Consider the following 72,089-nt stretch of genomic DNA (forward strand, 5'->3'; position numbering starts at 1 on the left):
GGCGAGCCAAACAACCCATGCTAGATGATTTTCTGCTCAAGGCATCTGCCACCACATTTGCCTTGCCAGGATGATACAAGATAGTAATATCACAATCCTTAAGCAACTTTATCCATCTCCGCTGCCTAGAATTAAGATCCCTCTGAGTAAATACATGCTGAAGACTGCGATGATCAGTAAATCCCTCTCAACGGGCACCATAGAGATAGTGCCTCCAAATCTTCAACGCAAAAACCACAGCTGTCAACTCCAAGTCATAGGTAGGGTGGTTCGTTTCGCGAATCTTCAGTTGTCTTGAAGCATAAGCGATCACCTTCTTTTCCTGCATCCAAACAGTACCCAAACTAGAACGAGAAACGTCACAATAAACTACAAAGTGTCACGACCCAACTAGGGGCCATGACGGGTACCCGGAGCTAACCACCGAGCACCACTCATACTATTACTCATCCTGCATTTATTCATTATTCTCATACTCATAATCATAGGAAAACCATTTCCAATTTGAAGCATATTTACCTTTATATACATAAACCCTTCGGCTATCAAAATAATATACATACTATAAGAACATCGTGAGACCATACGACCCACACATACGTAGCTACGAGCCTCTACTAGAGTACTAGACATATGGTCGGGACAGGACCCCGTCGTGCCCAAAATATATGCACACAAAATAATGAGCAATGGCACCTCCGGAATAATGGAGTGCTCTCAGAGTCTGCTGATAGCTCCTATGAATCTAGATCACCTCCCTGCCTACCTATGGGCATGAACACAACATCCAAAGAAAAGGACATCAGTACGAATATTGTACTGAGTATGTAAGGCATAAACAATAACAATACATCAATGAAAAAGGGGGATATCAAATGAAGAACAATCTGTAACTGACTGTCAATTTTAATAGAAATAATACATGCTGACTTACTTCATAAACATCATCATCATATCATGTATGCATATATATATATATATATATGTATGTATAAGTTTCCCGACCATATAGGTACGGTGTGATCATCATTAGCCCGCGTCCGGGGTAACCATCTCATGCCGCCCACTAGTGGTGTCTGCCCACGCCATCTAGACATGGTGTATACGCTGCCCGCCTTAACGGTGTCTGTCTGGCCATATAGGCGCGGTGTAAGGTAATCATCATGTACTCATCATAATGTATGCACATAAACTCAAAGACAACTATACTTTATCGGGGTGACATAAGGTCCTGAGCCCCCGATTTCATTATGGAGCAGTCATAAGCGTTCTGCCTCACCTTGAAGAGATTAGCATATAACGTGAGTGTATACAATAAATAACATCAATGAATTATAATTAGGATCTTTAGCTTGAGGATCTTTAGACTTAACTCATTATCATCACTATCATGCTCATAACATATTTCGTTTCTCTATCTCATGTGAAGCTCTTTATAACGATAGGCTCATGATTGCCGGAATGTAAGAAAGTCATGGGAAAATAGGAGAATTCATGCCATTGGAGTCATGCCTTAGAAGAAGGGGACTAGCCTTACGTACCTTTTCGTTTAGTTATTCTATCACTTGATCGTTCTCCTTCAACACTGACGTTTCTACCTTCAAGAGAGTCGGTATTATCGTTAGCTAATCAATTACATGAACATGCTCAATTAAAGCTACAGAAAATTGGGCAGCATTTCCTTTGTTTATACAACTTTCCCCATATTACATATCAACTCCCAAACATCTATAATTACATTCACAACACCATAAACAACAATCTTCATACATCTACGTTATCCACATTTCACGATTTCACTTCAATTTATCCATAATCATGGTCATAGTACACTAGTACGTTTTCTCACATGTAATGCTTATCCCATGTCCTTAATCTCATTTATAACATACTTATAATCACAACATATCAAGACTCATGACTCATCCCAAGCTACTACTCAAAATCTCATTATTCTCATCTTTGTAACCCATTTTCTATCTCCTTTCATAATCTAAGTCTTTCAACCTCTCAATATCTTAAACAACATGGAATGATCATAAAACTTACCTTAGATAGTGTATGAATGAGCTTTGAGTGGAAATACTTCACTGGAGCCAAAACCCTAATTCACTTCCAATGGAATTTCTTGACTTAGATGAACTCCAATGAGTTTCTTACACTTGGTTTTCTTGGTTTAATGAAGTTGATCATAAATTTATCTTGGGTTCTTGTGGAAGAAGTGTGGAGAGCCTTCTAGAGAGTTCTTGAAGTGTTGGGTGAAAAATGAAATAAATGGAGTGAGGTTTAAGTCCTTATATTAATTTTAAAGCTGTCTGACTCAATTATACGGACCAACATACGATTCGTATCTTTTATATGGACCGTATGTCTGGCCGTATCTTTGGTCCAGTGGAAGTCCCATTCTGGGCAGAACATACGGCCAGTATGTTTTATACGATCCGTATGTTGCCCAACTTTTTGGAATTCGTTCTCGTCGACTCGTTTGATCTCCAATCCTTATGGAACCTTCTTAAAACTTGTTTAACACCTCATTAACAATATAAGGGACATTATAACTCTTCTCCAAGACATCATTAATTCGGTACTCATAAATCTTATCTGACACATGACGTATACCTTGCTTTTATTGGCAACTTTCTTCTCTTACCTCAGATGTCTTTGAAATCTCAATTAGGATCATCAAATGCTATTTCTTACTTAATGAAACATCGCACACTTTGTGCCCTTCGTTAGTCTATTTGTTGTGCATCAACGAAAAATTTTCTGAAGTGTAACACAAAAGTCCTTGCCCTCCACAGGCAAAGATAGAATAGGAGTTGTAGTCAATAAAGTATTAAGCTTTTGGAAGCTCTCCTCACACACGTCGAACCACTGAAAAGGTACCTTTTTGTGAGTCAACCGGGTCAAATGCAAAGCAATAGAAGCAAACCCCTTCACGAACTGATGGTAGTAATTTGCTAACCCCACAAAGCTGCGAATCTCTACCATTGATGCAGATCTAGCCTGATCCCTTACTGCCTCAATCTTCTTAGGATCGACTATAATTCCTTTTTTCGAAACCACTTGAGACGGTCGGTGGAACCGACTTATGAGGGGTATAAATACCCTATTAACTCCACCTTTTCAACATTTTACATGCTCAATATTCCTAGAAACTTCCCAACACAACCCCCAAACATTTATAGCCCATTAAATCGAGAATTTAACAAGATTACACCAAACTAGTCCATGAAAGGTGATTGTTCTTGCTTCTACTTGATGTTGGGGCAAGTTTGGTCTTGAAGGAAGTTGGAGTGGCTGAGTTTCTTCAAGTATAAGGTATGTTCTTTATCCTATCTCTTATGTTGAGTTGATTTGAAGGTTTAGCAAGTCTTAAAAGTGAAAATAGTTATGGAGGAAAGGTCATAAAGTGTCGTGTTGTAGTTGTTGTGTTTATGGACTGTTTTGAGCATTATTTGGCCGTGTGGCTGGGCTGATTTACATGTATATAGATGGTATCTAATGTTGTTGGTGCGTTGATGAGATTATGCTCCTTGATTGGGAAGAAAGGAAGTGTATATTGTTGTCGTATGTTGAAAAACATCGTGTGGGATGTTTTATGGAATATATTGGTATTGATAATATTATTGTTGATGTTGGTATTGTTGTTGTTGTTGTTGGTTGCTGGATTGTGATTTCGGGCTAGGCATATAAACAGAGGAGATACTGCCAAAATTTTGGCATATTGTAAAGGAGTTTGGTTTAAGGACTTGAGATAGGCATATGACGATAAGTCTAACGGTAGTATAATTTCTCTTGAGTGTAGATTTTCAAGTTTGGGAGAATAAGCGTTAATTCGTAGGAGATCAATCAGGTATGTTAAGGCTCGTCCCTTTCTTTCAAAGGCATGATCCCTATTGTACGATTTCATAAATGCTTCCATAACTTCTTTGTTTTCAAAAGATAGAAGTTTATGACTCCAAGGCATGATTCCTTTCCCAATAATCCATAAATGTTTTCCAAAATGCCCGTATTTTCCAAACCAGAGATTTATGATTTTGTGAGCTCTTATGATAACAGCGATGAACATGTTTTTTTACGATGATAATGATGATGTCAAAGATGAGAATATTTTCTATGATGATAATGATTTTATGGTTAAAAGTCTCTAGTTATGGGATCAATGCTTTTATGAGATTATTGAGCTTATTTCATGATTTCTCGATTTTATTCATTGTTATTGGTCTCACCTTATAATAATTGTTCCTTCAAGGTGAGATAGGGTGATGATGATTATTCCATAATATAAATCAGAGATTACGGACCTTACGTCACTCTGCTAAAGTGGTAGCTTATGTTTGAACCCTCATGCATGCTATGAGTATAATATATGTATGTAGTTATTTTGTGACATTATCGAGTTCTACTATTTCATTTTGCTTATGCACTGCACTCATTCTCATTCTGCATGTACATATATATAAGGCATAGTTGACAAGGGGTCACGCTGTGGCCTTTGTTGTGATGTGTGTATATATATATATATAAGGCACAGTTGACAGGGGGTGACACTGTGGCCTATGATGTGATGTTTATCTATATAAGGCACAGTTGATAGGGGGTGAAGCTGTGGCCTATGTTGTGGTGTTTTTAGGGGTGACGATGTGGCCTATGTTGTGGCATTTCTATAGATATGTGTGTTTTGTCGATATAGCCATAATGATTTATTTATCTTTGCACATTCATTGAAATGTCTTAGATGTCTTCCATGATTTTATGTACATATTGATTTAGAAAGGTTAAAGTTGCATGTATGGTATCCGCCTTAAGAGGCAATCAAATGTACAGGTCATCTTTATCCCCTGTTATGTTATATTTCTTATTATGTTGTTATTCATACCTTACATACTCAGTACACTGTTCGTACTGACGTCCCTTCTTGTGGACGCTGCGTTTCATGCCACGCAGGTATATACAGATGAGTAGAAGACATTGGCTATAGAATGTTCCCAGGCTATCAGCTGGATTGGTGAGCTCCATCTTAGTTCGGAGTGTTGCCGAGTCAGAGTATTTATGTTATGGTATCTCGTGTATGTTAGAGACTTTTGCAGACAGTGTTCTGTGAATAGTGCGTTGAGATGTCGACAGTTGTGTAAAGCGACCATATCGGTCGATGTATTATTAGGCTTTATTTTTAAAGATTTTATTGTGACTAAAGGTTTTCTTTGAATTAACGATAAGGGAGAGGTCCCTGATTAGACGAAAGAGTTTTATTGAAAAGTTTTTTTCACCTGACGGAAGCGTCATTTCGTAGACTAAAGGTTCACAAAAAGTTGTGACTCCTGGATGGAATAGTAGTATGGCACTCAGCCGAGTAGGGTCTTAGGTGTCACGACCCAGCCCCGTGGACCATGACTAGTGCCCGAGCTGGACACTCGTATACGTACCTGTTAGATATAGTCAAACTGAACCCAAGAACAATATGGAAACATGCAAAAGAACTCCAAAGGTCCGTAACGTCGTCATATGTATATATCCCGATAACCTGTCTCCTGAGGAGTCACAGCTAATCAAAACATAATATGATACTCAAGCCGACAAGGCTGCCACTATATGTCAATATGATACGCAAGCCGACAAGGCTGCCACTACATATCAATACCATACGCAGGCCGACAAGGCTGCCACTACAGACGAACATATCCATAGCACATCGTATAGACACAGCTGAACAAAACTTATACACAACCCACACATATGTCTACAGACCTCTAAGAGTATCGATACTAAAATATGATGAGACAGGGCCCCGCCGTACCCCTGGATAAACAAATTTATACATCAAAAGATCTGTACCAAAAGTCTAGGCTCCAGAACAATGGAGCTCTCCAAGACAGCTGAGTAGAAATCCTAAGCTGGAGGATCACCAAATCGAGTATCTGTACCTGCGGGCATGAAACGCAGCCCCCCCCCCCCACTCCCCGGAGAAAGGGGGTCAGTACGAGATATGTACTGAGTATATAAAGCATGAAATACAGTAAAGAGGATCATGACTAAAATAGGGATCACAGGAGACAAGTATGACATTCAAAACACCAATACACTTGCCTTATGAAATGTAAATCATGCATATCAATATCATATATCATACCCGGCCCATTATGGGACTCGGTGAATAAATTCATCACATGCCATCCTTGGCGCCATAATCACATCATCATATCATCATATCATCACATCATCATATCATATATATATATATATATATATATATATATATATACTGTACCCGGCCCTCTAGTGAGGGACTCGGTGAACAATGCAGTGAAACTGTGCACGAAAACATACCCGGCTCGGGACTCAATGAAAGATATATTGAGACATTCACGAGTAGAGTAGTGAGCAACCACAAGCAAACTAAGTCACATCTGAGACTCGATACAATAATCAAAATGAACCATCATTTGATAATCAAGACAACAGTCATATCAAGTACCCTTCGAATGTCACTATGGATTATATCAAAATAGAACTTCTGGAATCATAGACACGTATCAAGACACAATAAAATTGTCACGACCCATCTACGGCCGCGAAGGGTACCCGGGGTTAACCGCCGAGCACCGCTCGCTCTATTGCTCATCTTACTCATTTAATACCCTTTTTATCACATTTACACTCAAGCGTAGGAAATTCATATTTCATGTGAAAATATAAATACTCTTATATACATGTGCCCTTTTGGCTATCAAAATAGTGATACATACATATATATATATATATACAGTAGCCATCTCGTGAGACCATCTAACCCACACTGCGCATCTACGAGCCTCTACTGGAGTGCCAAACATGAGGACGGGACAAGACCCCGTCATGCCCAAAAATGTATACATGACTATATACACAAAAGAATAATCAAGCACCTCCGGGACAAGGGAGTGCTTCCAATCAGCTGACAGCTACTATGGATATGGATCGAGCTCTCCTGCCTGTCTACCTGTGGGCATAAACACAGCGTCCAAAGAAAACGGACGTCAGTACGAACATTGTACTGAATATAAGAGGCATGAACAATGAAAGAAGACACTGATATAAAGGGAATATCAATATGAAACATCTGGATCCGACTGACAAATATATAAAAGAAGTAATGCATGCTATCTTATTCAAACTCATCATCATATCATATATGCAAAATGTATAAGATGCCCGTCCATATCGGATCGGTGTGATAATCAATAACATTAGCCTGCGTCCAGGCCTCCCGCGTCCGGGATATCATCTCATGCCGCCCACTAGTGGTGTCTACCCATGCCATCTGGCCATGGTGTATACGTATAGTTGCCCGCCTTAGCGGTGACTACCCGGCCAACTAGGCGCGGTGTTATATCATCATCATCATAATATGTTTATCATGGTATGCGTATCTTATCATAGTACATGCATAAGGCTCAAGATCAACTATACTTTATCGGGGTGACGTAAGGTCGTGATCCCCCGATTTCATTATAGAGCAATCATCGACATCCTGCCTCACCTTGGAGGAATGAGCATATAAGGTGAGTGTAAGCAATAAATAGAATCATTAACATCATAGGGGCATCACATCATATGTATTAGAATTTGTATACTTTACTCATTACCTTGTGTAGCTAATTATGGACATAGACTCATCTCTTCCGGAACTTAAGAGATCCATGGATAAGAAAGAGAGTCATGCTAAAGGATTCATGCCATAGAAAGAAAGGACTAGCCTCACATACCTTCGACGTTTAAATAAGCTATCGTTCACTTGTGCTCCCTCAATATCACGTCTCTACCTTCAAGAGAGAATTCGCACCAACGTTAGTTATTCGTCTATAAGAACACTTTACTATTCTAGGGAAAATTTGGCAACACTTCCTTTGTTTATACTACTTTCCCATATCCTACATAAACTCCCAAACGCTCACAACAACATTCATAATATTGTAATCAACAATCATCGTTTATATACATTAACCACAATCCACCCCTATTCAATCATAGCACTATTCACTCTTTTATGGCCCATTTTCCATGTCTTTCCACAATTCAAGTATCTTAACTTTCCAATACCTTAAACAACGTGGTTTAGTCATAAAACTTACCTTGGATGATGTTTGAACAAGCCTTGAATGGAATTACTCCTTTAGCACCAAAACCCTACTTCACTTCTTTTGGGTTTTCTTGAGAAAGATGAACTTTAGTGTGATTCTTACACTTGATTTCGTGGGTTTTATGTAGTTGATCACTAATTTCCTTTGGTTTTGTTGTGATGAAGAGTAGAGAGTATTCTATAGGCTTCTTGAAAGAAATATCGTGGAGTTGAAATGAATTGAATGAGGTTAGGTCTCCTTTTAATGACTTAAAATCTATTCTGGAATGAACAGTGACTGAAGTGCACAGTGGTCGTAAACCCACTTTACGGGCCGTATACTGGTTTACGGTCCGTCCTTCACGACCGTATTTAAGCATATCAGAAACAGAAAGGCATGCTGGAGATCATGGCAATTTACGACTCAGTTTACGGGTCGTATTTCGATTTACGGTTCGTATTCCAAGTCGTATTTAACCATTTAAAGCATTTGAAAAAAAGTTGAAATTTTGCAAGTTGAAATACGACATGCCAGTATACGGGCCGTATATCACTTTACGGTCCGTATTTCATTTTACGTCCAACTGGCCAAAATGAAATTCTGCAACTTTTCACTATGCGTTCACGGGGAAATTTTCGTGGTGTAACACTCTTCCCCCCTTTTTGGAACATTCGTCCTCGAATGTTAAACACTTGGGATTCTACGAAAATTTCGCCAGAGTTTCCCTTGTAATCTGCCACTACCAACCTTTCACAGCAACCCACAATATCATCTCCTCACAGGGCTACATCACAATATCAACATATCTATGGCCACACGCGACCAAAAGCATAAAAATAAATCATACATACCTTATGTCGTTGATGTTTCATCTTGAATCTCTCCCGGGGTTTGGAATAAGTGCGGGTACTTAGATTTCATCTCCTCTTCCGCTTCCCATGTCATTTCTTCCCGATTGATGTTCCACCATAAGACTTTAACTGAAGCTACCTCTTTATTTCGAAGCCTTCGCACTTGCCTGTCTAGGATAGCAGTAGGCACTTTAGTCATAGGTTAGCTTTTCTGTCATTTGAACATCCTCTATCGGAACAATTTTTGTGGGATCTCCAATACACTTGCGGAGCATCGAAACGTGGAAAACTGGATGGACTGATTCAAGCTCCGAAGGCAAATCCAATTCATAGGCTACTTGGCCCACCTTATGGATGATTTCATAGGGCCCAATGTACCTAGGACTTAACTTCCCTCTCTTGCCAAATCTCATCACCCCTTTCATTGGCGATACTTTCAGGAATACCCAATCACCAACTCGAAATTCCAAGTCTCGTCGGCGATTGTCCGCATAGGACTTTTGGCGACTTTGGGCTGTTAATAATTAATCTCGGATCACTTTAACTTTTTCCACCGCCTGCTGAATCAATTCGGGGCCTACTAGTTGTACTTCTCCTATTTCGAACCATCCAATTAGAGATCTACATTTCCTTCCGTATAACATTTCCTTCCGTATAACATTTCCTTCTGTATAAAGCTTCATATAGAGCCATTTGAATACTGGAATGATAGTTGTTGTTATATGCAAATTCAATTAGCGGCAAATGATCGTCCCAACTTCCACCAAAATCCAGCACACATGCTCGTAACATATCTTCCAAGGTTTGAATGGTACGCTCGGCTTGCCCATCCGTCTGCGGATGAAACGTCGTGCTAAGCTTCACTTGAGTGCCTAGACCTTCTTGAAAGGACTTCCAGAACTTGGCCGTAAACTGTGCTCCCCTATCTGTAATAATAGTTAATGGAATACCATGAAGTCGCACAATTTCCTTAAGATATAACCTCGCATAATCTTCTGCTGAGTATGTAGTCCTAACTGGGAGAAAATGGGTTGCCTTCGTCAATCTGTCCACGATCACCCATATGGAATCATACTTGCCACGGGAACGAGGTAATCCCACTATAAAATCCATGTTTATCACTTCCCATTTCCAAGTAGGGATTTCTATTGTCTGTAACAAGCCCCCTGACTTTTGATGTTCAGCTTTTACTTATTGGTAATTTGGAAACTGTGCCACAAACTCGGCTATTTCTCTCTTCATGCCATCCCACCAATACATCGTCTTGAGATCACGATACATTTTGGTTGCACCTGGGTGTATGGAATACCGAGAACAATGTGCTTCTTCTAGAATTTATCGGCGCAATTTTGCTACATTCGGCACACATAACCTGCCTCGGTATCTAAGAATTCCATCCATAGAGACTTCAAATGGAGACTTTTCCTTTCCATGAGACGTTTCTCTGTAATGACACAATTGAGGATCTCCATATTGCCGTTCTTTCACTTCCATGTCCAAGGACGAAATTGTGGGATCATTGATACTAATCCCTACATCACCCGAATCGATTACATGCACTCCCAGGTTAGCTAATTGATAGAGCTCATGAATTATCTCTTTCCTTTCCGGAGGGACTTCACATAAACTACCCATTGATCGGCGGCTAAGCGCATCGGCTACTATATTCGCTTTCCCGGGGTGGTACAAAATGTTTACATCATAATCTTTTAACAATTCTAACCACCATCTCTGCCGCAGGTTCAATTCCTTCTGCTTGAAAATGTACTGAAGGCTTTTGTGATCCGTATAAATATCAACATGCACACCATACAGATAATGTCTCCACATTTTTAAGGCATGAATAACTGCAGCCAATTCAAGATCATGAGTTGGATAGTTTTGTTCATGTTTTCGCAATCTTCTCGAAGCATATGCAATAACTCTACCATGCTGCATCAATACGCATCCTAATCCGACGCCGGAAGCATCACAATACACAACATAGCCATCTGGTCCCTCTGGAAGTGTTAAAACCATTCCATTGAAATTTGGCTGACTTCTGGGTTAGCTTCGTCAATGGGGCTGAAATAGATGAAAAGCCCTCTACGAATCTTCTATAGTATCCAGCCAAACCCAGAAAACTACGAACTTCTGTAGGCGTCATAGGCCTTGGCCAAGTCTTCACAGTTTTAATTTTCTGAGTGTCGACTCGAATGCCATCATCCGAAATAACATGGCCCAGAAATGTCACAGAGTTTAGCCAGAACTCGCACTTTGAAAATTTTGCATATAATTCTCGGGCTCGAAGAATGCCAAGAACAATTCGCAAATGATCTGCATGTTCTGATTCAGTGCGAAAATATACCAAAATATCATCAATAAATATTATTACAAATGAATCCAAGAGTGGCATGAACACATTATTCATCAAGTTCATAAATACGACCGGAGCATTAGTCAACCCAAACGACATCACTCGGAATTCATAGTGACCATATCTCGTTCTGAAGGCCGTCTTGGGAATATCCGCTTCTCTAACTCTTACTTGATGATAGCCCGATCTCAAATCTATTTTTGAAAACCCTTTGGCACCCTGTAGCTGATCAAATAAATCATCAATCCTCGGAAGGGGATATTTGTTCTTTATCGTCACCTTGTTCAACTGCCTATAGTCGATACACATTCGTAGAGATCCGTCTTTCTTCCTTACAAACAGGAATGGAGCTCCCCACGGTGATGAGTTGGGTCTAATAAATCCCTTTTCGAGCAAATCTTTTAGCTGCGCCTTTAGCTCTTTTAGTTCTGCCGGGGCCATTCGATAAGGAGGAATAGAAATAGGCTTGGTGTCCGGCAACACATCAATGGCGAAATCAATCTCTCTTTCTGGAGGAAGGCCTGGAAGTTCGTCTGGAAATACATCTGGGAATTCATTTACTACCGGAACTAATTGAAAAGTTGGTGGCTTTGCTTCGGTGTCATGAACCCGAACTAAGTGATAAATATATCCCTTGGCTATCATCTTCCTTGCCTTAAGGTAGGAAATAAACCTACCTTTCGGTGATGCTGCACTACCCTTCCATTCAAGCACGGGCTCTCCCGGAAATTGGAATCGAACCACTTTCGTTCGGCAATCGACATTAGCATAGCATGATGCCAACCAATGCATACCCATAATTACATCGAAGTCTACCATTTCCAGCTTAATCAAAACAGCTTTTGTCTGGCGATCACGTATCACAACTACATAATTTTTATACATTTGCCTTACTATCACGGGATCACCAACCGGAGTAGACACCTCAAAAGGTTTGATCGGCTCAGGTTTCACCCCAATACAACCAGCAACATATGGAGTAATATAGGAAAGATTAGAACCCGGATCTATCAGTGCATATACATCACGGGAGAATATAGACAATGTACCTGTAACAACATCCGGGGAGGACTCAAGGTCCTGTCGCCCCGCTAAATCATATACACGGGGCTGAGTGGCACCTGAAGTAGATGCTGCCCCTCTGCCTCTACCTCGGCCTGCTGACATCTGGGGAGCCTGCCCTACCGGGCGCGCTGAGGAAGAGCCGGCTGCTGAACCTGTAGGCTGAACTCCGACTCTACCACTTGTTGACGGGCAATCTCTCATCATGTACCCAACTTGGCCGCAAGTATAGCAAGCGTCCGAACCCTGGCGACACTGTCCGGAATGCAATCTACCGCACTGGCTGCATTGCGGTACTGGAGGTCTCCTCTGACTATAGTCTTCCCTGAACTGGGAATCTGAGGCCCTCGAACTCTGGCCCTGTCCTGAACGGAAAGAGCGATCAAATCTCCTACCTGTAGATCGGGGAGGTGCACTAGTCACCGACTGGCCTGAGTACCCAGAATATGTCTGCCTTGATCCCCCTCTATAATCACTACCGGCTCCCATAGATCTGGCCCTCTTGCCTTGCCTTCTATCGACATCACGGTTGCCTCTTTGTTGTTGTTGTCACCCCTCCAAATTCTGAGCATGGGCCTGTATTCGAGAAATATCCATCCCGTCTTGCAAGGATGCCGTCAAACAATCTCTGAATAAATGTGGCCCTAGGCAACTCACAAATCTATGTACCCGATCTCCCATGTCGGCCACGATAGCGGGTGCATACCTAGCCAAAGAATTAAATTATATGCTATACTCCCGGGCACTCATATTTCCTTGCCTCAGACTTAGAAACCTGTCCGCCCTAGCTCGGCGGACCTTCGGTGGCAAATAGTGACAAATAAATGCATCCACGAATTCTTGCCAAACCGGAGGAGGTGCATTTTCTTGTCTCGATGCTATCCAATTATTGTGCCATAATACCGCCACATCGCGGAGTCTATAAGATGTCAACTCCACGGATTCAGTCTCGGAAGCATGAATAATTTTCAATGTCCTCACCATCTCATCTATGAAACCTTGCGGGTCTTCATCCGGCTTTGACCCAAAGAACTCTGGAGGATTCAAAGTCATGAAATCGTGGGCTGTAGTACTGGCTGACCGATCACTTGGGCCCGTATTCTGTCGTTGTGCTTGGGCGGCAACCAATTGTGTCAATAATTGTATGGCCTCGGTCATTTGTTGACCCGAAGCAACCGGTGGAGGAAATGGGGCTGGAGCTCCCCCTTGTTCTTCTACATTGGGCGGGGTAGAGAAAGTATTAGATAGAGCCTCGTTATGCGATTCACCCTCTTCAATATTCATCGGAGGCTCTCTTTCTACCCTCCTCTTTGTCGTAGTCTTGCCCTTCTGGGCGACTGTAGCCTTCCCCTTTGGCGGCATTATGAAATCACAACACACTATTAGGGAGGATAAAATCTTATACACGGCTCTATCGCACGATCTCATGAGAAGAAAGATGGTCATTTTTCCTAAATGCCCTGTAGCCGCTTGTTTATTGATGTGGCGCGCAACACACCATAAACAAGACTCTACTAGACACGGCTCGTAGACACTTCCTAAGACTGAACCGCTCTGATACCACTCTTGTCACGACCCAACTAGGGCCGCGACGAGTACCTGGGGCTAACCGCCGAGCACCGCTCGCTCTATTGCTCATCTTACTCATTTAATGCCCTTTTTATCACATTTACACTCAAGCGTAGGAAATTCATATTTCATGTGAAAATATAAATACTCTTATATACATGTGCCCTTTTGGCTATCAAAATAGTGATACATATATATATATATATATATATATATATATACAGTAGCCATCTCATGAGACCATCTAACCCACACTGCACATCTACGAGCCTCTACTGGAGTGCCCATGAGGACGGGACAAGACCCCGTCATGCCCAAAAATACATATACAGCTGACAGCTACTACGGATCTGGATCGAGCTCTCCTGCCTGTCTACCTGTGGGCATGAACACAGCGTCCAAAGAAAACGGACGTCAATACGAACATTGTACTGAGTATGAGAGGCATGAACAATGAAAGAAGACACTGATATAAAGGGAATATCAATATGAAACATCTGGATCCGACTGACAAATATATAAAAGAAGTAATGCATGCTATCTTACTCATACTCATCATCATATCATATATGCAAAATGTATAAGATACCCGTCCATATCGGATCGGTGTGATAATCAATAACATTAGCCTGCGTCCAGGCCTCCCGCGTCCGGGGTATCATCTCATGCCACCCACTAGTGGTGTCTACCCATGCCATCTGGCCATGGTGTATACGTATAGCTGCCCGCCTTAGCGGTGACTGCCCGGCCAACTAGGCGCAGTGTTATATCATCATCATCATAATATGCTTATCATGGTATGCGTATCTTATCATAGTACATGCATAAGGCTCAAGATCAACTATACTTTATCGGGGTGACGTAAGGTCGTGATCCCCCAATTTCATTATGGAGCAATCATCGACATCCTGCCTCACCTTGGAGGAATGAGCATATAAGGTGAGTGTAAGCAATAAATAGCATCATTAACATCATAGGGGCATCACATCATATGTATTATAATTTCTATACTTTACGCATTACCTTGTGTAGCTAATTATGGACATAGACTCATCTCTTCCGGAACTTAAGAGATTCATGGATAAGAAAGAGAGTCATGCTAAAGGATTCATGCCATAGAAAGAAAGGACTAGCCTCACATACCTTCGACGTTTAAATAAGCTATCGTTCACTTGTGCTCCCTCAATATCACGTCTCTACCTTCAAGAGAGAATTCGCACCAACCGTCTATAAGAACGCTTTACTATTCTAGGGAAAATTGGGCAACACTTCCTTTGTTTATACTACTTTCCCATATCCTACATCAACTCCCAAACGCTCACAACAACATTCATAATATTGTAATCAACAATCATCGTTTATATACATTGACCACAATCCACCCCTATTCAATCATAGCACTATTCACCCTTTTATGGCCCATTTTCCATGTCTTTCTACAATTCAAGTATCTTAACTTTCCAATACCTTAAACAACGTGGTTTAGTCATGAAACTTACCTTGGATGATGGTTGAACAAGCCTTGAATGGAATTACCCCTTTAGCACCAAAACCCTACTTCACTTCTTTTGGGTTTTCTTGAGAAAGATGAACTTTAGTGTGATTCTTACACTTGATTTCATGGATTTTATGTAGTTGATCACTAATTTCCTTTGGTTTTCTTGTGATGAAGAGTAGAGAGTATTCTAGAGTCTTCTTGAAAGAAATATCGTGGAGTTGAAATAAACTGAATGAGGTTAGGTCTCCTTTTAATGACTTAAAATCTATTCCGGAATGAACAGTGACTGAAGTGCACAGTGGTCGTAAACCCACTTTACGGGTTGTATACTGGTTTACGGTCCATCTTTCACGACCGTATTTAAGCATATCAGAAACAAAAAGGCATGCTGGAGATCATGGCAATTTACGACTCAGTTTACGAGCCGTATTTCGATTTACGGTCCGTATTCCAAGTCGTATTTAACCATTTAAAGCATTTGATAGAAAGTTGAAATTTTGCAAGTTAAAATACGACATGCCAGTATACGGGCCGTATACTACTTTACGGTCCGTATTTCATTTTACGTCCAACTGGCCAAAATGAAATTCTGCAACTTTTCACTATGCGTTCACGGGGAAATTTCCGAGGTGTAACAGAAATAGCTTCTGGAAATCAAGAACATTAGCCATCCTAGTGGCTCTAAGAATAGGGACTTCTTTGGAGTTATACATTTGTCGTCTGTTTGTTTCATATGGATCATGCCAAAAAGAAAGAAGGGTTAGCTTAACATACCTGTTATAGATTAACCGTAACCAAGTTTGCTTCGTCGCCTCTTTAGCCTATTTAAAATGAAAGTAACACTATTGTTAGTAAACTACAACTTTCTAGCTTATAAATCTACAACCAACCACTTATAGGAATCATTTCTTAGTTCATACTTCTTGATTAGGATTTTGATTAGTTAAGAACTTGACGGAAATCGGGCAGCATTTCCTCTATATATCTTGCCTAACCCGAACTTCCAATTAATCTCCGATTAGCACAGCAATACCAACAACAACAATAGCAACCAAATAACCTCTCTTAATTCTTTTTCAACTTACGTCATTACCATTTAAGGTTATACAATAAGTAGATCATTATACGCTTCGTATACGACACCTTAGGCACTTGTTTCCTTCCAAATTTACGAGCCACATTAACAACAACACAACAACAACCAACTACCATCCATGTACAAGAGAATTACTCCGATACCATTTCAATAGCAATCCGAAACAGCCCACTAAGACTACAACATCAAAAATATAATTTTCGATCTTTACTTCGCAAAACTACAACCACACGGAGAAGAGTATAATTGTCATGGACGGCAGCACCTATACGTATTTATCACTAAATTTCCATCCCCTCAACATGAACAAATTATCTTCAATTACCATACAACAATAACGACAACACTAATCAAATTTAGCCCATCGTTGCTAAATTGGAACAACACCAACACGGTCCAAACGGAACCTTAACGTTAACGTATATAATTTCTTGCATCCAATTCCACTTAATGAGAGTTAATCTCTCGATTCCAACATCATCTAATCCAATTACACCATAAAAAGAGAAGGTCTTACCTTAATTTAATTGGAGCAAATTCTACACTCACTTGCACCAATTGCACTATTTCCTCTTTCTCAATTCAATTCCTTATGTTTCTACCATCTCCTTGGACGTGTAAAGTACCTTAGGATTAAAAAAAAAATTAAAGAGGATTGCCATGGCCGTGAGCAGCCATGGCTAAACTATGAATTTGTTTTCAACAAAATGAGAAGGTGAAGTGTAAATCCTTAGTCATCCAAGGCCATATATATGCAGCCCCTAAATTCTACACGTGTCCCACCATAATGAATCATCCACTTTATTTCATTTTATTATATTTCTTTTTTTTTAATTAGAAATCGGTGGGGCCCACTCAATTGTCTAATTAACTAACTTAATTAATCTTAATTAATCACTAATCCCCACTTAATAATCTAATCATAGCTAATTACTCCCTAATCTCCATTAATATTTCTACACTAATTGGAATTTACAAGCAAGTCGTGCCATATTAAAAATCGGGATTAAAAGTCCTTGTCTCATATCCCAAAAATAATCTCGCCCTTAAACTTTTGTCGATTAGCTTACGAATAATCCAACGTACAAAAATACGGGATATAACATTGGGTGTCAGTCGCGGCCCTCCGGTTTGGGTCGTGACATTCTTTACTCTTCGAATAAACCAGAATGTCATCAATAAATACTATCACAAAAGAGTCTAAGTATGGCTTAAAGATGCCATTCATCAAATCCATGAAAGCAACTGGGGCATTAGTAAGCCCGAAAGACATAACAAGAAACTCATAATGCCCATACCTAGTCCGGAAAGCTGTCTTAGTGTAATGTGATTACTTGAATTGGATATTATAAGTGTATTATGGATGTTATTGTGGTTGTTGGGAGTTGTTTTGTGATATGGTGGAAGTTGACGAAATAGGGGAAATGCTGCCCAATTTTCATTAGACTATGAATTATTCTAGTTTGAATTTAAAAGTATCACTAAGGCTTAACCATGGTATGAACCCTTCTAAATGTAGATTATTCAAGCGTCAACGGTGAACGTTAGATAGTGAGAAGGCAAAGAGGTATGTAAGGCTAACCCTTCTTTCAGTAAGGCATGGTTGCTTGGCTATATATATATATATATATATATCCTTTCATGAGTTCTATAATGTCCTCCAAATGATTCTATCTCTAAAGCTACTAAAGCTCATGATCCACGATACTTTCATGATTTCCATTGCATCCTTTATGTGATAGCTGATCCTCCAAGGATAGACGTAACCAAAAACGATAATGGTAATGATGTTGATGACACTTATGGACTCTTAAGTATACGTGTCTAAGTATGTATCACTATGACGTAACACCGAGCTTATATGGCCGGGTATGATATCTATTGCGCGCACACCACTGCAGTTAGGTACGGATACCACTGAGCCTTGGTAGGGCCAGGTATGTATAATCACCGAGCCTTGTCATAAGCCGGGTATGTGAAACCACCGAACCTTCATGGTCGGGTATGCTATGGATATGAATATGTATATGAATACGGATAAGAATATGGATACGGATATAGATATATGTATATGTTTGTATGTATGTACACGAGCACGTATTAGAAATGGAAGGTCCCTGTGAAAGACAAGTAAGTACTGACGATGGTAGCGTTATTATCTCCCGATTCTCCCATCTTATGTTGTTTCTTATGCTGTCTCTTATGTCCTATTATGATGTTGATTATGCTTTACATACTCAGTACAATATTCGTACTGACGTCCTTTTGTTTGTGGACGCTGCGTCATGCCCGCAGGTGGCCAGGGAGACAGGCTCGATCCATAGCTTTTCTTATTCAGGGACTACTTAGGGGAGCTCCATTTCATCCGGAGCTACAGCTTTTGGTATTATTCTTTTGTGTACATACATGGGCACGGCGGGGTCCTGTCCCGCCTATATGATGTTACTTACTCTTCTTAGAGGCTCGTAGACAGTTGTATATGGTTAGATGTCTTGAAGCCTTGTCGACTTATATTTTGTATACCATTTTGATGGCCTTGTCGGCTTATATATATATTGATGTGGGCATAGTTGTTAATGATGGTATAAATGTGTTGTTGCCCAATGAGTTTAGCATTATTGATGTATAGCATTCATGAGTAAGCCATGTGGTCCACCTAGATGTGAATACGAATGTACGATAAAAGGTACCCGGGTCGGTTAGCACCGGGTGCCCGTCATGGCCCTCGGGTCGGGTCGTGACACATTTATAGATTCAAAAGTTTTGAAAGAGGGAGACACACTAGAGATTTGGGTGTGTAAATGTGAGTGTGGAGATGGCATAGGGTTTCATGTATTTAAAAAAGAGATAGAGATCATAAATATTAATTAGTAGATCTCTATTATTCAATTGTCTGTGTGTATGCTACTATTTTGATTAAGACAATGATTAATGTTATGTGGATGTGATTTTGATTTTAATTTCGGATAAACACTTCAAAACACCTTAACATCAAACTTCTTCATTCATACATGATAAAATAGATGTATATGTTACAAAATTTGCCATAACAAAAGGCAAACAAAACATAACATAGCCGAGACACTACCACCACTACCACTATCTATGGCAATTTGATTTTTCCATTGTTTGAATTGCCACTACGGAATACAAAACTTATGAACACAACAACAACACAAACAACAAAACAAAAAACGAAATTCCTATGGAACCTGCCCCTTTAGTCTTCCTTGTGTCTTCTTTTTTTGGTCCATCAACCTCGACCAAACCCATGTCAACACTAATCGAATTATTATCGTTAGTAGTGATCTCATCCAATTCCTTCTTTAAACTCTCATATTGCACCAATTCCTTCTCTAAATCTCTAATTTTGTTAACCAATTTTGGGAGGATAAATTTTGATCTTGGATCAACTTCATCTCTGTCCCTCCAACGAAAAAACTTGCATTTTTTAGCCTGAAAAATATCAAAACAGAGCATAATTTTACAAATTTAATTTTTCAATAAATCAAAAAATAGGAGCAAGACCATACACCATAATAGGGACAAGACCAGTATCTTCTTCCAGGGTTGTTTTTGGACCAAGAAGTTTGCATGTGCAACAAATTCCCGTGTGGACATTGGACCACGGTTCTAAGCATAGGATCACTCTCATTCATACACAATCGACCAAGGTCAATTTTTTCCATAACAAACCCTAAGAAATGAAAAATGACTAAATATGAGCAAGAATTACTCAAGAAATTTAAAAGAATAAATTTTACATGAACCAATTTAAAGAGAAATAAACCCTAACTAACGAACCTCTTTCCAACGATTGGAGCGATTAAGGTGTTGATTTTTGGAGCTGCAACGATTGGAGTGGTTGAAGTTATGGAGTTGTTTGCTTTTTTGACAAAAAAATGGAGATGGGTATTAAATGGGGTGAAGAAGAAGATGAAGTAGCCATTGGGTGTAAAAATGGAAGGAGTTTAAATTTATCTATATGACATCTATGTGGTAGTCCAGTTGACATTTTAAAACACGTCAGATGCTGTTTTTTAAAGGCCATAACGCGCCACTGAGCGGTGTAGTCACGCTCTTGTCCACATCAGCAAAAAGGGAGCATTTTAATACTGAAAAAATTTGTCCAGGGGGGTAATAGGACCAACGCAAAGGTTAGGTGTGTAGTTGAGATTTTGGTCAAACGTTGAGGGGTATTTTGAGTATTTTCTCATCAAAAAACCGAAACATAATCCCTCGACAAAGGTAGCTTAATTGATCTATTATGAAATAAGCTAGTCTATAGATGGATGCAGTTTTCCTCTTCAAATTACTATTAAAATACACTTGTCCATAGATGAATGCAACTTTCCTATTTGATTTTGGATTGTGAGACTTCTTGCTTTCAAGTACTACTTTCTTTGATAAAATGTTGGTATCCCTATTTGAAAAGCCAGTTTTGAGAAAAGCTAAAGCGGCTGGGTAAGATTTAACCTTTCACTTTTAAACTCTTTCAGGAATGACAAAGATACCAAAGTGCAACAAACTTCCGGCAATTTAAGCGAAAAATGTCAATCATATACTGTCAGACCTCTCCATGACGGCATCCTCATATAACAACACAATTCTATAACAGCCAATTTTTTTCAAAATCGATCCTTTATGTTATGTTTTACCTCTACAACATTTTTTTACCTATAGCAACAATAAACATCTTTAAAACAATATGCTCTTTGTAAAATTATTCTTCTATAATAGTCATCTTCTTTTTTTGATAATACAGCGATTAATCATCTTTACAGATATAGAATCTTTAAGACTACCAATAATAGGTCTCGAATTTTTTACCAAATATTTTTATACTTTAATACACTATTTATGACAGATTATTATATGAATATATATTTTCATCATTAAAAGATTTTTCTTCGTTATACAAAATATGATTAAGCTTTGTATTTGACAATTAAAAATAAAAAATTAGATTTTATGCATCTTTTTTTGCCCATAACACAAAATATTATTTAAATGTCAATGATGTTATAGGTATATAACAATCATTCGCTACAATAGTTTCTGACCCAATGATGCTGTTATTGATAGGTTTAACTGTATATATGGAATTTTGGATGGATAACATTGTTGGCATTGCAAAAGATGTTCCGTCAGCTCAATTCAACCATTGTCCGAAATGCTCACAATTGGAACAAGGCCCAACAATCGCCAGTAAAATCCAAAAGCAGAAATGGCAAAGGTCGACCAAAAATAGAAAAAGGACTGCCTTTTCTTTACAACTCCTCGAGTACTGAAAATTACCTACATCAACAAAGATACAAACGGGCAATTTTTCATCTATTGCTCTCCCCCAAAACTTTGTTTGTCAATCCTGCAATTAGACAAACTGGCAGGATTTACAAGCCTTGAATAATAACCGCTGCTCACTGCTCAATAAAGCGAACCACTTTCTTAGGCAATAAGTTGGATCACATGGATCTGCAGCTGGTGCAACTTCAATGTTACTTCCAGCAAGTTCCTCAAACCTAAGAGGAATTAGGCCAATTAGAGCAGTACCAATAGAGAACTGGAGGTGGAGACCCATTCTTTTGGAGTCGCATTGGCAAAGTAATGCGCATAAAGAACTTCTTAATCTCTGAATCCTAACATCTTCATATCCAAAAGCTTTAAGTCCAGACCTGGAGGAGATTATTTATATACAATGTCGGTTAGCATTAACTGAACAAAACCAAAAACAAAATTAAATTCCAAGTAGAAACGCCACATTAAAAAATTAACACAAACAGAATTAAGAGATACCTATCAAAAAACAAATACAACTAAGAGATAAAAGGTTCAAGGTCCATAATATAGCTAGCCATCCATCCAGAGGTTCAAATTTATTTCATGGAAGGTCAAGGAGGCTGGTGACGACTAGCATCTACTCATTCACATACCTTAAAAAGATGGTACCTAGATCTAAAATAATCATCAATCAAATAATCAAGTACCCAACAGAAAGTGACTTGTGGTATTCCAATTTTGCTGCCCATCAATTTCATTCCAAAAGCTGGTTGCAAAATCATGCATACAACAGGAAATTAAGATACCCAACTACTACATGAAATTTGATCGTTTCTATTGCTGATAGGAAGTGATAGTCTGTACCAACTGCAGACGGAATTTGCTTATTTATCTCTATAGGCCCAGAAAACTTTTCCAAACTCCCTCTCAGAATTCTGACTCATTTTAAGCAGCGGCTAAAGCAATAAAAACCTTATTTTCTTGATACATCACATATAACAACATAATCTAAGCAAACTATCTACATATACATCTTTTTACTTTATAGTTTCATGTTAATGTCCATATCCATGTCTTAAAGCTTTCTCCATCGGCAACACCTAGACATAGAATAGCCCTAGTTTATGCAGATTCTGTCTACCAAATCAATGAAATAGTGAGTTCAGTGTCAGTCCAAAGGAGATCAGGCCAATAGATATGGACATTAAAGCTCTTATCCGCAAAGTGTTATAGCATATAGACCACCAATGAGGAAACAGCTGGGAAACAATTTTGAGGTCGTTCGGTTCCCTGAGCAGAAGTACTTCGACCAATCAGAATACATAACTGCCAACATATATGTGCATGGATGGATGAACTGGTCAAAAAGCTTTCTGGATGGCCAAACAAAAACTTATAACACAATGCCACTTATATTCTTGAATATGAAGCTATTGAAAAACATCAGGATAGAGAGAAATATAATAAAATATAATAAAGGATTAGGATATTACCCCATAAAAAAGGCAATGACTTAGTTCATAACAATCTTACCTCACAATATGCTGCTTCAAAGATTCCAAAACAAAAATAAACATCTAAATGATCAGAAAATGGTAAAAACACAAGTATGCAGCTCAGGCCATCAAACAACAATCAAAAATGAGAATAGAGCTCCCTCTCAAATTTCCCCATTTATAACTTAAGCACTATACGCAAGATAAAGGCTGAAAATAATTTAACCATGTTTGGACAATTACCTTCCAAGTTGTCCGAGAAGAGTAGTAACAGCAGCAGCATTGTGCTCTGTTGAACAATATTCAAATAGATTCAATAGTGGGCAGGCAATGTTGTCAAACATCCAATCCCAGCCCTGCTTGAGAGTCAAAAGAGAAAGAGCAGAATTAGGCAAAAACTTCGGATGAATGAATTGAAAAGAAAGTAATCGGCTACCCGACCCACCTTATTGGCCAATAGCATCCAAGCAATAGAATTATCCCAGATATTATTTTAAAAGGGAAAAGATTCTCCAAGAACAACCTCCGGTGAGAAAAAGATCCAACAAAAGATGGAGTGAGCACTAAAGAAGATTCAAATAAACAATTTAGGAGTTAAAAAATTAAGAATTTGGGTGGAGAAGTAGTAGGCATTAAAACTTCAATTTCTCCCATGTCCACTTGACAAATCACTTGAGAGAATTTCACAACCACCATGCGACCTAGCCATTCATTGCAATATAGAAGTACACCTTGCTAGCCCAAATAAACCGTGACGAACTAAGTATAGAGATCAATTGTGTGAGAACTAACTGAAAGACATTAAAAGGGGAAGAAATATTACTCTATCCAATTAAATGGTGTAATTCCTAATAAGATTCACCTTCATTATTCCTAAATGAAATCCATTTGTATTTTCTTTCGCATTTTCCATCCTTCTGCAAATACAAAGTCCAAGATGTAAATGCACCATACTAAGTTAATGTATTTGTACTATTTGTATCTCATTTTGCATTAATAGGAATTAGAGTGGATTAAAACGTTCATGCCAAAACGTTGACTTAAATGAATCAAATAACCTATAACTAATCTATGTAAATTATATCATAAAAGAGTTAATGATTACCCATTACATGACAAGGCTTTTTTTTGTTTTTTTGAGACTGGTACCATCGCTTACATGACAAGACTAATTCCAAACAATTCTAATTTTTTGTTTTATAAGGTCTTCCAAACAATTCTAAAGTGTTCTCTGTCAAGTCCTTCTATGAGAAGTGTCTGGCTAGGACGGAGGTTAGCTTTCGTATGATTCGGTATGGATACCTAAGGTACCGAGGAAGGTGTGTTTCTTCTCGTGGCTAGCTACTAGAAGGGTGATTTTAACAGCAGAGAATCTTAGGGAACGCAAGGTTCTTTGCATAAGCTGGTGTTTTCTTTGTAAGGAGGCAGGTGAGAATGTGGATCATATTTTGCTACATTGTGAGGTAGCCACGAGGTTATGGTGGAATATCTTTAGATGGTTTGACGTTTCCTGGGCTATGCCAAGATCTGTGAAGGAGTTGATGACTTGATGTTGAGCTGGAAGAGTGGAGCTAGGAGAAGAAGGCACAAGGCTTGGAATGTTACTCCTCTTGCTTTCATGGGGTCGTTTGCAAAGAGAGAAATAGGAGAGCTTTTGAAGGAGTGGAGATGAGCTTAGCTCAATTAAGGAGTAGTCTCCGATCCCTTATTGTCTTTGGTGTACCTATGCAGTTCCTGTTTGTTTAGAGGACTGGGTGTCTTTTGGAGATAACCATATTTTGTAGGTTCTCCTATTTTGGTATACTTCTTGTATATGGCCAAGTTGGCCTTGTTATATCAATGAAACTTTTACTTGATCAAAAAAACATATTGACCAAAGGCAAACGGCAGGTATGAGACAGCAGGCGGCAAAGCATGGAAGAGCTTGTAGTGGATGGGCAAGAGGACGGGAGGGGAAGTTAGCGTGTTTGGTTGAGTGAGAGGAGGAAAGAGAGAAGCATGCAAGTAAAAGCACCCCCGTTATCTCGTGAGGGAATGGATAAATTTATACCAAGAGAGGTTCATAATTCTGATGCCCTTCACTATCCAGTCATATCCTCTCAAAAAGAAACACAAATATTGGATAAATTCCCGTTTAATACTCTTGAAAACACAGCCTCCAAGTTCCTCTCTGACACTCCATTCCTTATCTATATCTTGAGGTCTACCATTTTTATATCCACATTTATCATCTATATTCCTGGATTAAATGCAATAATTTACTGAACCTCAGAGCGGCTCTGGCAAACTACGTATCGAAGGAAAAATAAACACCATCACAGAACCCTATATACCAATGTCAAACAAGATACAAACTCAAAATTCAATCTAAGGAGATCCCTTCAGCAGAAGATTCAACCACATTTCGGACCTCATAAGGTTGTGGAAAAAAAATGCTCATCAAGGTTTGATCGTGATCTATGAAGCTACGTCGCATGTTGTTTGCTAAATACTTCCATATGAAAAAAGTGTTAAGAGTAGCTTTAGCTATTCTATAAATGAAACTTTAAAAACTCTCTGAAGCAATTATAAAGAATTTTAACCGTTTGTACAAGAGCTCTCTGCAAAAATTTAAGTAACTAGGCTGGCAGATTTGAACCAACTTGTACAGAAGATTTTCATTAAGCACTCATCATTTGAGCTACAAACTGTTCATACTGTATACCCAGCAATAGCAAATTAAGGCTTCAATGATTAATTTAATTGTTAAGCTAAAGTGTTACTCCTTTCCCATCTGCAACAATAAGTAACGGTGCGGTAATTACTTTTAAGAAATCAGCATCCACTACTGAATGAACAACGAACAGATTTTGGATCTCCCCTTGCAAGTGGGGTTCCTAAATATGAATACTACAAAGAATGCATAAAAAAAACATCCTAGTCATTTGAATAACATTTCTGCACACTTCTCCAAGCAATAAAAAGGACAGCACAAATCAATACTATGGCTTTTTAACTAGCTAAGGTTAAAAAAAAAAAAATTATTAAAGAATTAATAACACAGAGAAGCCAGTAGTATGCGGAAGTACTTATCACTGATTATTGATAATATATTCAGCCGGAACTTTTTAAACTTATAAAAGAATGACAGTGTCCTGCAACAGAGCAATGTCATTCATTTAAAGAAAAAGAATGATCCGCTTAGCATTCCTATGTCCTATAATAGCACGCAAAACTTCATACTTTCTTTTGGAAAGCAATAACAGAGAAACAACAAAGAGGATAGAAGTTCACAAGATTATAGAGTAAACAAACAAAAAAAGAAAGAATCTTACCATGAAACCTGCAACAAGCTCCACCAGTGCAAGGGTATCAATCAACTGGCATGAATCCCCAGAAGTAACATAGGCCAACTGGACTAAATCTACTCCATCTGAGCTGATTCCACGCCTTGATGAGTTCAATGATTCCATCAAATCTGAACCCACAGCAGAGCAAGCATAATTCTTAAGACTATCCAAGAGTGAGGATGCAACAACATCCATGGTAGCTGCACCCTCTGAAAACGGGCACTTACAACCTGAACAAATCCTAGACAGAGACTCACCCGAAGATGCAACACAGGAAAGAGGACTAGGAGATCTATTCTTGTGAATAAGCATCACCAATGACTTCATGACAGTCATAGCTAAACCATACTCTTTGGAGGTAAAGTATTTAGAACCACATAGATAAGCAAATACATGAAGAAAATTTAGAGCATCAGATCTCAGCATCATTAAAATGTTGCAGGAAGCCTCACAAACAAAACCAACATGGTCAACTGCGGCACATACTGATGCTAGCAAAATGCCTCCAATTAGCAACAACTGAGTAGGAGCTGGTTGCTTGCACAAGCTTATACTACGACCATCCAAAATAAGATTGATTCCTGAATCGGATGCAAGCTTTGAATCAGAACTTGCAGCATGCACCAGCAATTTACCATGCAAAAGAAAATCCTCCATAAGAGAAAGTACATCATACAAGTTGCAAGATTCCACAAATACCCTTCTCGTATCTTCAAGTGAGAGTTCTGCAAATATGGAAGATTAGGAATAGCTTAGAATATACAATGTAAAAGTTTCCGGGAAACATCTTACTAATGCAAATAAACAATAAGGCCAGGAACCTTTATATATATGCTGAGAAACAGTATTAATGAAAAGGACCAGGTCTCTCTCCCAATCGTCTCCAAAGGCTCTCGTTGCAGTATCAGAAATGTGGAGTAGTAAGAGCGAAAGGAGGACACATGTCTTCTCCCTGAAAAGAGTGGCAAGAACGAAGATAAAATGTTAGCTCATGTTTCATTATCAACATGTATTCAAATTTGAAAACATTTGCTATGCTAATGAAGCATAGGAATAACACTTGAGGTAAACAAGGACAAGGACAAGACTAATGCACATAAACTAAGAACATCGTACACGTCTGAGAATGACAATTTGGCTCAAAGCATCTTAACTCATGCAAACAGCTTAAAATATGTAAATACTCCAGATTGCAATAAGAAATAAGGCATCTAGAAGAGAAGCCAAACAGAATAGATTAAACGGACCAATCCAGGATAATTTATAAGAAAAATTATATAAACCTCCATACATCATCATCACAACCTCCTAATTTCATTATTAACGAGTGATTCCTTTTCTATGTTGTAAATCATCTTGTAAATCATCCTTTCTGATCACAATCAACATGTGCCAAAAGACCAAGTGCTTTTCAATTGTTACAAACAGGCACAGTGAAGGGAATAGCAGCTTGAGATTCACAGTGAGGGGGGAATACATATGGTTAGGTAATGCAGGGGACCAACATGTGTATTGGCCTTGGAAAGAGACCTATAAGGTCAGAACTCCTTTCAAAGTGTCATGTTGTGTCTGGCTAGTAGCAAATAAGGCATATCTTACCCATGAGAATTTAGAAAGAAGAGGCTGGCAATTGAGCTCCAGGTGCTTCTTTGTAAGGAAGCCCAGAAGACAATAGCCATCTGTTTTGCATTGTGGAGTACCTGATCAATTGTGGCAGTTGTTTTTGACCCTGGGGAATGTGAAATGGACGGTTCCAAGGAATACCTATGACCTGTTGAGATGCTGGAACATTGAAGAAAAGAATGTAAGGAACAAGAGATGGTGGAAGGCCATCCCAGCTTGTAGCTGAACAGTTTGGAGAGAAAGGAATGCTAGGTGTTTTTAGGGCAAGCAAAACTATTTACAGAAGATTATGCTTGAATGTATTTTGTTTTTTCATTTCTGGTGTAAAGAATTTTTTGTAGTAGAATCAAAGTCAATATTACAGCGTTTGGAGTCTCTCTAAGTAGGAGACGATAGTAGGACTTACTGTTTTCTTTAGTGAATTTGGCTTCCAGCAGCACCAGCACAGATTTTTGTGCTGATGAATATACTGTTACCACTTCCAAGAAAAAGATTGCAGGCCGTCAAGTGGCATATATTTGAATATCTCATTCATGACCATTTGACCTTAGGCTAGATCTTTTTTCTCTTCTTTAATACGCGCAGGCCCTGGGCTAAATCAAACCTTCTAACTCTTAGGGTGTGTTTGGGAATTGATGTGTAATTACTAGGTTAGTAACAACAAAGCCTAGTAATTACAAATATTTGTTTGTATAACGTAATTACAGAGCAATTCTCTGATCATGTTTGGTTGCACAAGTGTAATTACATAGTTAGATATTATTTAATTTAGAATAAAGTTTAAAAAAAAAAAAAAAAAGTAAACCTTTTCTAAATTAACAAGTAAATTTTAATGTATGACAATTATGTGTGTAAGAAATATTAAATACTACTTATTACTAGGTACTTAAAATCCATTTTTTAAAAATATATTAAATAATTATAAACGGGTAACTAATAGTAAGGAGTAACTGATTTCTTCCAACTCATGTGAATATAATATAAATTGCATTTTTGAAAAACAAAAAGATAGATATGATTTAGATTCTTAGAATGTATTTTTCTATAATAAATATTTATATTAATGAATAGAAAACAAAGCTAGTAGAACACAAAATTGTTTTTAATTATTGTTCCTCGTATATTTGATTTGGAAGACAGTGTGTAAAACGAATAATATATTTGAAATGTCACCTTGTAATTACACTATATAATTACCAGCAATTCTCATCTCCCCTAAGAAAGGAGGAGTGTACTAATTCCATGCGGAGCAAGTAATTACTTGGCCAGATATATGACCAGCCCAATAATGTGCAACACCCAAACCAATTACAAGGTAGCTTCCCAAACAGGCTCTTATATACATATGAAAGTAAAAAAGCATTGAGAACTTTGATTATGTCATACTGATATATCAAGAACAAAGTATAGATGAACATCCCTGATAAAAAAGCATAGTATAGATGGACATGATTTTGGTATGTCCAATGCAAAGTTAGCGCAAAACCCAACTAACAATAGAATAGATAGCTTACTTGTTTGAAATTTCTTCAAGATTCAAAAGAGTGACCAAAATACTCCCAAGAGAAGTATCTCCTGATGTAGGCATTGAGCAAGACAACTGCTGGTAGCACGGTAAACACTTGAAATGCTATTCTCTTTATTGTTACTTGACAAGATGACACATTACTTGGCAAAACCATCCTGAAAGCTTTCAGAGAATGCAAAGCTTACTTTATTCACATAACTGTACAGTATTTATACTAGAACAAAAAGATCAGAAAAAACTAATCAATCCCTAATTCATAGGAGATCCTTAAATCAAGGGATTTCCTCTTAACTATTTTCCTAGAATAACTCCTAATATCTTTTCCTAAAATACATCATATCACATATTTATAGGAGCAGATTATAATCAAATCTGTCAGCTCATTCACAGAGCAGATTGTGATTAAATCTGCCAGCTCATTCGACACTCCCCCTCAAGTTGGCATGTACATGTAGAACATGCCTAACTTGCTGACAAAGGTCTCAAAGGTAGTTCTGAAAAGACCTTTCGTGAAAATATCTGCAACTTGTTCTTTTGTTGGTACAAAAGGGATACACACACTTCCATCTTCAATCTTCTCTTTAATGAAGTGTCTGTCCACTTCAACATGCTTTGTTCTGTCATGTTGAACTGGATTATGAGCAATGCTTACGGCAGCCTTATTGTCGCAATACAGCTTCATTGGCAGACTCATAGGTCTTCTTAGTTCTTGCAATAATCTCTTGAGCCATAACATTTCACAAATTCCATGTGCCGTGGATCTATACTCAGCCTCAGCGCTACTTCGAGCCACCACGTTTTGCTTCTTACTTCTCCATGTCACTAAATTTCCCCACACAAATGTGCAATATCCAAATGTAGACCTTCTATCCGTAGATGAACCAGCCCAGTCCGCATCCGTATAAGCCTCAACACTTCTTTGCTCATTCTTTCTGAAGAACAACCCTTTCCCAGGGGAATTCTTTAGATACCTTAGTATTCGATAAACAGCTTCTCGGTGTTCTTCTCGTGGAGAATGCATGAATTGACTGACTAGACTCACAGCAAAGGCGATATCAGGTCTAGTATGAGACAAGCAAATCAACTTGCCTACCAATCTCTGATATTGGCCCCTATCAATCAATTTTCCTTCCTTTGCAAACTTTACATTTGGGTCAATTGGAGTTTCAGCTGGTCTACAACCACTCATTCCTGTTTCTTTTAACAGATCACGAACATACTTCCTTTGTGAGACTATAATTCCTTTCTTTGATCGTGCAACCTCCATGCCAAGAAAATACTTCAGCGGGCCTAAGTCCTTTATCTCAAATTCTGAGGCAAGACGTTCCTTTAAATTTTTTATTTCAACCACATCATCTCCTGTGAGGATGATATCATCGACGTACACTATAAGAACTGTTGTTTTTCCTTCTAGTGAATGTCGAGTAAACAATGTGTGATCTGTTTGTCCTTGCACATACCCTTGCTTCTTCACGAATTGAGTAAATCTTTCGAATCAAGCCCGTGGAGACTATTTGAGGCCATAAAGAGATTTTCTAAGTCTACATATATTTGACTTGTACTTCTCTTCAAAACCTGGCGGGGGGTCCATATAGACTTCTTCCTCTAATTGCCCATTCAAGAAAGCATTCTTCACATCTAACTGTTGAAGAGACCAATCAAGATTTACCGCGATTGTCAAGAGAACTCTAATTGAGTTTAGCTTAGCTACTGGAGCAAACGTCTCGACATAGTCAATGCCATATGTTTGCGTAAATCCCTTTGCTACTAGGCGGGCCTTATACCTCTCCAAGGACCCATCTGATTTGAATTTGGTGGTGAACACCCATTTGCAGCCCACTGGTTTTTTTCCTTTTGGTAGATCCACCAAGTCCCATGTCTCATTTTTTTCAAGAGCTCGCATTTCCTCCAAAATAGCCTCCTTCCACTCGGGAACTCGTAGAGCATCCTGCACATATTTTGGAATCTCCACACTAGAAAGTTGTGAAGTAAAGGCTGAATAACTAGGAGACAACTTTTTATAGGACACAAACATAGAAATAGGATATTTAGAGGGATTTCTAACACCTTTGCGTTTTGCAATAGGAAGATCCAGATCAGAGAAGGAATTAGAATTAGAATCAGGTGGAAGATTACCTTGGATTCCAGTAAGGTCCCGCGGAACTGACTGTTGATAGTGCTGAGAATTTTCGGTCTTTTTGCCTTGAGTTCGGTTCCTTCTCGAATACACCTGTATTTCTTTTGTTTGTTCTATGTTTCCATTTTTAATTTTGTCATCTGAAGGCTCTACAAGTTCATTATCAGAGTTCTTATCATATAAGTCACTTGGGTCCCTATTATCTCTTGGATCACACTTATTCATATCTTCTCCTATATCCCTCACATTAGCATTTATTGTAAAGTCTACCTCCTTATTTGTCTGATGTCTAGTTTCCTCAATATCCCAAAAAGACAAATCTTCACCTACATGATACTCCCCCTGAAGATGAGTAGTAAAATAGAGTTGGGACTCAAAAAAAGTTAGATCCATTGTGACAATTATCCTTCTAGCATGTGGATCATAACACTTATATCCCTTTTGACTTGGAGCATATCCTACAAAAACACACTTCTTAGCTCGCGGTTCAAGTTTACTACGATTATGAGGGATGAATATGAACAAACGTTGTACACCCAAAAACCTTCAGTGGCAGATCTGCAGTTAGTCTAGAACTAGGAAAACTCTCTCTGAATACATTAAAAGGTGTTCTAAATTTGAGAGGCCGGGATGGCATCCTATTAATAAGGTAAGTAGCAGTCAAGAGAGCCTCTCCCCAAAGGTACTGTGGAGCTTTACTAGTAAACATTAAAGCCCTCGTTACCTCTAAAAGGTGCCTATGTATCTGGACAAGAGCTTTGGTGTACTACCCCATTTTTTAAAAAAAAAACTTCCTAATTGTTCATTAAAAATTTCACGACCATTATCACTTCGGAAAATCTTGATTTTTTCATTAAATTGTGTTTCTACCATGACATAGAAAGTTTCAAACACATTTTTTACCTCCGTTTTGTCCTTCAATAAATAAACCCAACTCAGTCTAGTATGATCGTCAATAAAAGTTACAAACCATCGCTTTCCAGACATTGTTGAAATCCTAGATGGTCCCCAAACATCACTATGAATCATCGTAAAAGGCTTTGAAGCCTGATACTTTTGAGAGGGAAAAAAAGATCGGTAATGCTTAGCCATTTCACAGAATTCACATTGGAACAAAGACGGATTTTTATTTCTAAATAGTTGAGGTAACTTGGTCTTGGTCTTGGTCTTGGTCACTACCCAGTGTAATCCCACAATAGTGGGGTCTGGGGAGGGTAAGATGTACGCAGCCTTACCCCTACCTGGGTAGGGAGGCTGTTTCCGATTAACCCTCGGCAACCCTCCTCCTTTATCCGGGCTTGGGACCGGCAATGTGAGCGAGCTCACACAGGCGGAGTTTAGGTAACAAATGTCTTAAATAATAAAAACTAGGATGTCCAAGCCTATAATGCCAAAGCATGACTTTATTCAAAACAGAAGTAGAGTTCAAACAAATTGGATTCAGTTGTAGTAAGTTGTTCCCATTCTCAAGAAAATAAAGACCTCCAGATTCTCTAGCACTGCCAATCGTCTTCCCCGAGACCTTGTCCTGAAATTCACACAAATCAGAGTCAAAAATAGCACGACAATTAAGAGAACGGGTTAATTTACTGACAGAAACCAGGTTGCAAGAAAGTTTTGGAACATGAAGGATATCATGAAGTGCGAGAGATGGTGAGAACTTAACAGTTCCTCTTCCAGCAATTGCAAAGAAGGAACCATCAGCTATCTTGACTTTATTATTCCCTGCACAAGGAGTGTAAGTAGAGAAAAAATGGGAACTTCCTGTCATGTGATCACCAGCTCCTGAATCTATGATCCAAAGATTTATTTGGTTAGATTTGGCAATAAGAAAAGCTGACGGTACAATACCTGTTTCAGCAAAAGAACAAAAAGGATTAGAAGGATTTGGTGCACTAGGACGAAATTGTGGAGATTGAAGGAGTTTGTGCAGAATTTCCAGTTGTTCCTTTGTGAATGGAGATGTTTCTGGAGCAGATTTCTATCCCTGATCAAAACAAGTTTGGAAAGCCTGACCATGTTGATATTGAGAGCCACGATTATCAACTCCTTTCTTCTTCCAGTTTGGTGGTTTCCCATGAATCTTCCAACATGTTTCACGGGTGTGCCAGTGTTTTTTACAATGATCGCACCATGGCTTTTTCTTTTTGTCGTCTTCATTTTTCACTGATACAAGAGCTAAAGAGTCTATGGCAGGTTTTAGTTCAAGGTTAAAATCAGGTTTTAGCATAACTTTCCTCCTAGTTTCCTCTCTCCTAACTTCAGAAAAGGTTTCACGAAGTGAGGGCAAAGGGTTCTTTCCTAGGATTCGTGACCTAACCTCGTCAAACTCCCGGTTTAGTCCTGCTTAAAAAAGGTAAACTCTCTCATTTTCTTCCCTTCTTTTTGGTTTCACACTATCCACCGGACACTCCCATTCATCATTGTAACACTGGTCTAATTCCTGCCACAGAGACACCATTTCATTATAATAAGCAGTGACTTCCCTCTCACCCTGCTTAGCTTGCCATAGTTTAATTTTTAACTCAAAAATTTGAGAGGCATTTTCTACATCAGAATATGTCTCCCTAACGGCTTCCCACACATCTTTAGCAGTGGGTAGAAAAAGATAAGGTTTACCTATGACTGGTTCCATGGAATTTATTAGCCAGGCAATCATGAGTGAGTTCTCTGATCTCCAAGTTTTCAACTTTGGGTCTCCGACTTCTGGCTTTTTCGTCTCTCCGGTCAGATGTCCCAACTTTCCACGGCCATCGATTGCAAGCTTTACGGATTGTGCCCATTCCAGATAGTTCTTCCCGTTTAATCGATGAGAAGTTAACTGGAAGGGCATGTGAGAAGCATCGCCTCCTTGTGCCATTAGATTTTTTGTTGGAGAAGAACTTTCGTCTTCTGTTGATGTTCCAGAAGAATCTGTTTTGCCCATATGGTATTAGGGATAAAACTCTCGCTCTGATACCATGAAAGCTTTCAGAGAATGCAAAGCTTACTTTATTCACAGAACTGTACAGTATTTATACTAGAACAAAAAGATCAGAAAAAACTAATCAATCCCTAATTCATAGGAGATCCTTAAATCAAGGGATTTCCTCCTAAGTTACTCGGACTCTTTGAAAGTGTTGCCGCACCCGTGTCGGATCCTCCAAAAATACACTACTTTTGAAGGATCCGACACGCACCCGACGACATTTTAGGCGAGTCCGAGTAACTTAGATTTCCTCTTAACTATTTTCCTAGAATAACTCCTAATATCTTTTCCTAAAATACATCATATCACATATTTATAGGAGCAGATTATAATCAAATCTGCCAGCTCATTCACAGAGCAGATTGTGATTAAATCTGCCAGCTCATTCGACACATCCCATAATGGGACCACTCTCCTTTCCAGAGAAATCTGCAAACCCTCACTTGCAGGAGCAGCTAAATCTGATCTCCACAATGCTCCCGATGCATCTCCATAGGGACTGCAAGATAACTTGCAAGCGGCACCAAGGTTTAATCTCTCAGATGAATCAACATGATCTTTTTTCTCAGGTAATGATGAATTTTTTGGAGGATCAAAGGTACGGTGTTTTAACTGGTTAGAATTGATTTCCACATTGATAACATCAAAATTGCCTGATGAATACAGAGTCCCCATTGCATTTGAGAATCCCTCATATAAACGGGTGTTAATCGATTCAAGTGCCACACTGCTATGGTACTGAATCTCAGGAAGTGTAGGCGATAAAGGCATTTCAATTGCTAGACGATAAGATTCTTCATCAATATCATTATCCAAATTAAGAAGTTTTATATAATCACCACCGACAAGTTCATCAATATCTCCCAGATCATCATCTTTCCCATCCTTCCAATCCTGGGCAGTTTGTGGAAGGTTATAGACCGTTGGAGATGGATATGCGCAAACATCGGATTTGACACCAGAACTGTTTAAAAGCTGCAGGCCTAGTTCATAGGATTTTCTTCTCTTCTTGCGAGATCTAAAATGCTCACTGCACATATCATGCTGCATGCCAGCTACCAAATTCTTTTTCTCATCATGATGTCTATCTGTTCTACTATTCAACATACCATCATGCAGGGAGGTTTTCTGTCCCAGCTGTCTTTGCCGCTTGTTACCCTCGGAATTTAAGTTTTCATTATATTCAATGGCATCAATAGATCTCCTCATCCTCTTATGATGTGAGGCTCTCCTCTCAGTAGAAATACAACTGATAGGACTCTTGATATTACTTTCAGCAATTGCTACAACATTCTCATTGTACTTTTTTCTTGCATCTCCAGACAAACTGGATATGGTCAGTTCTAAGTCCAATTTTCCTCCAGCTGATTTAGCTGATGTTGTGATAGAAGCACATCTTTCCTGTGAGCCCACCAATAGCCTATCAGAAAAAGACGTCGAACTGGAATTCATGGCAGAACTCTGTAACACTTTTTTATTGGAACCTCTAAGCAAATGCTCCAATTTAGAGTTAATACCTTATATTGATCCAGGGTTGTTCCCTCCAAATACAGGAAGCGAAGGGACACTACAATTTATCTTTTGCTCGGATGGATCAGACACAACAGCAGCTAATTGCAAAGTATCATTTCCAAGATGACAGTGCGTATCAAAAGCTTCAAAACCAGAATAATTGCTTTTCAGGTTGAAGCTGCAAACCTGCACAAGCAGGAACATCACATCATCAAGAAACCATCGAACCAGAGTTTGCATCAATTTAATTAAAGGAAAAAGGGAATAAGCAAACCAACATAAATTAAATGGATATTTATGTGACAATGGAGCAGGTATAAAGAAGTGAGCTCTTTCTGAACATATCATATACTATTTTCAAAATTCTGCGGAATATTCCCCAAGAGTGTGCATGACTCCAAAAATAGTCAAAAGAACAATGTTAATGAAGTTCAACAAATTCTTGAAAATGTTAAGCTAGTTGTTTAAACATTCACAGTTTCTGTTCCTACCAACTCCGGTTCTGGTAGAAACATACTTCCCCAAGGTTTATTGAGAAAAACTTGATCAAAAACACCTTCTTACTATATGAGAGCTTTAACTATATCAAGCACCAGAGAAACAAACCTTTTCCAGGTCATGCTCATCACCTTGAAAGAAGCAACCATCCAATATATTTAGATGTCTTGAGAAGTGAACAAACTCCTGCTTTAAGCTAAGTAGATTTTGCTGTAGTATATAATTACGGGTTTTTTCAAACTTGGCTACTTCTTTGGCATGCTTTACCAGCCTCTTTTCAAACTTCAATTGCTTCTTCAACAGCTTACCTTTAGCAGTTTCAATATGTACATTACTATCATATGCACGAAGAGGACAATCAACAAAAGACCTTGCAGAAATTAGCTTTTCAGTTTCCTTCTGCAGTTCATCAAACTTTTTTCTGTAATTTTCAACCTCTTCAGATAGCTGATCAGCACGATCTTTTTCTTCTGATGCCTTCTTTTTACATGCTTCTGCAGCCTTGATTTGGTTCTCCTTTTTTTTCATCTCTGATTTCACACGCTTTTTCTCAACCAGCAGCTTCTGTTCCATGTCTTGGATCCTTTTTTGGGCTGCACCAGAATTCAGAGTTACATCTACCATGGTAACATCTCTCTCCACATCACCTGGACCAAGCTCAGATGATAATTGAGCAGTTCCAAGAGTTGTCCCTTCACAAGGTACGATGTTAACCATTTTACCAGATGCCATGAGTTCACTAATCTCCTTCTTCAAATTATCAATCTCTTGTCTATCCTGTTCCAGCTGCCCATATAGATCAGTAGCACGACTTTTTTCATCCATGGCCATCTTGCGGTCGGTTTCTGCAATCTTTTTTTGGTCAGCAGCTTTCATCACTGCTGCATCTGCACGTTTTCTCTCTTTAGATGTGTTTTCTCTTTCTGCCTCAAGCTTCTTCTTAGCATCTTCAAACTCCAAAGTCACCGAAGCTAACTTTGATTTCACTTGATCAGCTTCCTTCTTCAGATTTTCCAAATTAAGTCTATTTCCTTCGGCTCTTTTCCTTTCAACATCAGCAAGTCTCCTCTCTTCATCAGCCCTTGTTTTCTCAGCCTTCCATTTTGTCCTCAAGTCGTCAGCCTTTTTCCTCGCCAAGTCAGCCTTCTTTTTCTCCGAGTCTGCTCTTAGTCGTTCTTTCTCAAGAAGCTCGTTGAGCTCATTTACCTTGGTTTCCCTCTGAGAGAGATGCTCCTTAAGCTCTGTAATTTCTCTCCCCCCATCATTTTTCTTCAAGGAAAGAATCTCATTCTTCAACCGAGCAACTTCACTCTCTAAAGAATCCCTTAAAGCAGATTCCTTTACCTTTTCCTCCTTTTCATTATTTGCCCTAAGTTTCTCATCATCAACAGCTGGACAAAATACAGCAGCAAATCAATGTGTGTCAGTGACAAGAAACAACAAGGGAAACAGACACAATACCAAAGAAAGTTAAGTGTCTAACAATACAGTATTCTCACTACACACCAAGTTGCTACGACACCAATAAATACACCAAGTGTTTAAATTTCTAGGCACTTACTTAATCATCAGGCAGCCCGGTATAGGCAAAGTATTACTAGCATTTTCTTTAACGAAAGTGGAGTCCCAGCGAACGACTAGTTGGTCTTAATTTCCAGTGCTTTACTTGTTTTTCCTCTTGTAATTTACAAAATTTCTAAATGCTTCTAGTTGTAAGTTAAAACACAAAAATGTCATTTCAGTAAGAATACCTTTCGAGAGAGACAAATTTTCGGATTGCATTTTTTTGACTTGTTGTTCGTAAATGGAGAGACCTTTACGAAGAGCATTTCTTCGCTCTTCAAGCTTGGTGTAGCCCTCTTTCAATTTAATGTACTTATCTTTCCACTGCCCAAAGACAAATCCAAAAATCAGCCAGAAGAAGAAGAAGTAAAACAACAATTATAGAAACACGTGAATACATATACTTACAGTAATACAGCAGGGATTACTAGTAAGTTGTTCTTGTTTAATCATTACATCATCCGCCATTGATGTTCCTTCATACCTTAGGGCATTATCCGCTAAACCCTATATTCTTAAACAGTTAAACTTAAGAACCGGGTCGGTTGGGGTTTTATCATTCAAACCGGGTCCGCCGCCTAACGCCGCTATCACTCAGGGCTGCTCAACTCGGACACTTCTGAAGTCAAATTACTTTACTACTTAATATAAGAGCTGATCTGCTCTTTTTGTCGCCTCGCAGGTACCTAATTGGGATATTGAGAATAATTTCAATTCTTTGATAACTTGCACGTGGCTGGCTGGCTGCTGCTGCAATTGGCTTTGCTGCCGCCAGCATTAATTTTCGAATATTACTGTTTAAGTATTTCTTCTTCCCCTTTATTTGATCTCTTTCTCCAATAATATTATTTCGTGTTTTTAATTTTTACATTTGGTCTAAAATTTTCTTTTAAATTTACTCTTATTTTAATACGTGAGTTTTTACGTGATCAACAAATCATACTTCCTCCATTCCTTAATAAGTGTTGTTTTAGGCTCATGAAAACCATTAAGAAATTATTTACTCCTAAAAAATTAGTAGTGTTTTTACTAACTTATCCCTAATCAAGTTTTACTACTTTCTAGAAAAAGAAAAATTAGTTAATGAATATTGACTATTTACATAACGGTAATCTTGAAAAAAATTGTCCAAAGTAATCCTAAACCATCAGCTTTTATATTAAGTAGTAATTATTTCGTGTTTTTAATTTTTACATCTGGTCTAAAATTTTCTTTTAAATTTACTCTTATTTTAATACGTGAGTTTTTACATAATCAACAAATCATACTCCCTCCATTCCATAATAAGTGTTGTTTTATGCTCATGAACACCATTAAAAAATTGTTCACTCCTAAAAAATTAGTAGTATTTTTACTAACTTACCCCTAATCAAGTTTTACTACTTTCTAAAGAAAGAAAAAGTATTTAATGAATCTTGACTATTTACATAACGGTAATCTTGGAAAAATTGGCCCAAAGTCTTCTTGAAATCCTAAACCATCACTTGTTTTGAAAAAATTGAAAAGCCTAAAATACCACTTATTATGGAATGGGGGAAGTATTAAATAGGTACTTCCTTCGGTCCAAAATAATTGAGGTTTTAGACCTAGACACGTATATTAAGAAATTCACTTACTCCTACAAATTAAGAGGTGTATTGACTAAAATATCCTTAATTAAGAGAGGCTTTGAAACTATAACAAGCATTAAATGTGTTCATTGAATTACGAATGTATCAAGGGTAAATTTGGAAAAAGAATAAAATACATTCTTGATAAACTAAAATCTCAATTATTTTTTACCAACTTTTAGAGAATATATCCTCAATTATTTTAGACCGGAAGAAGTACTATTTAATTAAAACACCTCTTACTTTCTTCGGCAAGTGAATTACTTAAAAGGTTTGCCCAAGACCAGAGGGATTACCTTTTAGATTATTTTTTCCTCATATATTTTGGTAGAATTTAGAGAATTTTGAACCCATCTTTTTCCAACTGAAGCATTTATTAGATCTTATCACATTTAACTATATTTCACGTCATATGTTACTTTTTATATTTTTCTCTCTACTTATTTTAAACCTCCAAAATTGTACTTCTTTAGTAAGCTCATATGTGCTTAAATTCGTTCTGGAATTATTTTCAGGTATAATTTCAAATTATTTTTACTTTATTGATGTACTTGAATTATTAATTTGTGTAAAGACATTAAAATAAAGCTATAAATATAAAGTTATTAAAAATGTTATTTGTTGTATAGATGATTTTATAAGATGAAAATATAAATCTTTTTCTAATGCATGTTAAAATAAAATATATTATTAAAATCATAAATGTTATAGCCCGTATTTTATACGTTCGGATAATTCAAGATAATTGCGAGAAGTTAAGGGCAAGACTATTTTCCAAAGTTATTCTAATATACAAGTTGTTTATTAGTATGGAAATATTGAGAAAGGCTAAGGGTAAAAAGAAAAATTTACAAGGTGGTTCATGGTAATATTGAGGAAGGCTAGGGGCAAAAAGGGAATTTCGCAAGTGGTCTTGAAAGTTCTATGTGGCATGTGTTCTTTTTGTGTTTGTAGTAGCTATATATATATACAAAAAAAAAAAAAAAAAAAAAAAAAAAAAAAGAGTGATGACTAACCAAGATTAATTCATCCTTTTAATTTAAGAAAATTAGAGAAGCTTGGAGAAGGGGGCATGTGTCCACTTATCATTTGTAGGAGCCATGTATATATATGTGGGCAAGAGATGACTAAGCAAGACTTAGTCATCATTTTAACTTGAGAAAGACTTGGAGAAAAGAAAGAAAAAAAAGGAAGAGAGAAAGAGGGGTTCGGCCATGGCTTGGCCGAACCTAGGGCCATGGAGAGCTATCAAGAAAAATATTTTCTTCTAGCTTTTCTATCAATTGGAAGGTCCTCTATAGCGTGGAGTAGTAGTTGGAGCAAGCAAACCATTCATTCTTGCAAGGCACAACTCTAGCCAAGTTGAAGAGCTAAGTGGAAAAGGTAAGGTTTAATCCTCTTTTATATGTTATGGATGGTTTATGCATGTTGTTGGGTGTAGAAATGGATGAAATTCTTGAAACTAGGTGTGTTGATGTTGAAGCCGTGAGTGGGTTGTTTTGTGTAGAAGGAATGAATTAAATTTACTTAGTATCTTGGTCGTTGTGTTGTGGATTCTATGATGTTAAATGGAGATTTAATAGTTTGAAATGAAGTGGAAATCGTTTGTGGAATATTGAAGAAGTTAATGTGATATTAGTATGATTTCTTATATTTGTATGAATGAATTTGTTAATGTGTGGGTTGTGGATATAACTCATGAATTTGGAAGCAAGAGATGTGTTTGGAAGATTGTAAGTTGGGTTGTTGTGATTGAATTGAATATAAATGAAATGTCGTTGAATTGTGTGACAAGGATTGTTAATGTTAGAATATATTTTGGATTGATTGTTGAAGTTGTTAGTATGATTGTTGGGATTGTTGTTAATAAATTGGCCGAGTTGAATTCTCGGATTGTTGATTGATAATTTGGCCGAATTGGATTCTCGGGGATGGATGTATTTACAGGGGAAATGCTGCCGAAATTTCGGTAGATTATAAGTGAATTTATTTGAGAAACTAAGGCAAGTGTATGACGACGAATCTAATGATTGTGTGAACCCTTTTGAATGTAGACTAGCAAGCTTGGATAAATAAGCGTAGCTAATAGGACGTGGAACAGGTATGTAAGGCTTACCCTTTCTTTCTTTTGGCATGATCCTTGTGAAACGAACAAGACGATATGTATATGATTCCAAAGAAACTCCCATTCTTAGAGCCACTAGGATGGCTAACGTTCTTGATTTCCATAAGCTGTTTCATATGGTTTTGATGCGTATCTATGATGTCCGAATGTCACGACCCAGCTAGGGGCCGCGACGGGTACCCGGAGCTAGTTACCGAGCACCGCTCACTCTACTACTTGTCTCGCTCATTTAATACTCTTTTATCAATTTTACATACCAATTGTAGGAAAATCATATTTAATCAAAATATAAATACTTTATATACATTTGCCTCTTGGCCATCAAAATAATATACATACATATGAAAACATCTTGTGAGACCCTCTAACCCACACTGCGTATCTACGAGCCTCTACTAACATAATGAATACATAGACGGAACAAGACTCCGTCATGCCCAAAATATGCATATATATTTGTACATCAAAAGAATAGCCATAAGCACCTCCGAACAATGGAGTGCTATCTATCAGCTGACAGCTACTGAGGACCCTGGCCAAGCTCTCCTCCCTGTCTACCTGTGGGCATGAACACAACGTCCGAAGAAAGGACGCCAGTACGAATATTGTACCGAGTATGAGAGTCATACATAATGAAAGGAAACATCAATAATATGAGGATAACATCAATATGAGACAACTGAATCTGACTGATAATCATAAATGAAGTAAAGCATGCTGTCTTACTCATCATCATAACATGTATGCATCATATGCAAGCTGCCCGTCCATGTCGGAACGGTGTGATAATCAATAATATTAGCCCGCGTCCAGGCCTCCCGCGTCCGGGGTACCATCTTATGCCGCCCACTAGTGGTGTCTGCCCACGCCCGTAGGTCGTGGTGTATCCGTATCGCCGCCCGCCGAAGCGGTGTCTGCCCGGCCAACTAGGCCCGGTGTGAATGCAATCATGACATGCTTAACGTAAATACTCATAGTAATATGCTTATCATAAAATACTTATCTTATCATAATGCGTATATAAGACTCATGATCAACTTTACTCTATCGGGGTGACGTAAGGTCGTGATCCCCCGATTACATTATGAAACCATCGTGGACATTCTGCCTCACCTTGAAAGGACTAGTACATAAGGTGAGTGTAGGCAAGGAATAACATCATCATCATTCTAGTGTCATCATCTCATATAACTTATCTCATATAGACATTCATAGGCATAAGCTTTTAACTTCTTAGAATGTAAGAATTCATGAAAGGAATAGGGATTCAAGCTAAAAGATTCATGCCATTAGAAAGAAGGACCAGCCTCACATACCTTGGTCGCTTAGCTAAGATATCGCTCACTTGTTCTCCGTCGATATCACGTCGTTACCTTCATAAGAGAATTCGTATCAACATTAGTAAACTAACTATAAGAACGCATCCCTAATTCTAGGAGAAGTCGGACAACGCTTCCTTCGCTCATACCACTTTTCTCATGTTTTATATTAACTCCCAACATTCATAATATTACTCGCAATATCATAATCGACAATCGTCATTTACGTACATTTGGCAAAATCCACCATTTTCCTCCAATTTTCCCTTATTTCTACTTCTAGCTCATCCTTGCGTTTTCATGCATTTAATGCTTGTTCATGATATAAACATCATTTATAACATATTAGTACTCACAACACTTCAATATTCATAGTTCAATTCCACTATCATTCATTTATGTCACTATTCACTCAATAATGACCCATTTCTATGTTCTTCTACATTTCAAGTGTCTAAGCTTTCCAAAACTTCAAACAACATGGAATAATCATGAAACTTACCTTGGATGATGGTTGAACAATCCTTAAGTTGAAATACTTCAATTAACCAAAACCCTAGTTCCACCCTTTGTGGGATTTCTTGACTTAGATGATCCTTTGTTGTGTTCTTACACTTGATTTCATGAATTTGGTGTTGTTGGTCTTGATGTTCTTTTGATTCTTTGGGATTTCTATAGATGAAGTATGTGGATAGGTCTAGAAGTTTCTTGAGTTGGTTGAATGAATAATGAGTTAAAATGAGGCTTAAGTCCCCTTTAAAAATCACAAATCTGATCTTTAATGAATTCTTGTCGAGATGAACAGTGGTCGTAAACCACCATATACGGACCGTATTTTGATTTACGGTCCGTCCTCCATGGCCGTATTTAATCATTTCAAAGACAGAAAGTTTGGCTGAGGATTATGGCAATTTACGACTGAGGTTTACGGTCCGTAAACCAGTTTACGGGCCGTCCTCCAAGTCGTATTTAACCATTTTCACAATTTACAGAAAGTTGAGATTTTGTCAAGCTAGAGGACGATTGCACTATACGGTCCGTAAATCACTTTACGGGCCGTATAGTGCCATATACGACCACTGGGCTGAAAAATTGTTATATCCCGCATTTTATGTAATCGGATAATTCAAGACAATCGCGGGAAAACAACAAGCAAGGCCATATTTTATTTTGTTTGGCACATGAGTTGCTTATGAAAAGTCTAGAAGTGGAAATATGGAGAAAGACGAAGGGCAAATTTGGAAGTTGGAAAAGTGTTCCATAAATTATAAGAACTAGCCAAAAATACAAAGTGGGCTTGAAAGTTTTTTTTTTTGGGAAAATTTGAGGCCCAACCGGCCATGGGGAATTAAAAGGGCCCAAACCCATTAAGCCAAAAATCATGTGCTAATATATTAAGAAGAGGCTTATCCCTTAAGCTCATTCAAGAACTTTCAAGAAAGAAGAAAAAAAAATGAGAGCAAAACCTTGGAGGCCTTCGGCCATAGAGGAATTTCCAAGAAAAATTGGCAAAAATTCTTTCAAAAATCATTTTCTACCAAGTAGAGGGTGCTTGACAAAGTGGAGTGGTTGTTGAAGCAAGAAGAACACATAATCTTGCAAGTTGGAGGATTTAGTCAAGTGAAGAAACAAGGAAAGAGGTGAGGTTTAATCCCTTCTTTATATGTTTTTGATGTTTGTATATGATATAGTATGTGAAAGTGGATGAAATTCATGGAGAATATTAATGTTGTATGTGGCCGTGAGGTGTAGCATGTACATGTATGTGTAGGAATCATGTTTCAATTGTTTTATTTAGTGTTTGGTTATTATTGTTGTGAATGCTATGTTAAAGTTGGAAGTTGAGTGATGTTGGTGAAGTTGGCCGTGTAGAGTGTAGTGTGTATGTGGCCGTATATGTGTGTGTGGTATGGTGAATGGATAGTGAGTAAGTTTGTTTAGTATGTTGGTCGTTGTGTTGTGGAGTTTATATTACAAACGAAAGCCTAAGGAGCTTAGTGAGGTATCACTAATTGAAAGCTTGTCTTGGAAGATTATGCAAATTGAATATTATGTTCTTATGTGTATGAAAGGTAATGATACTAGAATGACGTTGTTGGAATATGTATTATAAGGTTGTTGTTGTTCTATTGGAGTTTGGAAGGTCTTGAAGGAAGTAGAATGCTAATTGGAGTGTTGGGACGTATCTTGAATTGAATATGTGAATTGCTAGTGTGATTGTTGAATTTATATTGATGGTTTGGCCGGGTTTGAATTCCCGGATTGTGTTTGATGAGAATTTGACTAAGTTGAATGTCGAGGATGGTATAATTACAGAGGAAGTGCTGCCGAAATTTCGGTAGCCAAGTATTACTTTAAGATTTCAACTCTAAGTATCCTAATAAGAGTTTTGGTAAATATGACCAATTTGCAGATTTTGACGAAATTGCAACGTGAATTTTGAATAGCAAAAGGAGCGGAAAGAGGTATGTAAGGCTTCACCCTTCTTTCTATGGCATGTCTTAGATGTAATAAGTCGGGTACGAGCCTCGGGGACAACCCTAGTCCTCGGAATCCGCACCTAAAGTTTTCCAATTTTTGTTCAATAGAATTGAACTAGAAAGTGTGCAAATGATGGAAAGACCTCTTAAACCCTTAGAACTTGCATAAGTGGGACCCGATTACCCTAGAACCCTCACAAGTAATGACATGACACGTAACATATGTAAATCATATACGCCACCCCATCCGGCCCGAGGTGGGCCCGTTACTCTCGGATTTTCCTTACAGTCTTGCTTGACTTACTTGAAGTGAATCCAAAGGGAACCTTTGATCCCGATTTCGTTACCAAATGATAAGTACTATGACTCCTCTAACGAGGGCACTTCCATGACGATAATGATACCAATGATGTTAGATAAGAGGATATGCCTATGATACGTACTACTGGAACGACTCTATGACTAAGATGACTAAGCTAAGTATCTTATGTAAACATGAAAATGATAAACTAATTTTTGAATCCGATTTATATTTCCTAGCTATGACTTTATTTTCTAAAGATTTCAAAGTCTATGAACTGTCATCTATGATGCCCACGATTTCATTCTACGTTTACTTTAATATTATTCTCCGTTGATAGTCTCACCTTAAAATACTCGTTCCTTCAAGGTGAGACAAAGCGATCACGAGTATTCTATAATGTAATCGGAGGTTACCGACTTTATGTCACTCCGATAGACGTAACTTTCTTTGGACTCCCGTGCATGCTGGTTATATGACACAGGGATATGTGTATGGACATGTATATGTATATAGGACAAGTATTTGTATATAAGACATGTATATGTATAATAGAGAAGTAAAAGTACACGTATATGTATATGGGGAAAGGGGAAGGGCCACTGTTATATCACCACCTGATTCAGCTGGATTCCATCCTGGACGCGGGATGCCCGGACGCGGGATATGGGAGAGCCGTACGCGGCGTCTGTATATGTGATGTATGATATATGTGATGTGTTGTGTTGGGACACTGTTGGGGAGGGGGGTGGGAGAGCCGATGCATTCGGCATCTGTAAATGTGAGTAAAAGATACCGTTTACTGAAATGTACTATTTTCTGTATACGAGAATAAGGAACACCGTATTCTGAAAAATGGGCTAAGCTTGCATGGTATCTGCCTACAGAACATACATATGTACAGGTTACTTCTGCTCCGGGATAAGCTCTGTATATTTATTCAGTTATTATTCACACTCCATATTCAGTTACTGTGTTATCACTCATGCCTTACATACTCGGTACACTATTTGTACTGACGTCCCTTCTTGTGGGCGCTGCGTTTCATGCCGCGCAGGTCAGCAGATAGACGGACCGGATTCCTAGAAGTTCTATCAGCAGTGTTGTAGCAGTGCTCCAGTTGTTCCGGAGCTCCAGTTACTTGGTACTACTTTTGTGTATATATACAGGTCCGGTAGAATCCGGCCCTTCATATGTATATGTGTACTATGTTTAGAGGCTCGTAGACAGATGTGTACAGGTAGATGTTTTGTATCTCTGAGTGTCCTTGTCGCTGTGTAATGTGCTAGCAAAGCTTACTGGCCTATGTTTATAACTATGCCACTAATGGGAATGTTCAGTAACAAAAAACAAAATATGGTATAGTTTATACGGCATACTTAGTAACAGGAATATGACACGAGACAGGGGTGCTCGGTACAAGTATCGGGTACTCGTCACGGCCCCTAGTCGGGTCGTGACAAAAATTCTCCGCGACTTTCTTATTTCCAAAAATTCTTAATTAGCCATTCCCGACTTAATAAAACATCATTCACTCAAACTCTTCATCATTCCACTCATCATACAAGTACGGAGAAATTTCCGAGGTGTAACACCGAAGTTCTGTTTGATATGTTTCCGAATGGCATTCGAGAGATAATTGATATGACTAATGTCTTAATTTTCAAATGATAGCACGTTTGATTATTCCATTGAGTCTTTGATACATTTTGATACGTACATATGGTTCCAAAAACTCTATTTGATTTGACCCATAACGATATTCGAAAGGTACCTAACATGATTCTTGCTTTGATTTTCTAAAAATGGTTTCTGAAACGTTCGTAGAAGGTTCTGCACTAACTCGGATTGACTCGAAACGTGTTTGTGATCCTCAAGTGTCGATTTTCCCACCTATCTATCGAGTCTTGATTTATATGCATATAGTTTCTCACTACTCTGCTCGTGCACGCCTCAATATGTCTTTCACCGAGTCCCGGGCCGGGTATGTTATCGTGCGCTCTTCAATGCATTGTTCACCGCGTCCCTAGTTAGAGGGCCAGGATCTGTTATATGCATATACGTTTGAAGTATGATGTGGTATATGCATTCTGAAGTATGATGTGTTCTAAAGTATGATGTGTGACAGAGATATTCCCTATTCCGAAGTATGATGTGTTATGCCGCCAGTGATGGGGTGGCGACCATGTTCTGTTCACCGAGTCCTACAATGGGCCGGATATGGCATGCATGATTTGTGTCTTGAAAATAAACATTTTGGTATTCTGGATGATTTGCTTATTTTCTGTACTAATTCTGACATATGACATCGGCATACATGATTTGTGTTTTGAAAATAAGCATTTTAAGCATTCTGGATAATGTACTTACATTTGAAATGTTTGTTTCGATTATGGTTCTGTTTTCTGTATTACATGCCTTACATACTCAGTACATATTCCGTACTGACCCCCTTTCTTCGGGGGCTGCGTTTCATGCCACGCAGGTACAACCAGATGAGTAGAAGGCTTTGCTAGAAGGTGTTTCAGCGGGATTGGCGAGCTCCACTTCCTTCCGGAGTGTTGCCGAGTCAGAGTATATATGTTAGGATTTCTGGTTAATGTTAGAGACTTTGCAGACAGAGTCGTGGGTATAGAATGTCAGTATTGTGAGCGGTTCCACCAGCCGATGTGTTATTATGTTTCATGTTACAAGTTTCATGTGATGACAGATTTTATTTGATTTGAGCACGATGAAAAGAAAGTTTCTGAAAGCCTTTATTATGTATTTCATTCTTATTTGAGTTAAAAGTCCAAAGAGATTATGTGTGTGTTAAGAGTCAGAGGGTTCGCTCGGCCCTAAGTAAGGGTCGGGTGCCCATCACACCCTAGCAAGATTAGGGTGTGACAAAGTGGTATCAGAGCAGGCCGTCCTAGGGTTGTCTGCAAAGTCGTGTCCAGTAGGGTCCTGTTTATGGGTGTGAAGCCGGCCACATTTATAAACAGGAGGCTGCAGGGCATCTAGGGATTGTTGACCTTCTTTCTGTCTTAGGTCGTGCGATAGAGCCAAGTCATAGGAAATGAGATTCCTTATATAAGCCTTACATACGACGGAAGATGGTGAGTGGCGATATGGAGAGTCACAGGGGTAAGTATTGATATTTTGTTCTTTTACCTGAAATTGGAAGCTCTGGATGGCTGGAATGTGTTATATAGCCGTATGCTTTGTGGGGCATTGTTGATATTTGCTGCGTACAGATTTTGAATAGTAAGAATTGTAAAGGAGACCCGGTCAGAATTTTTCAAAATCAGGTCATTTAACTAAGTACACCTAACAGGAAGAAACGTGGAAAGGAAATATCGTAAACAGACAATAAGTGGGATGCGTTGTCTTAGAGGATTTACGGACTTGGCGTGACAGGAAGAATAATAGCGAGAAAGACGATTAGCGGTCCAGAGGATTAAAATGGATAACATCCGAGGTTTAGTAAGAGCAAGGTCTGTTGAAGGATTCAGAGAAAGTCGACAATCAGTTTTGCTATAGATTATTATGCAAGGATGGTGAGTGGAAATCCGAATAGGCTGATACCCGAAGTATTCATAAGTAACGGCGATGAAGGTATAGTTTCTACCATCGGGAATCTGGGAATCTAGGACGAAAGGTAACTATACAAGTAAGTGGAAGGTGAATAGTGAGGATTGAAAAGGGTAAAATAGTAATTGTAAGGGGAAGGGCGTGTTACGAAAATGTCCCGAAATCTGTAAGACTTCGACTTGCTCCAGATCATGAAATGAAGGTCATGCGATGAGGTGGATGCGATTATATCAGCGTTAATGCACCGGATTTCATCGAAGTTTCGAGGTTAAGCGTGCTAAGGTGAGAGAAATATTGGGATGGGTGACCCCCTGGGAAGTGTGCGAGAAATCTTATAGATTTAGGCATAAGAAGCAAATGAGAAGTTAGAGTAGCTTAAGGGAAACCAGAGTATACGGGATGGTTGGAGACCATAAGAGGTCGCGTAGGGCGAGGCAGACTAGACTGGTGAAGAGACAAGAAGTGCATCCCGGCTCTGAAAATAGGATAAGTTTGAACAACGTTTGAAAATATTTTGTAGGCAAGATGGTAGTAATTGTACAAATATATATATGAATGCGTATGATATCCCATATGTGATTGTATCGGCGGGCAAGTGATGTGTACCCCAGCAACCGGCGCTACGGTATAGAAGGCATTAATCAAGTAAGGGTACCGAAGTTCAAGTGACAACAAGAATAAGCGGCACAAATGTTATTAGGTAAGCTGATGTTATTGTCTTTACTGGTTAAAATTGGAAAGTTCTAATACAATGACACTTGGAAAAGAAAGAGAGCGAGTTAATGGAAGGCAAGGAGATCAAAAGGTCGGGAAAAGTGAATAGTAAGAAAACTCAGTGAGGGAAGCCCCTGAGAGAAACTACCGACAAAGCACGAGACTACTTGGGCAAAAATTCAAAGGTAGGTACGTGAAGAGGATAAAGTGTGGTAATATAGAACAAAAGAGGAATGTGTGAGGTTCGAGAACCAATTTCAATAAGTGAGGCTAAAAGAATAGTGACCATGACAAGGAACGTAAGTTAAGAGAAAGAATGCTTAGGCCTTGCGACGATGTTAGGAGGTTTTGGCCCTTGAAAGGTAAATAAAGGGATAAATGTGCAGCCATATTAACGTGGTTGCCTCGGACATGGAAGATCTTTCCTGAAAAGATGACTTAAGAATAGGATGGTCTTGCGTGTTTAGAGGAATATTTCACGAACTTCAGGGCCGATGCCACGAATGACAAGAGAAGAAAAGTGCTCGAGGAGGAAGAAAACCCAAGAAGGGTTAAGGATGAGAGTAGGAAGGGTATATTAACGGGTTGGTCGAAGGAAGAGAAGAACATTTGGGAGTAAAACAATTGGAAATCTTTAACCATACGAGTAAGAAGGATATCTTAACGAGTTAGCGGTAAGAACCCGATTACGCATCGAGGAAAGAACAAGGATGATGGGTCGACACTGTGATTGGGAAATTAAGGGTATGGAATGAGAATTCATGCGAGGTCTGAGAGATTTGATCTTGGAGGAAATGGAATGAAATGTAGGGAATGTGCATAGGAGACCGCTCGGTCATAGCATCATAAATATAGTTAAAGGTTCGATGAGCGGGGATAGAGAGAGTGTAAACTGTAAGGATTCTGTGCTAAGAACAAAAGTAGCGGGACGCTTGAAAAATATGGACGCACAGCTGCAACGCAAACGCGTAGTTAAGAAGAATCACGAGCAACTGAGTTAAATGGGTGAAAGTGGCTAATAGTGGATAGGAAGATATGGGAATATTGACAAGAATGATGATATAGGCGCAAAATGAAAGAAAAACTTATAAGAAGTTTCGATATGTTATGCACAGAGTTGGAAAGAAAGATGAGGAGTAAGGTATAAACGAAGACTTCACAAAAGGACATAGTGAATCTCGACATCCCTATGAACTTGTGAGTCCAAGACACCGTTAGTCACAAAAGACAGAGGTACGGAAAGACGAAAAAGAAGGCATCGGAATTGGATACCCTTATCAGTATTCTAGTTAAATACGAGAGTGTAAATATCCAGTAGATAGACAGCCAGACTATACGATAATGGAACTCGGCTTTAAGAAGAAAGTGAAGGGCGGCAGATGATTATCGTAGACAAGGATATTCGGAGACCGTTGGCGTATAAGGAGCCCCTTAAAAAGGGGGGGGGGGGGGGAGAACATATTATATTGGACTTAAAAGGAATCGCAACATTGTCAGACTCCAGAGGAGTAAAATTTATTAGCTCAGGGCTAGAGTTCAAAACATATCGGCATATCAGGAGAATACATGAAAGGAGTAGAAACGAATTGACAATAAGTGTACCGTGAGGCCGACATGAAGGGAAAGGATGGAAGACACCTTAAGAGAATGCTTCATGCTAACATGAATTATGATATGTTTAGGACATGATTTTAGTCCCTCATATCGAGCAAATTTGCGCCGTATCTAAGCACGCAGCGACATGTTGTAAAGAGTAATAAAAAGAGCAAGAAAGAGGCTACGAGCTAAGTGTACAAAGGATAAGGGAGAAAATGATAAGATCCAAAGGATATTTCGGACAACAACGACTATTATAATAAAAGTATCAACAATTGGTAGTTTGGAAATTTTTGAAAGAAAGAAAGAACGCAGCGCCTGTGAATGAAATAAAGGAGGTCACCGGATACTAGAAAGTAGTTCACGGACCATTAATTGTACGGAATATGAGAATATACGCTATGAAATTATATGAATCATCGACGTGAAGCGATGCTCGATCATATTTGTAAAGAATGCACACCGGAGAGTCAACAAAGAATAACGATGGACGAAACGAGCGCCAATACAAAGAAATCGAAGACAAGTATACTTGTGTCAAGAAATAACCTGGGAAGGACAAGGATAATAAGTTGGCGCAATGGATTAGAAAAACCCATGACACAGAATGAGGACTCATGTAAAGACCGAGGAGTTCGATTATAAAGGAAATAGGGTAAAAGATAAGGAATGGGAATGAAGGAAAGGACAACTATAAGAAGGACCCTCCAGAGGTGTTAAAAGACCCCATAAGATCAGTTGAACATTCGAGGACGAATGTTCTAAAGGGGGGAGGATGTTATAGCCCGTATTTTATACGTTCGGATAATTCAAGATAATTGCGAGAAGTTAAGGGCAAGACTATTTTCCAAAGTTATTCTAATATACAAGTTGTTTATTAGTATGGAAATATTGAGAAAGGCTAAGGGTAAAAAGGAAAATTTACAAGGTGGTTCATGGTAATATTGAGGAAGGCTAGGGGCAAAAAGGGAATTTCGCAAGTGGTCTTGAAAGTTCTATGTGGCATGTGTTCTTTTTGTGTTTGTAGTAGCTATATATATATACAAAAAAAAAAAAAAAAAAAAAGAGTGATGACTAACCAAGATTAATTCATCCTTTTAATTTAAGAAAATTAGAGAAGCTTGGAGAAGGGCGCATGTGTCCACTTATCATTTGTAGGAGCCATGTATATATATGTGGGCAAGAGATGACTAAGCAAGACTTAGTCATCAATTTAACTTGAGAAAGACTTGGAGAAAAGAAAGAAAAAAAAGGAAGAGAGAAAGAGGGGTTCGGCCATGGCTTGGCCGAACCTAGGGCCATGGAGAGCTATCAAGAAAAATATTTTCTTCTAGCTTTTCTATCAATTGGAAGGTCCTTTATAGCGTGGAGTAGTAGTTGGAGCAAGCAAACCATTCATTCTTGCAAGGCACAACTCTAGCCAAGTTGAAGAGCTAAGTGGAAAAGGTAAGGTTTAATCCTCTTTTATATGTTATGGATGGTTTATGCATGTTGTTGGGTGTAGAAATGGATGAAATTCTTGAAACTAGGTGTGTTGATGTTGAAGCCGTGAGTGGGTTGTTTTGTGTAGAAGGAATGAATTAAATTTACTTAGTATCTTGGTCGTTGTGTTGTGGATTCTATGATGTTAAATGGAGATTTAATAGTTTGAAATGAAGTGGAAATCGTTTGTGGAATATTGAAGAAGTTAATGTGATATTAGTATGATTTCTTATATTTGTATGAATGAATTTGTTAATGTGTGGGTTGTGGATATAACTCATGAATTTGGAAGCAAGAGATGTGTTTGGAAGATTGTAAGTTGGGTTGTTGTGATTGAATTGAATATAAATGAAATGCCGTTGAATTGTGTGACAAGGATTGTTAATGTTAGAATATATTTTGGATTGATTGTTGAAGTTGTTAGTATGATTGTTGGGATTGTTGTTGATAAATTGGCCGAGTTGAATTCTCGGATTGTTGATTGATAATTTGGCCGAGTTGGATTCTCGGGGATGGATGTATTTACAGGGGAAATGCTGCCGAAATTTCGGTAGATTATAAGTAAATTTATTTGAGAAACTAAGGCAAGTGTATGACGACGAATCTAATGATTGTGTGAACCCTTTTGAATGTAGACTAGCAAGCTTGGATAAATAAGCGTAGCTAATAGGACGTGGAACAGGTATGTAAGGTTACTCTTTTGTTACACCCCGGAAAAATTTCACGTTACCGAAACTGTAGACGGCTTAGTACGGGCCAAAGGAGGAGTAAAGTTACGCCAGGGTTAAGGAGGTTAAGCTTCCGAGGCTTTGAAAGAAAGTTAGGCAAGGTCTGATACGAAAATTCGAGAATCAAGTTCGGAATGAAGGTTGTGTTATAAGAAGGTAATAATAACATATATATGACATTTGGAGACCATATGGTGTAAAATTAGTTCATATGTTATTTGACGAAAAGCCCTCGCTGCCGCGAGCTAAGTGGGACCCACTTGTCGGAGTTTTATGAAAGACGTGAGAAGGGACATGTGAGTAGTATATGGATAGTTGAGTAAGTCCTAAGAAGGACCCATAAGTTAAAAATGAGTGTAGACCCTCCAAAAGGACGATTTAAGAAAACGTTTTTGGGTGATCCGACTTGGAGGAGCAAAAACGGCATTATAAGTTTGGAATTTGGGAAAACCCCCAGAAATAAAAGTTGTAGATAATTGAAAGAGCTTTCTAACCATAGGTCGTGGGCCCTCACACGATATCTGGATAAAGAGTTATGACCATTTTACTGAACAAAGGTCCAGTCAGAAAAGTTAACTCTGCGCGAACGCGCAGAAGGAATTTATTTAAACCTGCGCGAACGCACACAAAGGGGGCGCGAACGCGCAGAAGAAATTTTATGTCGGTTCCAGCTGAACCTGGAACGTTATAAAAAGGGGGTTATCCCCATTTTTCAGTTAAACCCACACAAAAAACACTCCAATATTCCAGAAAATTCCCCAACTTCCCACCACCAAATTTTAGCCCAAACCAGGTATAATTTCCCAATTCCAGTCCGGATAGCGTATAGTTTTTACTGCAGAATCATATAGCGGGCATGTGGTGGTCAAAAATTAGTGTGAAAAGGTGGAGATACAACAATATTAAAGGGAGAAAGGTATGAATCTCTTCCTATTTGTGTTAATACCAGTTTTTTTACGAAGAAGACGTGATTAAATGATTGTATACTGAGTTAATTAGTTATAAAAGTTGGAAAACAGCGTGTGGGCTGTTTTATGAGATATTTTGGAGTTGGAAACATTATAATTGATGTTGGTATTGTTGTTATTGTTGTTGGTTGCTGAATTGAGAATTCGGGCTAGGCATATAAACAGGGGAGGTGCTGCCCGATTTTCGGCAGAATATAAAATAGTATAATTTGGAATATGGTACGAATGTGCGATGGAGAGGCTAATGTTTGTGTAAATCCTCTTAAATGTAGATTTACAGGCTTGGACGAATAAGCGTAGCCAGTAGGAGATTGAACAGGTATGTGAGGCTAGTCCTTTCTTTCCAATGGCATGAATCCCATAGTATAAGTTCTTTTACTCTTCATGAGTTCATGTATTCCAAGAAGCTAAAAGCCTATATTTATACATGTCTATATAAGATAAGAGACATGATATGATGATGCCATATTGATAACGATGTCATTTATTGCTTACACTCACCTTATGTACTAATTCCTTCAAGGTGAGGTGGAATGTCAATAATTGCTCCATAATGAAATCGGGGGATCACGACCTTACGTCACCCCGATAGAGTATAGATGATCTTGAGCCTTATGCATGTATTATGTTAAGATAAGCATATTACGATAAGCATATGATTATAAGTTATTCCATATGATATGATATGTATATGTACATGTGGGGAAGGGGAAAGGTAAGACGCTATAGACGCACAGCCACCTGATCAGTTGGAGTATGATATATGATATAGTCCCGAACGCGGGATGCCCGGACGCGGGATATGTGGTTAAATGGATCGGAGCCGACGCCTCGGAAATATGATATGTCTATTTTCTATATATATGCAAAAGAGATGTTTTCAAAGAAAGTAAAGTATGATAGACGTATGGATCGGGCTGCACGTTCCGCAGCACTAAGCATGCAAGGTACCCGCCGAAAAGCACTCACATGTACAGGTTGTTTTCTATCTCATGATATGCTTTATATATATTCCCTTTATGTCATTGTTCATGCTATGTATCTCTCGTATGTTATTATTCATGCCTTACATACTCGGTACATTACTCGTACTGACGTCCCTTCTTGTGGACGCTGCGTTTCATGCCGCGCAGGTACACCCAGATGAGTAGAAGTCATTATAGAAGATGTTCCAGCGGAGTTAGTAAGCTCCATTTTCCCTGGAGTGTCGCCGAGTCAGAGTACTATGCTATGATGTCTTGTTCGAGGTTAGAGACTTTGCAGACAGAGTCGTAGGTATAGAGTGTCGGTATTGTAAGCGGCTCCACCAGCTGATATGTTATTATGTTCCATGTCGCGAGTTTCATGTGATGAAAGATTTTACTTGAATTGAGTACAAAGAAAAGAAAAGTTCTGAAAGCTTTACTGTGTTTTTCATTTCTTATTGATGAAAGAGTCAAAGGAGATTAAGTATGTAATAAGAGTCAGCGGGTTCGCTCAGCTCCGAATGTGGGGTCGGGTGCCCATCACACCCTAGGGAGATTAGGGTGTGACACCTTTCTTTCTTTTGGCATGATCCTTGTGAAACGAACAAGACGATATGTATATGATTCCAAAGAAACTCCCATTCTTAGAGCCACTAGGATGGCTAACGTTCTTGATTTCCATAAGCTGTTTCATATGGTTTTGATGCGTATCTATGATGTCTGAAGTTCTGTTTGATATGTTTCCGAATGGCATTCGAGAGATAATTGATATGACTAATGTCTTGATTTTCAAATGATAGCACGTTTGATTATTCCATTGAGTCTTTGATATATTTTGATACGTACATATGGTTCCAAAAGCTTTATTTGATTTGACCCATAACGATATTCGAAAGGTACCTAACATGATTGTTGCTTTGATTTTCTAAAAATGGTTTCTGAAACGTTCGTAGAAGGTTCTGCACTAACTCGGATCGACTCGAAGCGTGTTTGTGATCCTCAAGTGTCGATTTGCGCACCTATCTATCGAGTTTTGATTTATATGCATATAGTTTCTCACTACTCTGCTAGTGCACGCCTCAATATGTCTTTCACCGAGTCCCGGGCCGGGTATGTTATCGTGCGCTCTTCACTGCATTGTTCACCGCGTCCCTAGTTAGAGGGCCGGGATCTGTTATATGCATATACGTTTGAAGTATGATGTGGTATATGCATTCTGAAGTATGATGTGTTCTGGAGTATGATGTGTGACAGAGATATTCCCTATTCCGAAGTATGATGTGTTATGGCGCCAGTGATGGGGTGGTGACCATGTTCTGTTCACCGAGTCCTACAATGGGCCGGATATGGCATGCATGATTTGTGGCTTGAATATAAACATTTTGGTATTCTGGATGATTTGCTTATTTTCTGTACTAATTCTGACATATGACATCGGCATACATGATTTGTGTTTTGAAAATAAGCATTTTAAGCATTCTGGATAATGTACTTACTTTTGAAATGTTTGTTTCGATTATGGTTCTGTTTTCTGTATTCCATGCCTTACATACTCAGTACATATTCCGTACTGACCCCTTTTCTTCGGGGGCTGCGTTTCATGCCACGCAGGTACACCCAGATGAGTAGAAGGCTTTGCTAGAAGGTGTTTCAGCGGGATTGGCGAGCTCCACTTCCTTCCGGAGAGTTGCCGAGTCAGTGTATATATGTTAGGCTTTCTGGTTAATGTTAGAGACTTTGCAGACAGAGTCGTGGGTATAGAATGTCAGTATTGTGAGCCGCTCCACCAGCCGATGTGTTATTATGTTTCATGTGATGGCAGATTTTATTTGAGTTGAGCACGATGAAAAGAAAGTTTCTGAAAGCTTTTATTATGTATTTCATTCTTATTTGAGTTAAAAGTCCAAAGAGATTATGTGTGTGTTAAGAGTCAGAGGGTTCGCTCGGCCCTAAGTAAGGGTCGGGTGCCCATCACACCCTAGCAAAATTAGGGTGTGACAATAAATAAGTTCCAGACAGGCATAGAAGAGTTTGAAGTAAATAATTCTAGTAACATTCAGAGTTAAAATTTTAAAGGAGTAAAACAAAGTTTTCTTTTTATTTACCAGAAATATATATACTTATTTGAAATTTTGATTAATTTGCTAAATTGTTACTTTATATGAATTTGAAGTGTTTATCTTATCTACCACTAACTTTATTTACGTTATTTCAGGTTCTTCTTCAAAGAACATCAAAGTCTATTCTTTTATTTGTCTAATAAAAAAAATACTAGATAATAATTGAAATCACTTAGGATATAATTTATTGATAACTGTTATTTAAATAAAAACTTATATTTCAAATTTTGATTTGAGCTTTCATTCCTTTGCATGCACGAGTTATATTTTATAAAATAGAAAAACTCTTTCTTTTCGTGGAAATTGTATTAAATCTTATTTTTCTATGAAAAATATTGGTGCAATGACTTTTAATAGTTAACCTAGAGTGTATAGTATATTTTGAAGAATTAATAAATAAGCATCTTTTGAAGGGAAAATACAAACTAGAAACTTTTAATATTTTTAAAAATTCTTTCAATTATATTGATTATTGGGAAACTGGAAACATTCTCTTTACCTCCTAAGGTAGAGCTAAGATTTGCGTACACTCTATCCTTCGTAAACCCACTTTTGTGCGATAAACTGGGTATGTTGTTGTTGTTGGGAGATAAAGAAGAGGAAAAAAGAGAAGAGATTAAAACCGTCCTGAATTGGTGATTATACGAGGTTATATATTATCTGTTTTCAACCAAGTACGATTCCATATAATTTGTTCCTTTTTCCTAACTTATTATTTTGGAACTGAACAGAAATTTTATAGGGGTAATTTTATATGTTGGTTTTGAAAAATCTATGGTGTATTACAAATATAACAAATAAAAATTATTGAATGGTGCCATACAGTATTGAAAACAAATAGTATTATAATCAAGATTGGAATGTCTTTAGAATCTCTTGTTCGATGAACTAATTTTTTTTCTTTATATAAAGTATATATAAAGAACTGAATTAATTCTTGATGTTCATTTTAATAAATATAGGTTATTTCTTGAATTTCGTCTAAAACTAAGATTAAAAATTGCACTTAACTAGATGAAGCTTTGACACATAAAAGAATGAGTGAAAATTAATAAACATCAAATGAAACTATTTTTATCTGTAAATAAAAATCACACGCTCACAAATTCATAAAATACAAATATTTTTCAATCTATGATCTTCGTCAAATTGTTAATTATCATACTTTATCATATTAGTTTATAGGATATCAAATAACTTGTGTCCCTTGGGATTTGTTAATTTCCCACTTTACTTTCTTTCTCATAAGTATTTTTTCCTTTAATAATAATCCAATTATACAACAACAACAACAAGCTGAGTATAATCCCAGTATAATCCAATTATATGAAGAAGAATTTTAATAATTATAAAAACTTATCAATAAGATACAGTTAACTTGCAATTACATTAATTTAATTATACGGTAAGAAAATATGACGCATATTATACTTATTTAATAAAAATATTATTTTTATACCTTGAGTTGAGCCCGGGCTTAGCAAAAGCCCAGGCCTCTTGTGACTAGTCTCTATAAGTAATATAAAGGGTGATGTGGCACCTCTCTTTGCCCAAGAAATATATTTATCTTTTTTCTCATTTTCTTGACATTCTTCTCCATTTTCTCCTTATTTTCTAACTAAAGAATTAATCATATTCCACCCTATTTATTGAGTTTCATTAAATTTTGTAACAACCATATTAATTCATTGTGTATAAATTTACTGTATTAATCACTAACTAGTATTACGTACCCGCGCGATGCGCAGTGAGTTGATATTTACTTTATATGAGACGGGTTATAATAGTTAACACTTATAAAATACAAACCAATATTTTAGCCACTATTTCAAAAGTTATTGCTCGAATATTTAGCCACACTTTTGATACGAAAACAAATTCTCGATAAATATACCCCTAACTTTATATATGAATTAATATTAACTTCTTATCATGTATGGAGTATTGTCTAAAGTCTTCACATTTTTCAAATTTATGTTTTTGAAATCCTAATACTTTCACAATTCACATAGTTTAGTTTCTCTTACCAATGTTTTACATTCTCAAGCTAAGTTTTCAAATTTCTAGGTGTAGTTTTTGACTTTAAACATTTGTTTTAAAAGGTTAATTCAATGTCTCTTCTCATGCCAAGTATTTGCTAAAGAACTTGAGATTTGCAGTTCTATCCCAAGTTTAGTTCAAGTACCGTACCGCTGCCATTCAAGTTTCAATTTCAAATTAGAACTTGACGTTATTCTGAAGCCATAGATAATATGGATACCCATTTTATTCGTAAGTTAATCCGTATTAAATATGGACCGGTTAGATATTTTATCCGTTTTTACTTAATCTGCTTTCAACATGCCTATATCCGATCACATCCGCCTGTTTGCCACCCCTAGATATAAGCATCAACATATCTTAGATCCCCAAAAAGTGAAAAGACGTTGTTGGTTTATTATTGACATGATGGCTTGCAATCTTCAATGACTAAGGAATCGCCTTCAGAAAATAATTTGCAATACATATATAGTATTAATGAACCATCCTCAATAGTGTAAGCTACACATTTCCTCATTTTTAAAATATAAAATCAGTTTGATTAGCTGGCTATCTTCTCGAACCAAGAAATACTCTAGGTATATTGTTTGCACACAATAAAAGAATATTTACATTCTTAAGATCCATTTTCTTTAAGTAAAGTGTAGTTTAAGACCGCCTTTGCAGTTTTTATGTCAATGCTTTGCACAATCTTTGAAATATTTCATAGCTATAATACAGTGGCGGATCTAGAATTTTCACTGAGGGGGTTCGAAAAATAAAAATGTAGTCACTAGGATTTGAAGTTGGAACCTCAAGCTGAATTTTGAACACCCTGGACCACTGAACCAACCTCTTCTCTTGTTTTTAGGGTGTTCAAAATCTATATATGCACATAAACAATGAAAAAATACCTTATATATATGGTATAATATAAACAATGAAAAAATACCTTATATATACGGTATAATATTTTGCCACCCTCGGCGGGCCCTGGATCCACCCCTGCTATAATAATAAAATGTCCTTCAAAAGGCACAAGATATTCTTGAAATGAAAATTAAAAAATCTTTTTTACACGAAGAGCACAAAGTATGTATGATACTTAAATACAGATGCACAACTATAAGTACTTCTTTATGCAGATGCTATTTATGCATTGGCTTTGACTATCTAATTCTCTGTGCATCAGTGGGTAATATGCCAAGAACCAACCTTTTCTTAATCATGAAGGAGAACGGCACAACCCACAAGCAATGAGCTTATTAGAATTCCATAAGCATTTCCTCTAGTAAAAATCAAGAACATAAGACTGGTAAATTAAAGAAATGATATATTTTTAAACAAAGTTGCATGCTAATCTATCCTCTGTGCCAGATTTCTCAATTCTTCTGAGAGGTGGGAAAATCATGATAAGATAACCATATGCACTTAGCAAGAAAATAAATAGGCATCTATGCATCTCAAACCTACTATCATATTTTACAAAAGATTGGACTTAGATATACCTCGCACGAGTGTAGATGTTGTCGATGATTGGGAGCATTGTTGTCAGGCAAAAAAATCCCCTTCATGCTTCTCTTTGCTCTGTTTCTCTTGGGAACTTAGGCTCATCTTCGTTGAAGTATATACATATACTAATATAACATTCATTATATAGTCCGCTTGATTTGAATCCGCTTATGTAAAAAGACAGTAAATATAAGAAGTAGGCTGACATGCATAAAAAATTGCAAGCAGATAAAAATAGTTTTTTTTTTTTTTTTTAATTTGTGTGATAAAAGGGAACACCTTTCTTTATTGCCATAGAAGCTTAAAGATTGATGTTGAAAAATAATAAACTCAATTGACTTTACATTAAAGTAAATTAATACTCCCTCCGTCTCAATTTATGTGATACTTTTCGCTTTTCGAGAGTTAATTTGACTAAACTTTGAAGCTAAATTAGATTAGATTAACTCAATATTTTAAAATTAAAATTTATATAGTTGAAAACTACGTGAAAAATACTATAAGTTGCAACTTTTCACATATCAATTTGGTGAAAAAAATACATTTTTAATTATTGGTCAAAGTTCTCATGCATTTGAATCTCTGGGAGTGAAAAGTATCACATAAAAGGTTGACGTAATGGATAAGGTTCAGGGGGTTACCGGAGCCGGAGTTCCAATTAGCAATAAGAGAAAAAGAAAAAAGAAGTGAAAGAAGGAGTATATGGTAAAATAAGGCAGTAAATATACTAACCTCAGTAGACTTTACAGATTGAAACTAAGTCATTGCTTGGTAAAACTAAGTCATATATGAAATTCTTTTACTGTCTTTTTACACGGCTAAACTTTCAGGAAATGGTCAATTTTCTTCGTGGAAATGGCATGCACGTATCAAATTAGATGTTATTTACTTACGATGGTCGTCAGTGCATCATGCAGGAAGCAGATGTTTATTGAGGAATAATATGATCAAGGCAATGTTTGTTGGCTTAATATTTTTATTTTTGGGTTGAAATCTAGGATACTTATTATGTTTCTAAGGAAAAGAATCACGCAAGCCCAAATACAACTCTTTTTGATAGACTAAATTTATAGAAGAGTGATTAGAGTGTCAAAATGGTAGAACTAATTATTTGAAGAGCGAAACATATTTTGAATTTCACATCAAAGAAGAAGGAGGAGGAGGAGAAAAAGAAGAAGAATTGTTACGTGATTTGTGAAGAAAAATTGGTGATATCATTATTTCTTTCTACTTTTTTTTTCTAATTATTTCTTCTTCTTTAGGTTTCTTCTTTTTATTGTAAAAATAGGACAAATTATAGATAGGCTATTTAAAAATGTCACTAATTGTTTTACTCGCGCGGACAATACCACTAGTGTCAAATATATGAGTATGAAATACTTATGAATTATGCATTTGGACAATATTTGAGTTTGAAACTCAAGTAGAAAAAAATTAAGTAAATTGTACTAGGAATAATTTTAGAGACATTCTTTAGATTTTTCTTTTTTTTTTTAATTAGTTACTTCCATTGTGATTTAAAATATTCTGTGCTGACACCTAATTTTTGCCCTCTAATAATTTTGTTTAATTATTCAAAGTTCTTGAGTCACAAACGGAGTGAATTATTCAAATACTTATGAATTATGCATTTGGTGACATTTCGCCATTTCATTTGGCAAAATATCATCAAGTATATTATTGTATATCATCTTGCACATTTTTGTATATTTCCTAAGATTTTCAAATATATTTATCAAAAATTAAATTTAAATCATTTGTTTAAGCTATTAATGATTAATTGATGAGTATTTTGCTCCGTTAAACCAAGAAATTTGATTAAATAGATAAATGTTCAATTACATCTCAATTTTATAATTTACTTGACTTTAATTGCAATTACTTTCAAAATTGGTTAAAATTGAAATATCAAAATTAATGTATATGTTAGTTTTGGTTATATTTGAAATGAGCAATTGATTTCTATACTATAATTACGACTATAATTGCAATATTGGTTTTAAGTAGAAATTTTAATTGTGACCACATTTTTGCCCAAATAGCCATATTCTTCCTTTCAATTGGTTGAATTAACAAATTTGGGTCAAGCCCATCTCCTCTCAAACTGGTGACCCAGCCCACCTCCCTTCTATTTCACAAAGTACACCAAACACACCCTCATTTCACGTTTTGGGTTGAAAAGGTGTAAAACCCTAGTCGCCCTCAAATGCTATCTCTCCCACGTTACTCCCGTTGCCGGAAATGACAAAATCATAGGCGAATTCGCTTTCTTGCAGTCATGCTCATCTATTTCGGGCAAGAGTAAGTGCTCTTGCCCTCTCTCACCGTCACCACCGCATCCCAGCCGAGAAAGAGGTTGTCACGACCTGACTAGGGGCCATGACGGGTACCCGGGGCTAACCACCTGTCACGGCCCGACTAGGGGCCGCGACGAGCACCCGGTGCTAGCCCACCCGGGCACCCCTTAACGTACCTTTACGCTTACGTCTAGGTGAGCCACATATTTAAACATACATTCCTATTCATCAATCATACGAGTCCCATTGGACAATGATACCTTTATATCATCATTGGCATCTATGCCATACCAATGTACATAAGCCGACAAGGCTACAAAATGATATACAAAATATAGGCCGACAAGGCCAAACATATCTAACCATATACACATGTCTACGAGCCTCTAAGGAGAGTATGTCATAACATATAGGCGGGACAGGACCCCGCTATGCCCATAATTATGTACACAAAAGAGTAAGTACCCAAAAGCTATAGCTCCGAATGAAGTAGAGCTCTGCTACGTAGTCTCTGAGAATGTAGCTATGGATCAAGTCTGTCTCCCTGGGCACCTGCGAGCACGACGCAGCGTCCACAAACAAAAGGACGTCAGTATGAATAATGGACTGAGTATGTAAAGCATGATCAATATCAATATAGGAGCATAACAAGCAACATAAGAAATAGCATCAGATGGGAGATAGTAGCAACGTCGTCATAAGCACTTACTTGCTTGTCATAGGGACTTTCCATTTCTAGCGCGTATTCGTGTACATACATCCATATCCGTACTCATATCCGTATTCATTTACATTGCGTCCATAATCGTATTCATATCCGTATCATGTTCGTATTCATACTCATATCTACATCATATACATAGCCATATCATACACATAACATTTACATAGCATGCCCGACCACGAAGGTTCGGTGTTTCATACATACTTGGCCAACCAAGGCTCAAGGTTACACATACCTGGCCCTACCAAGGCTTCAGGGTTACATCTACCTCGCCCTACCAAGGCTTCAGCGTTATCCGTACCATCTGTAGAGGTGTGCGCGCGTTACGTAAATAGATACATATCTTACCTGGCCTCATAAGCTCGGGGTTCCATAATAGTCATACATATATACACATACATAATAGCTCATAAGCATCTTACTATTATCATCACTATCATTATCGTCATCGTTATCGTCATCGCTATTATCATCGTTTTCATTATCGTTATCACTATCATCGTTGTTCATTACATCTATCCTTATAGGATTACTCGTCATATGAGGAACTTAGTACAATCGTAATACATATCGAGAGTCATAGGCTTAGTAGCTTTTGAAGATAGAATCATTTGGAGTACGTCATAGACTTATAGAAGATTTAGATGATTGGCCAAAGAACCATGCCTTATGAAAGAAAGGGTTAGCCTTACATACCTTTCCGTTCGACTATTCTATCACTCGTACATGCTTCTCCAATGCTCACGTTTCTACCTTCATTAGAGTGCATACTAACATTAGAGAATTGATAGCTTAGCATTCATGACTAAAGCTACGGAAAATTGGACAGCATCTCCTTTATTTATACGACTTCCTCCATATCATATATCAACTCCCAAACATCAATAATAATATTCACAATATCATCACAATAGCCTTTATTCACATACATCATCCTTACTTCTCATTTCACCCCAATTCATCCATATTCATGGTCATATCACACAATTTTGTTCATTCATATACAAAGTCTATTCCACGTTCTCAATGTTATTTATAACATGATTATAATCATAATGTATCAAGAGTCATAACTCAATCCAAACATTTACTCAAAAGTGACACTATTCCCACATTCATGACCCATTTCCTATTTCCTCATATAATCCAAGTGTTTCAACTTTCAAGTACCTTAAACAACAAGGAAATGTCATAAAACTTACCTTAGATGGTGTAGGAATGAACCTTGGGTGCAAACACTTCACTTGAGAAAAACCCTAGTTTCACCTTCACTTGGATTTCTTGCTTTGGATGAACTTTAATGGGTTTCTTGCACTCGATTCACTTAGCTTGATATAGATGATCACTAATATCTCCTGAATTTGTGTGGGAGAAATGTTCTAGAGAGTTCTAGAGAGAAGGAGTGAAATGTGGAAATGAAATAATGAACTTGGTCCCCTTTTTAATAACTCAAAAATCTGATCTGTCGGGACATTATATGGCCATTTATACAATCCGTATAATCTTATACAGTCCGTATAAATGACCATGAAATGGACCTTTCATTCACTCGTCTCTGTGACCATTATATGGTCCATTTATACGGGCCGTATAAATTTATACGGTCCGTATAACTGACCGTATCATCCCACCGGTGAGTGATCTCTACTGTGATGGTTCTGCGGTCCATTATACAGTCCGTATAACATTATACGGTCCGTATAATGAGCCGTATAACCCATCAGTCCTCTGAACTTGTTCTCGCTACTTCGTTTGATCTCCAATCCTTATGGGATCTTTTCACCACTTGTTTAACACTTCATTAACAATCCAAGGGACGTTATAACTCTTCCCCAAACATCATTAAGCCGTCATCAACTTGTTACTCATAATTCTCGTCCGATACCTATCGTATGCCTTGCCTTCTCTTGGCAGCTTTCTCGTCTAACATCGGATGTCTTTGAAATCTTACTTAGGGTCATCAAATGTCATTATTTACTTATTGAAATACCATACACTTCGTGCTCTTCGTTAGCCTATTCACTATGCATCAACGGGAAATTTTTCGAGGTGTAACACCACCGAGTACCGCTCATACCATTACCCATCGTACACATCAAGCGTCCATTCATTAATCTTATACTCAAATCATAGGAAAACCATTTTTTTCACTTTGAAACATAATTACTTTTATACACATAAGCCCTTCGGCTATCAATATATATATATATATATATATATATATATACACGAGGGAAAAATCGTGAGACCATACTACCCACACATGCGTATCTACGAGCCTCTACTAGAGTACTAGACATATGGATGGGATAGGACCCTGTCGTGCCCAAAATACATATATATATACACAAAAGAATGAGTCAGTGGCACCTCCGGAACAATGGAGTGCTCTTAAGTCAGCTAACAACTCCTACGAGTCTGGATCACCTCCCTGTCTACCTGTGGGCATGAACACAACATCCAAAGAAAACGGACGTCAGTACGAACATTGTACTGAGTATGTAAGACATGAATGAAATGAATATAATAGAGAAATCATAAAACATAAGATGAAGATATAACCTGCGTAACTTTTAAGGACGGATACATTTCATACATATATCATATATAATCATAGTACATGTATCATCATAGCGCATACATCATCGTATCATATATTTCATCATCGTTAACCCGCGTTTGGGTAACTATCATATGCCGCCCACTAGTGGTGTCATGCCCGACCCTCTAGGCTCGGTGTAAACATAGCAGCTCGCCATAGCGGTGACATGCCCGGCCATTTAGGCACGCTGGAATCGTATTCAGCCCACCTTCGGGGTGACATGCCCGACCAACTAGGCGCGGTGGAATCGTATCGTCATATAGTCAACATAAACTTATTATTATTATACATCTCATAGGCACATCATGACCTTGTCATAACTTAGCATCATTATATTTATCATCAAAACATACATTAGAGCTTGAAGGCAACTATGGCTAAGTCGGGGTGACATAAGGTCGTGAACCCCCGATTACATTATGGAGTGATCATAATCATTATATCTCACCTTGAGGGGACTAACATTTTAAGGTGAGTGTACACAAGAAAAAGCATCAATGGAATGTACACAAGGAAAAGCATCAATGGAACCATACTTAGGATCATTAACCTCATAGACATCATATGTTGCTCTAGGATTCTTTATACTTAAGCTCATCATCATCATCATGCTTGTATCTTATCTCTTTTCTTTATCATGTGCGTACGTAGCTCTTTATAGTCATAGACTCATAATTTCCGTTATTTAGGAAGATTATGGAAAATTAGGAAGATTCATGCCATAGGAGTCATGCCTTAGAAGGAAAGGATTAGTGATACGCTCAAATTACACCTATTAATGGCGTAAAGCGGACGTTGTCAAATATAGAACCCAAACAAGGTTGGGGTCGAATCCCACAGGGAATATGGAGAGAAAAGGGTACTAATTGTATGCGATACTAGTCTTTAAAGGCTTTAATCCTATTCCGAATATTTTGAAAAGAGATTTGGTTTGTATTCGCTATTTTGAAGTGTTTTGAATTTGTTTGGATTTGGAGAACCAAAGTTATGTCCCCACGATGATTAGATGTTATGCTATGGGTGTCAATATGATATATTTATAATGGGTCGGAGTTATGTATGCACTTAATCTCTAATGCACTTTCTAATATTTTCCAATAGTTAGAGAGTATTTCTTTTCATGGTTTTCCCAAATGCAGAAAAGTTGTAAATAAGATTGATTAAATATGCCAAGTAGAACTCATCTTATCCCTAAGCGAGTTTATTAAACGAGGGTTAGCGCCCCGAGTCCTTATTATATTATTCATATCACACCCTAGTTCATCTTTCCAAATAAACTAGGGTTTGTGCATGAACAAGTGTTTTCAACCACTAATGAACAATGAATACGAGAAATAATAAAACACATCACAACCCATTATATATATATACAATGTTAGACACCCATTACATAGCACCCATCATTTGGGTCCACAACTTTGATTAAAGAAACTACTCACACATTATGGGTTCAAAAGTAGGAGGCAATAAATGAGACATAAAGCTTACAAAGTGTGATAAAGATGATGGAAAATGGAATCTTGTTGTCTTCACTAAGCTCCAAAAGGGGAGTCTTCAATGCTCACCCACCAATGGAACTTTGTTCACGTGGTTACAATAAAGATTGACTGCAAAAAAAAACCTAAAATGTTCTTTAAATAGGCTCCAAGAAACGCATAGCAGCTACTGACAAAATTTCCCTCGATAGCAAGATCGACGGACCGTCGATCGTTCGACGATCCGTCAATTTCTCCGTCCTTTGTACCTTCAGCAATGTGTTCCATTCGACGGTGCCGTCTATCAGTTCGACGCTCCGTCGAGTATTCCGTCTTTCTCTCTTCTTGTTGAGAGATTCTGATTGACAACATAACGACGAAGAGTCGATCAGTTCGACGCTTCGTCGATGCCTCTGTCCTTTGTCGTCTTCAACTTTGTCATCACTGGAAAATCGAGCTTATCGACGCTTCCAAGGACGGTTCGTCGGCTGATCGACGGAACGTCAATTCTTCATTTCTGGTCATGTTTTCCTTTGTTCTTTGCTTTTTGGTTTTGGGCCATTGTTTGCCTAAAACACAACAAAACATATTAACGAGAACCAGACTTACTTGAAAACAACCAAAATTCATAGTAAAAAGGCGTCGAATGTGCCACAAATCCGCGACACATCAACACCCCCAACTTAGGATCTTTGCTTGTCCTCAAGCAAGTCAGACAAAACAACCACAAAATAAAACTACAACTATTCTAACAATAGAGTAAAAGTGACTAAAATGGTGCTTGCTCATCGCTACCGGCATGTGCATTTTTCAAATCAACTCCCTTTTTCCTCATTCCCAAATAGGGTTCTTTCAAAACAAACTCATTAGAATTGACCATGACGCTTCAATCGATGACATCACATTATTAGAAGCATTTATGCGTGCGAGTATTCACCATTATGCCCTCACTTAGATTAGAGAATGTCCCACACACAATTTTACAATAAGAATCAGGACAAGGATGGACAAGAATAAAAAGCACCCGCGCTCACAAAGAAGTTCATGATTTACAAGTGCAGATACCATATGCTTGCCTTTAATTTCAATGCCTAACACTTTCGGATGGTTTAATTGTGATCACTATAGGACTTGTTATTGGGTTGTAATGTAGGCTCGGGGACGGGTAGGATACTCATTTTGGAATTAGTGACTCATCCTCTTCGACACTACATATTTTGACTTTTCTTCTCATGCCCAATCTATTCATTCTTCAACTCATGACTGAGATGTGATTTTACTCTTACTAGAATTTACAATCTTTTAATGAGACAATATTATTATTATTATTATTATTATTATTATTATTATAAAACTATATATATATATATAGTTTTTTTTAAAACTTTTCTCAAATTTGATCCGCTATCACATCCAGTTCTCGACTATGCAACTCACACACCCCCAGCTTTAGGCTCTTGGCCTTTACTTCACGCATATACCACCCCTAGCTTAGGCGATTTGCCTCTTTTCTCTAGTAGTGTCAAGGAGGGAACGGGTGCAAACATGGAATGAATTCATGAAGCGGGGAAAAGGTTTGTTACGGCTAATCAAGAGAGAAAAAAAAATCAAAGGCTCAACGTGGGAACTAGTGATATTCATATAGAACGGGTTTTGGGCTTTTTAAGGTTGACGTGAATATTTAGAAAGAAAGCCTATGATCACTTCACAACCAACTAAGCAATATAACATGACCTACCAGGTAAGTGCTGGATCCACATATGCTAACAATGAACACAAGAAGTTCTCACACTCACAATGGCATAAGGATTTGGACACTCAATTCATACACTCTAATATCTATGATGTCACAAAAATAACCATACACGTCAATTCATTACACCCTGAGATATGCAATAAACTTTCGGAGGGGTCAATTTCAAATCAATCCAAATTTCAAATCAATCCATTTTCAAGTTCATAAATATCCCTTTTCATTCAAAATTCATGCCATAAGTTCAAAATGCAACAACCATGAAAGTCACCATTACTTTAAATAAAATTTAACAAATATATATACTACATCAGGTTACCCCACCCCCAGCAAAATGAGGATGCATTGTCCCCAATGCATCAAAAAATCATTCCATCACCCCACGGTAGTGGGGCCTACCTGAAATGCTCTAATCCTGCTGTTGCTGCTGAGGTGTCTCCTCCGCGGCAGTGCGAATGGGGGACATCTATACTGCTGGCTCAGTGGACTGAAGCGGTGGAGCTGACTGGCTCTGTGGCTGCAGGTCCTGAGGAGCTATCGTGATCTGCCTGACTAGTGCTGGGATAGCACTAGTGCTGGAAGATGGGCCGGTGAACCTCGTGTCCAGGCGCGACCGCCGAATACCCTCTTGAAGCTCGGGGTCTGCATCCTCATTATTCTCCCCCTCCTCCTCATCATCGGCCAATGTAACAGGCCTCTTTCTCTTGCGACTTTCCCTAGGCTCATCCTCAGTCACCAAGTCAACTACTCTGATCAAATCAAAAATGCTGGCGACCGGTGCAGGTGGTGTCGGGTCATCCACAATAACCTGCTCTCTTGTCCGAAGGGCCGCAATCTCAGCTCGGAGCTGGTCAAGCTCGGTCTTCAAATCTCTCAAAGTACCAGACTCACTCGTCTTCTCAATAATGAGTATCCGCATCTCTAAACTGTCAAGTCGTGTATTGACTCTAGCATGATGCCTCTCCATAGCCTCCTGAAGAGGCTCCAACTCCGGTGCAATCTCTTTCCGGACAAACCTACCCAACTGCTGTAATATCCGGGTCACCTGCTGATCAGCACACTCTGCCTTGATTGCAAACTCTCTGAAGTTGGCTCTGTTGACGACAAAGAGATCCTCGGAAGCTGATGCTGCGGCTGATGGAGGAATAGGAGATGCAGATGGAACAGCAGGCCGAGGTGGTGCCTCTGACGAAGGGGTAGCATCAACTACAGATGGTGTGGAGGCCTCTATTGTGGACAGTCCTTCTGTGCCTATATC

General features: G+C 38.0%; 2 protein-coding genes across 6 annotated transcripts; both read right to left on the reverse strand.

Moving 5' to 3' along the window:
- Positions 1-21,607: 21,607 nt before the first annotated feature.
- Positions 21,608-39,262, reverse strand: LOC132631555 (uncharacterized). 5 transcript variants are annotated; one of them, XM_060347133.1, is made up of 8 exons: positions 36,005-36,023; positions 29,777-29,945; positions 28,239-28,421; positions 27,461-27,591; positions 26,897-27,364; positions 26,625-26,767; positions 23,554-23,666; positions 21,608-22,209 (listed from the first exon to the last, which is right to left on the reverse strand). In XM_060347133.1, the coding sequence occupies exons 2-8, from the start codon at positions 29,848-29,850 to the stop codon at positions 21,909-21,911; spliced, it is 1,413 nt and encodes a 470-aa protein (XP_060203116.1). In that variant the 5' UTR covers positions 29,851-29,945; positions 36,005-36,023; the 3' UTR covers positions 21,608-21,908. The 5 variants fall into 5 exon arrangements, with proteins under 5 accessions (XP_060203116.1, XP_060203112.1, XP_060203115.1 ...); XM_060347129.1 differs by lacking the exons at positions 21,608-22,209; positions 23,554-23,666; positions 26,625-26,767; ... (2 more) ...; positions 28,239-28,421; positions 36,005-36,023 and adding exons at positions 36,413-36,593; positions 37,014-38,296; positions 38,657-38,792; positions 38,877-39,262 and having other exon boundaries at positions 29,808-29,945; XM_060347132.1 differs by lacking the exons at positions 21,608-22,209; positions 23,554-23,666; positions 26,625-26,767; ... (2 more) ...; positions 28,239-28,421; positions 36,005-36,023 and adding exons at positions 36,413-36,593; positions 37,014-38,296; positions 38,657-38,792; positions 38,877-39,262 and having other exon boundaries at positions 29,818-29,952.
- LOC132631556 (uncharacterized) lies at positions 33,263-34,853 on the reverse strand. The gene has a single exon (XM_060347134.1). It carries the CDS (start codon positions 34,851-34,853, stop codon positions 34,275-34,277), a length of 579 nt encoding a protein of 192 aa, XP_060203117.1. The 3' UTR covers positions 33,263-34,274.
- Positions 39,263-72,089: the final 32,827 nt, after the last annotated feature.

The sequence above is a fragment of the Lycium barbarum genome, chromosome 3 (assembly GCF_019175385.1).
Source record: "Lycium barbarum isolate Lr01 chromosome 3, ASM1917538v2, whole genome shotgun sequence".
NCBI classification, from domain to species: Eukaryota; Viridiplantae; Streptophyta; class Magnoliopsida; order Solanales; family Solanaceae; genus Lycium; species Lycium barbarum.

Coding starts and splice junctions, on each gene's coding strand:
- LOC132631556 (XM_060347134.1), bottom strand. CDS start 34,853: ATGGGCAAAACAGATTCTTCTGGAACATCAACAGAAGACGAAAGTTCT.
- LOC132631555 (XM_060347129.1), bottom strand. CDS start 38,936: ATGGCGGATGATGTAATGATTAAACAAGAACAACTTACTAGTAATCCC. Junction 38,297..38,656: donor AAATTTGTCTCTCTCGAAAG/GTATTCTTACTG, acceptor TATTTTGTCCAG/CTGTTGATGATGAGAAACTT. Junction 36,594..37,013: donor ATGAGCATGACCTGGAAAAG/GTTTGTTTCTCT, acceptor CTGCTTGTGCAG/GTTTGCAGCTTCAACCTGAA.